Source organism: Benincasa hispida, chromosome 2 (genome assembly GCF_027475165.1).
Source record: "Benincasa hispida cultivar pf3 chromosome 2, pf3_genome.v1.1, whole genome shotgun sequence".
Taxonomy (NCBI): domain Eukaryota; kingdom Viridiplantae; phylum Streptophyta; class Magnoliopsida; order Cucurbitales; family Cucurbitaceae; genus Benincasa; species Benincasa hispida.
Window position 1 is genome coordinate 28,176,125 of NC_143479.1, and position 71,683 is coordinate 28,247,807.

The window sequence follows — 71,683 nt, forward strand, 5'->3', positions numbered from 1 at the left end:
GAAAAAATAAATCGAGCAAACTTTTGTTTCAAATAATAGCTCATTGGTCTATTAGAAATTTAGACAATCGTGTAATTTGGTCTATTTATTTAGTTTATTTGTGTAGAAAATCCTTTTTATGATAACAAATAAAAAAAAATGGTGACAATATATTTGTCTAGTATACTTATTTTCAAAATAGTAAATTGCATTTTTTATAATTATAATAATAAATGTTATTTTAATTTTAAAAATTGTCATGTTATTATCAACAAACTAATAGATCTAACTCCCCACATTCTATATCATTTCAATGCCCAAACAGTCCCTAATAGATTTTGTTAATTGAAGAGCCCATCTCCAACCTTTTTCAAATTTTAAGGGCTTTATTATTCAATTTTGAAACCTATATATAATTTGTAACAGGATAATTTACCCTTTTAGAATGATCTTAAGAAACAACTCCTAAAACAACCTATTTTAAAAATAGGTATATATACAAAATATCGTTCTTTGTGATCCGTTTGCATCAAAACTTTGTTTTATATATGAATGAACAACACTCTTTTTAAAGTATTTATTCATCAAGGTAGAGTTCTTATATTCACAAGTTCAAGATTCTGACGATATGAAGTGGACGAGAATGAAGTTTTATTCCTAGCTTACTTACGTTTATTTTGAACTTTTATTCTGTAACTTTTTTCATTTTATTTTCAGCTCAAATTTTATACAAATAGATTGTGAGGACAGATTTTATTCAATAAATTTTATTGTATACCATATTATTGTGTGTTTATCGAGATTGTATATTTTTATGTCGACAAATGATCTCTTAATTAACTAATTTTTATTGACGAACCTCTTTGATGACCCTTTTGTCGAAGAGTCTTTGTCCACGAAATTTTGAAGCTTTAAAAAGATTTTGAATTCTTGTAGTGTATTTTAAAATCCTATCAATTTTGAATACATTCATATTATGATTAATGTAATAAATAGAGTGTTTTATTAAAAAAAAAACCAATTATTCAAATGTAAATCTATATATATATATATTATTAGGGTGTTTGTTATTGTAGTATAATTGACTTATATATTACAAGCAAAACTTAAACAACATGTCCCATGTTATGTTGATTCTATTTTGAGATTAGTTTCTTGTTTGTTGATATGTGTATACTACAAGTAAAAAACACATTTCTTGACATTTGCAATTTGTAGTACTTGACGTTTTTATGAAAAAAATGTCAAGTAACATGTATTTTTAGAGAAAAATGTTAAGAAAAAATGAAAAATAGCGGAGACTTACGAATTTTTTTGGATTTTTTCACACTAGCCTAAATTTGACATTTTTAAAACGTCAAGTTTGATACATTTATACTTAGACACATTTTAAAAATCAAGTATAAAAATTATATTAAACCCTTTGTTTTTTGTTTCTTTCATCTCTCATATTTGTTTTCCTCCTTTTCTTGACTATTAAAAAGTAAGAATAAAAAAAACTCAAAACCCTAAATTCTTTGTCTTTCTCTTCCCCCTTCACCTTTTCATGGATGGCCTCCCCAGTCTTCAGCATCTTCAATACATTTCAAGTGAAAAAACCCACTTCCACGACTGTTTCCCCCTCAAAAGCCCTAAATTTCTTTGTCTCTCTTCCCCTCTCGAAACCCACCTCCAACGGCTTATTCTCTCAATCTTCGTGCTATGTTCACGATCTTGTAGATATCCACAATCTCAGCCGCTCTCGTCTGACTTCCTCACCAATATTCATAGATCCACGAAAATTTGAACGTTTCACAATCAAGTTGCAGTTTAGTGATCAGTCCCCCAAACTTCCTCCTACACCACCTGGTGTTCGTCTGGGGAAACTTTCTTCAAACAACTTAGTTGATAGTAATTCTGCTCCATTCAGATTAGAGTTTGGTAATGGTGAGTTTAGTGGGGTTGAACTGAAGAAAATTATGGCAAATGACAAACTTATCAAAATTGCTTTAACTGATCCGAAGCATGCAAAGAGGTATGCGTTAATTATGTTATTTTCTGATTTACTTAAATTACTTCGTTTATTGCTTTTTAAACTTGAGAAATAAATTTACTTCAGGATCTTGGCAAACCATCAGTCTGCTGCTCGATCAAAAGAATTAAAGACGTAGTATATATCTGAGTTCGAACACAAGGTTCAGACTCTTCAAACAGAAGCTACCACTCTGTCTACCCAACTCACATTCTTACAAGTAGAAATCTTGAGTATTGATGATTCTTTTCTATTTCATTTTCCTGTTGCTAAATTCTTGGTTTTTCCATAATTGCTCTATATTCAGAGTACCATCAATTAACATTATCAACTTCTATTCTCGCCTAAAAATGATTGAGTTATCTACTTCTATCCATTTTAGATACTGGGAGTCTTGTTAGCAATTATGAAATCAATTTTAGATACTAGTATCCTAAGGTATGTTGCCACCCACATTTTACTAAGTTTGCTTTGGCTGTTGTGGCTGACAAATAACCAATTGCTTCTCTTATACTTAATACAGGATTCGAGCAAGTTTGTTGTCAATGTGGTTGTGTCTGCTACAACAGTTATTGAGAAGAAAAAGGAAGAGTCCACTAGGAGTCTAATTATGACATATGGGTTTCAGCTTGTTTGATTAATTTGTAAGTTGGAGAGATAATAGGACCTTTTATGTTTTTCATTTTTAGATATGGGGTAGATGGATAGTTTTAATAGAAGTTTTTGAGATCTAATTTTTGAAACTGTTCATATTGGGTTCACTATTAGAGTTATGTTCCTTATATTCTTTTGGAAGGGAAAAATAAAAAGGATATTGTCCTTTTAGAAACTATTTAGAAAAATATTTTTGTTTTCAAACTATTTGTAAAAATATTGTTTTTTTTTTTTAAATAAGTCGAGGATTGAAAATTCGACCTAGATAGGTCGAATTTTGAACCCTCGGCCTTCCTTTCATTTGTACGTCAAACTTTGAACCCTTGACCTTGTCCTTTCTAACATTATTATTGAGTCTGTTTAATTATCATTCCGGAGACCTTCGATCGTATTTCTAAATTTTCATAAGATCCCCCTGGAATTCCTTCCAAAGCTTATTGAATAATTTTTACAGATTCTGTCATCTCAACAAGTCTGACTAAATAACGAGCTAATGAATCTCCTTCTTTTTGCCACTAAACTTCCCAATTAAATTCGAGAGCGAGATTTTGAGCGTGAGCGAGAGCGAGAATACCGTACAAATTTCCCTTTTTTCTTTTTTAATTATTACACATTCCACTTTCTTTCTTTTTTTAAATTTTCCATTTTATAAAAACAATTTCTAAAAATATTTTATTGTTCTATTTAAACTCTAAAAAGAATAAATTAAAAAAATAATAACTCGTAAAATATATATATATATATATATATTAAAATTGACTATAATTGAATAGTAAAGAAAAGTATGAGGGTAAAGAATAATGTAAAACATTATTGATTATAATAAAAAAAAATTGAATACACAATAGATTATTATAAAAAAAAATTGAATATACAATAAATTATAATAAAAAAATGAATATACAATAAATTATAATAAAAAAATTGAATATACACTAAAATGAATTATAATAACAAAAATATTTATTTTTCAATCCCTAACTATCTGGAGTCCGTCCAAAAATGGATTTGACCTAAAATTTCAGGGTATGTCCGACCAAAGATTTTAGTAAAGGATCGAAACGAGGAAACGTCTTATGCCACTAATAATAATGAAGGGGCTTCTTTCTGAAAATATCCTATCAATTTGGGGCTCAGGAGGAGTAGAAAGTTGCCACAACCTAGGGTGGGGTTTGCTTTCTAGTCAGCCCTTAAAGTGAGCACTGCCATCTCTTTGAATCACCCTTCTAGTTGACAACCCAGGAAGCTTGGTAGAAAGCCTTTCAATTCCATTTCTCTCCTCTTGGGAATACTTCTTTCTTAGCAATGAAGGACACTTCCTTCGATTATGTCCTAATTGGTTACAAAATTCACATCGTTGTCGAGTGGCTGGTTTTGTCAAATCCATCTCGTTGTGATAACGTGAAATTTTCGGTTTACTAGGTTTTCTCAACAACGATGGATCAGGATGTAAGATCGGCATATTAGGGGAGGAGAGTAACATTCAGCATGCATTGACAATTTGTAGTAGTCTTCAATAAAATCTTCGTAGTTCATGTTAAAATGTGAGCAAACGGCCATAAAATGTGAGCATGGAATGCCCAATGCTTGCCACTTGTTACATGAATAGTACGCTCGGACCTGTTTAGCCTCAATATTTGAACGTTTGCTCATTTGGCATTGAGACTATGACGTCCGGTATTCATATGAAACACACCTTCATACCAATCGTATGATTGTACTTCATATTTATTAGATCGTGCAGCCCATTTATTTATTTTGTCGTGTGCATACCTAAATTTTTACTCCACTTAGTATTATAAAATATGTTTGAAATAAATTATTAATAATATATATATATATATATATATATAATAATAATATTACCGGGTGTATTTATGTTGACGCTCTAATGCATCCCTTATTTCTTCTATTCTTTTCTCGAAATAGTTCACGCATTTAAAGAATGTTTTCTGAGTAAGAGCATTTATAGGCAACCTTCGAGCTCCTTTAAGGACTCCATTTATGCACTCTGATAGATTTGTCGTCATCCACCCATATCTGAATCCTCCATCATGTGCTTGAGTCCATTGCTCTAAACTAATGTTGTCAAAAAAACTCAGAACGCTCCGATTTATTCCTTTGATATCTTCAATTGCTTTGTTGAACTTTCAAATTTGAAACTGACACCCGACACGATAAACATAATTTTTCAATGAATTAAATTTATACTTTTTATTGAAGTTGCTGACGATATGTCGTAAGCAAAAACAATGGTGACATTTCGGTCCCGTCCAATCATTTGCAGGGTTGTTCACTGCTGCAATTATACCAACATGTCGATCTAAAATTAAACACACCTCTTCGTGTGTTACAATTTCTCTCAGGTGTTTCAGGAACCATCCCCATGAGTCTACGGACTCTTTATCAGCAACGGTAAATGCGAGTGGAAGTAGATGGCCATTCGAGTCAACTGATGTAGCAATCAACAGTTTTCCTTTATATTTGTCGTACAAGTGTGTACCATCTATCTGAATGATCGGCCGATATTTATTAAAAGCTTCTATACAATGACCAAATGCCCAAAATACAGAAGTTAGGATAACATGGCCTTCAGTAAGCGTTTCTTTAACTCTCCACTCTACTCATGTTCTGGGATTGGTCTGCTTAACCATATATAACCACCCAGGCAACAATTTGTAAGACTCATCCCAATCACCGAACACTTTAGCCGACGCTTTTCTTTTTCCCTCCCATACCCTATGGTAAGGAACATGATATCTAAACTTTGATTTGATGTCGAACTGCAGTTGTACCACACTAATAGATAGTTTTTCTCTTACGGCGCCACAGAACTCCAGTGCAATTATTGATGAATCCAATTGCACGTGACTTTGACTTAGTTCTGAATAAAAACATGTATGCTGCTCATCATACCTAGTGATCTCGAACAAGCCATGCGATTTTTTCTTTATTGCACGAAGTCTCCACTTGCAACCTTCCTCCCACTTTTTATACCGAATTGTCCAAATCATCGATGTAGATTCAACTACCTCATATGGTGCGTGACATTTTATTGCAAAATATTTGACCACATGTTGTAGCATTTCCTTGTCTTGACAAATCATTCCTTTATACAATTGCATATTGTCAACGTCCACAAGAGCTACAATTGGGTCATGTTCCTGAATGCTATCCAATATATTCATATCCAAATCATTGAATGTATCTGAAAGCATCTCATGTTCACGACCATCAAAATCCAACTCTTCAAATTCATCATCCGTTTCTGTTCTGAAGTCTCTATACAGGTTGTTAGCCGCCATATCTTCATTATCACATGGCAATGCAACTGACTCTGGATCAGGATCGATACATTGAGTTGGATCTTCAAACTGGTTAAATGATGTATCAGGATCCACCCCTATCATATTTACATTTACATACAAATGCACTACATTTGGCACTGGCATTGCCATTGAGAACATCAAGTTCATAGCTTGTGCATTCGAAATAGGGAATGGCATATATCTTATTGATCCTGATGGTTCTAGATTGGGATGTCTATATATTATTTCTATCTGATTTGCTCCTATATCTACACTAAGTAACATCCCAACCATTTGAATGAATTATTTAAATACAATTCCACTGTTCACATTTATGGTAAAACTCCCACTTGGTGGTTGGTCATACTCAACTCCATCAATACCATCAATCATATTACCATTTGTAAACAACAAAAATCTCAAGCAATTGCCTGGCATTTTCTAAAATTTAAAAAAAAAAAAAAAAAAGACAAACATCAATTTTTTGTATTATACTTTTTATAAGAAGTATATTAAAAAATATTAAATTTTTTAGTTTATAAACATAAACTTTTTAAGTTTGATGAATATTAACTTTTTAAGCATAACAATAAATTAAACTTTTCATAACTATTTTTAAACATAGCAATAAATTAAACTTTTTATAACTATTTTTAAAAATAACAACATATTAAACTTTTCAAATTAAAATGAGGTAAACTTTTTAAAACTATTTTTTCAAATTTAATACAAAATAAAAAATTAAATTAAATTAAACTTTTTCAAACTATTTTAAACTATATTTTCAAAGTTAATACTAGAAAATATCAACTTATCACAATAAACATAACAACAATAATTTGCATATGAATAAACTAAAATTTTCAAACTATATTAAACTTTTGGAACTATACTAAACTTGTTAACTATCACAATAATTTTGTATTAAATTATAAATATCAACTTCTTAAACATAACAATAAACTAAACATTTTAACATTATAAACATCAAAGTTAATACTAAAGAAATCAAATATCATATGAATAAACTAAAAATATCAACTTCTTAAACATAACAATAAACTAAACATTTTAACACTATAAAAATCAAAGTTAATACTAAATAAATCAAATATCATAAGAATAAACTAAACTTTTCAAATATCATAAGTTCAACTCATAGATTTGACGGTCGTTCTCTTTTTTCCTTCAAAGTGACAATGTTCACCCTTTTTTCCTATTATTTGTTATCTGACAACAATTACAAAAAAAATATAAAAAAAAACTAGAATTTATAAAAAATAATAATATAAGAACAAAAATAAAATTTATAATTATTCTTAAAAAATAAAAATTTAGTAGAGTAACGAACCAGTATAGTTGTGTGAGAATAATTTGTATTAAACAAAATACAAGAAGAGAAATGGAAATGGAAATGGGAGGAGAGGAAGATGATTTCGAAGGCTTATTTTCGAAGGCAGTGAAGGGGCAGTGAGCTATGAAGGGGCAGTGAGCAAATCAATGGGAGAGGAGTGAACAAAATCAAGGGCAGTGAGTCTTCAAAAATTATCGAGGGAGTGATTGAGGAAAAATGAAGAGGATGGTGGTTTAAAAGGATGTAGGTCAAGTGTTTAACACTCGACCCACGGGTTTAGGGTGGTTGAAAAGGCATTAAGGCTATGGCAGAGGGGCATGAATGCGTCAATGAATGCATGGAATCAGAGCAGGGGAATCAGATAACATCAATGCATGCAGGGAATCGTGCAGGGGAATCAAAGCAGGGGCAGCTTGGTGATATATATGGACTTTTCCAGACTTATAGAAAGTAAATAAAGTGAAGACGATTTCCATGTGACAGATCACATCAGCTGACTGGTTGACCGTTTAATCCATGTGGCAGACTCAATCTCACTCTCGCTCACAATCTCGCTCTCTCCTACAATCTCGCTTTCAATCTCGTTCCCTCCTAATCTCGCTTTTAATCTCGCTCTCTCCTACAATCTCGCTTTCCATCTTGCTCTCTCCTACAATCTCGCTCTCTCTTACAATCTACTTCACCCACTTATCTTCCTTGTCGAGGGTTGAAGTTTCGACTTATGTATGCCAGAACTTCAACCTTCGACAACCTAATATACAAAATTAGCGAGATTCCCTTCTAGAGCGAGATCCTCCTCACAAAATTAGCGAGATTTCCTTTTCCTTTTTTAGGGTTGAAGTTTCGACTTATGTATGTCGAAACTTCAACCCTCGACAACCCTAATTTACGTATTGTTTCCACGTTTTTCTTTGTTTGTCAAGTTCTCAACGTTCGACCTCTACATTAGTCGAATCCTCAACTCTCGACTTCTAGCCTCGAAATCCCAAAACAACAATATTTCTCTAATAAGTTTCAAAACAACAATATTTCTCTAATAAGTTTTGAAAACAACAATATTAATATTAAAGGTCCCTTTTGGAAGTGTCCATATGGGTCCATCCATATTCTTCTAGTGAACTTAGAAAATCCTTCATGGAGTTGTAAAGTTTTTTTATAATAACAATGTTGAAGAATGTTATCTTTTGTCATATTGGAGAAAATTTGAGTTCATAAGATTGAAAATGTGTTTGGTTATTTATTTGTTTTAGTGGATATTTGTCATAATATATCATAAGTGATTATTGGATTAAAATACATGAACAATTTAGAGGTAACATCCATATTAATCTTCTAAAAAAAAAAAAAGCACAAACATACTTGACATTTTATTCTTGTCAAGAACACCTATATTCTTGACATTTTTCAGTATCAAGTAAAGTATATCTTGACATTTTTCACATATCAAGTGAAAATGTTATTGACGTTTTTTATTTGTTAAGAATGTCAATATTCTTGACATTTCAAAAATGTCAGGTATCACTGTTCTTGACATTTCAAAAATATCAGGTATCACTGTTCTTGACATTTCAAAAATATCAGGTATCACTGTTCTTGACATTTTTTCCTAGTCGAGAACATCAACATTCTTGACACTGGATTCCTTGACATTTTTAAAACGTCAAGAAAAATGATACTTGACATTTAAAATACGTCAAGAAATATTGTTTTGTAGTAGTGGTAGGACATATTTGCTGGTGTGCTTGCTTATCCTCTACAACATGTCATGTTGTTAGGGCATTTTCAAGAACATCTATAATGTGAAAAGCAATTGATTTTGTCGAATATTTTTTCTCTATCTGTTAACATGATTATGCAGATTTCGTGGTCTGTTGTTTTTTTTTTTTTTTCTCCTTCAAAAGATTATTTGTTCTTTCTAAAAAGATATTCTCAAAGTTATATATATATAGTGTTTTGTTCAATTTTTAGGGTTGGTCGTTTTGAAGATTCTTTGAAGCCACTAGTCTTATGTGTTTTTTTCTCAAACCACAATTGTATGTCAATCTTACATTGGAGAAGATTGTATTGATATAGATCTTGAGACTTACACTAATCATGGTGGTTTGTTCTTCAACAACTTAAGAAGAGATTCTCAAACTTAGATGGAGCCTAACTTTATCAAGTAGAATGTCTTCATTTGAAGGTGGAAAGGTAAACATCTTGATGAGAGGGAGTCTCACATTTAGGGGAGCCTAAGTGATTATTCTCTAAATTAGACAATTTTCAAAAACATGATAAATAAACATATAAAACTAAAGCTAGAACAAACACAAAATTTGGTAATCTATTATTTGGGAACAGTGCATGTGTATAACAAGTTTTGTTGTGTGTTAAATAACCTTTATTTCAAATACAATTTTATAAATCAAAATAATAAATCATTCTTTTCTTAAAAAAAAAAAAAAGAAAAGAAAAGAAAAGAAAAAAGAAATAGAATTTTGAAATACAGTTGTGTTTTTGGAATATTGGGCCATCATGTGGAAACAAAAAAGATTAAATTTAAAATTGAAAAATAGTAAAAAGAGAGAAAAGAGAGGGAAGGAAGGAAGGAAGGGATGAATTAATGAAGTAGTTGGTGACATGGGTATTGATGATTCATCAATAATTGAGTAAGTATTTGTTTTGATATGGAAGAAGGAAAAAGAGTAGCACTGAAAAAGCCCATCATAGAGATGTGGAGTTGATCAGTTTTGGAGTAGAGAAGCAGAAATAGAATAGGCTCAATAACCCAAAAAATGCTAAACCCACCATTCTCATTTATTAACCAAAGCCCAATGCCCCATTTGCTACACCTTCTGCCATTTTCTCAGACATTCCCACACATTGCTACCACTTTTCCCCCCCCTTTCTCTATCCTCTCATTTACTCATTCTTCTACACCCAACACCCTCCTCAAATAACATCATTATTACCTAATATCCCTTTTTCATCCCTATCTTTTCTTTTAATACCGCAATCTTATCCTTCAATTTTCATTCTCTTCCGATGTTTCAGTATTTTACACTTCTACTTTTGAGATTTTACTCATAAAAAAAACTTTCGATGCTATCTACAAACGACTCCACTTATCTTTATGTAACCATTTGTTCAATAATATTTTGTCATGTGACAATTTTTCTTTAAAAATTTGCTTTTTTTTTTTACTACTTACAAAGGATGGTTGCATAGACTAGGAACACTTGACTTAAAATAATTATGATGTGATGTTTTTTCAATCAATTAATTAATAGGGATTAACACCCAAAATTGAAATTAAATATTTAGTGAAAAATCAATGTCCATAGTGTAAATATTAAAATTTAAGAGACCAAATTGAAACAAAACTCAAAAGTCAAAAAGTAAAAATGAAATATTTTGAAACTTACGACCAAATAGAATATTAAACTTAAAACATAAGGAATAATATAACATTTTAAAACTTAGGAATTAAATATAAACTAGAACCAAAACTTAAGAATCTTATATTCAATGAAGCCCTCACACCTTTTAATAATCGTTGTATATAGATTCAAAATTTTGCAATTTCTATATGTCAACATTCAACGGTGAAGAAATTTCAACCACAACAAATGGAGTTACCATATATATTTTTGAATCTACATGGAAACGTAGTAGTATGATGGAATAATATTTGGAGGAATGAAGCCAAGAAAATCCGTAACACACACTCTATGTCTATCATTCTCTTTCTTTGCACATTGTAAGTTTGTAACCCAGAATTTGTCTTTGCCCTTCTTCCTTTTTCCTTTGACATTGACCCTTCAGTTTCCATGCTAACCCTATTTCCCTCTTCAAATTCTGCTACCCTTTTGCCCCTATTATTTACCCCCAATTCTCATTACCCTTTACTTTTTAAGTAACAAACTAACCAAAATTACTGACTTGAGATCACCACCATGTGATCATCCTTCTTTCCACACCTACCTTTTATATACATTCATTTATACTAATAACCCATTTCTGACTACCCACTTTTTTAATATTCCTAAAGCTCTTTTTTTATTATTATTATTCATTTTAAAATTCTCTCTTCTCATTAACACCCTTTTCCTAGACAGGAGACATCAAATCAACTTTTTAGAATAATAATAATGTATAAATTACTTAAAACAAATCAAAAATCAATTATGCTTTGCTGCTGACATTGGCTTTTTGTTGAGAGTTCAATGTCTCTTGTGATTGTTTGTTGGGTATACAAAACCAAAAACAAACCCTTGTTTATGTTTTTTGTTTGGAAATAAAACAGCTTGTGGGTCTTGGCTGGGTATTTAGTTCAAATAAAATTATATCCAATACCAAAGACATGATTGGGTTTTGTCTTGTATTTGTATGGCAAATTACATAAAAATTTAACATTTTTAAGTGTTTGATCTTTGGATTATTCTTATCCATTAACCTCAACCATCTAATAATTCATAAATCACATCTATTTTTAAGTCAAACATATGGATATGTTATATTTATTATTATTAAATAGTTTAGGTTTGTCTTTAGCCTTGTTCTCTTTTGTGTTTTTGAAAACAAGATCCCCACGGATCTATTTTACATACCCTTTTTAAATTTATTATTTTTTTTAAAAAAAAAAAAAAAAAAAAAAAAAAAAAAAAAGTTAAAACCCTATTGAAATGAAAATTCAAATGGGTTAGCAAAGCATGCATGATACTGGCAAACACAATGAATGGTTATTGTGAAGAACAAAACAAGATTGGACACTGTTTTTCATATATATGATGGTTGTTTCTTGATTGACATTTTTCTCAAATTTGTATTCTTTTCTTGGCAGAAAAAAATTGAAGTGCAGCCCTTGCTATATCCAATAAAAAGTTAACATGGATCAACTTTTCTCAAGTAAAGAGAGTATCAAACTTAGGTGCTGCCTTATTATTACTGGTTTGTGGCAAAGGAGAGATTCAAAATATAATATCAATGTTACAACTCAGAGAAACCTGCACAGCTTTATGTCTTTTTTTTTGTTTTAGTCATTGGCTTTTCCATCTTTCAACCCTTTTTGTTTTGACAACTCTTAAAGTGTGTGTGTTTGTGAAGTTACCAATTTAAAGAAAATAATATATATATATATATATATATATATATATATATATCTGTACCAAAAGTGGCATTATTGAAAGTCTCTATCTTATTATTCTTCCCTCCAAAAACTCCATTTTTCAAAAGTTGCATCTGCAAAAATCTTCATCTCAGAACCAAAAACTCTTTTCTGTCTTTTCACTTTACCCCATTTTTTTTTTCTATTTTTCCATTCATTAGTTAATGCAAAACCCAGAAATGGAGTTTGATTATTTGGTTAATAAGCAATAAAAGTTAGGCTTAATTAATTTACTAGTCTTACAAACAAAAGAACAAAACAAGGGAATCAGATGAGAGTTTTGTTGTAGATCAAGATCCCCAATCAGAAAACAGAGCTTCCCAAATCTCAGTGAAAACCTCAAGAATCACATTATGGTGATGGTGGGAATTCAAAGAGAGAAAACATTGCAAGAGTTGCTCAAGATCCTTAGCTGAAAATATCTGTTTCTCAACAATCATCTCCAACATCGAGGTTCTAAAATCATTATATGGGTCGCTCGATTTCTTCACCACCGCAAAACTATCTTTCACTTTCCCTTTCAACGGCAAAACCCCCATTTCAGAGCTCCGGCTCCGACCTCCTCTTCTCCGACGAGACTTGTGCCGCCGGTGAGATACCGACGAATCAGAAGAACGCGATTTAGAAGAAAAAAGGGTGTCTGTTTCATCATCGTCATCCTCATCCTCGCTACTGTACCACCACGTACCGCCGAAATTCGCCGAACTCAGCGGGCAGATCGGACTTTGTTTCCTCTGTTTCCTCTGTTTCTTCTTCTTCTTCTTCTTCTTGGTCGTTGTCGTCGATTTTTCGGAAAAGGGTTTGGAGGGGGAGATCGGGGACGCCGGAGGGCAAGTCCGGCCACCGGGAATTGCAGAGGGGAAAGGGGAGAGAGGAAATCGGTGGGTGATTTTCCGTCGGGGGAGAAGGAAATCGCGAGAGGAAGAGAGGGTTTCGTCGGCGGATAGGTTCTTACGGAAACTGGCGTCGTCGGAGGAGGGAATGAAGACGGCTTTATGGAGGATATCGGAGAGATTACGGGAACGGCAAGAGGCGAAAGAGGATTGGAAGACGCGAGAGAGACGGAGCTTGAAACGGGTGTCCATTGGAGAGAGAAACAGAGGAGGAGGAGGAAGAAGAAGGAAATGGCAGAGAGTGTAAAAGAGAGTGAGAAATGCATGACAAACCAAAAGTGGGAGTGCTTATTTATTTAAAAATAAATTCCCAAGTGTGAAAAATTAAAAAGGCTTCAACAGAAAGATTGGATTTTTTATTTTATTTTCTTTATGAAACTTGCCACATACAAAAGGTCTTATGGTATTTTATCTTTTACCATTTCTTAGTTGTCATCTTCCCAAGGAAAAAAAAAAAAAAAAAAAAAAGGGAAAGAATAGTTAGCTCTTTCATGATACCAACAAAGTTCAATGATATGTAATCAAGTTTCCAATTATTATTGTTAATCACTTTTTCATTCTCACTTTACTTATCAATTATTTAACCTATGGAATAAAATACTTAGCACATTAATATTTCATGTTATAAATTCCTTTTATTTTGTTAAAATAAAAATAAGTATAATAAATCATTGGACAGTTTTCAAATATTAGAAAATGAGTCAACTTATTTTCAAATATAACAAAATGTCAGTAATAGACACTTCATTCTCTTGTACACTATTTGAAAGAATCTTCACTCATAGATAGTGACATTTTACTATATTTAAAAATATTTCTAACACTTTTATCATTTAAATAATTATATTAAATTATATGATATAGTAAAATAATAACTATACACATTTTACGACATACAATATGTCCATAAATTAATTATCAATTATAGATATTTAGCTTAATATAAAGTTTTTTTTTAGTACGACAAGTAACAATATGAGAATTTAAACATTTGACTCCAAGAGAGAGAATGCATGTCAATTACAGAGTTAAATTTAGCACCTAATATTTAGTTGGTAATTATAACTAATTTTATGGTTTATAAATATATGGTTATATTATAAGAAAAAAAGACCTCATTTGTCTATTATTTAAAAAATATTCTTATTGTTTTAAATGTTGCAATATTACCATTGACTTTTTATAAAGTTTCAAAACTACCTTTATAATTTAGCCTCTGTATATTACTACACATTTTAACCAACTTTTTTAATTGAGATCTATCTAATTTTTAAATTTACTACCAGACACATATTCAAAATCATTAAACATGAAATACGATTTATTTAACAATCAAACCCCTAAATCTACTCAAATCTACATTACGTTATCATATAGTGTTTAATTAATACATATATGTATAAAGATTAAAATAATAAAGTTAGGAACATCTATTAAGCGTGTGTGATTGAAAATTTACCAAATTCGTATTTGAAGTATAATTGAAAATTTCAAAATTTAGGGTTGTTTAGGAGCCCAACATGAGATGGTATATCTCCACATCCTATATCATTTAATGTTTGGAGACCCATTATCATTTTAATTGTTTGTGGGCCCATTTTCATAACATGTTTCGTATCTCACCGTTATTTTTCTTCCGTGTATCGTATATGTTTGAACATACTCGATCGTTCATACTCAATTAGAACTCACCATACATCAGAACTTCCCACATCCTATATCATCTCAACATCCCAAACAGCCTCTTAAGGACTCCATTGACATACTCACAAATTTGTCGATTAAAATTATTAGAAAGTTTTTAAACCACAAGAATTTAGATTCAAACTTAAAATTGGAGGGTCAAACCCTTCCTTTGACAAGACAATCCACCGTATAATTCCAAAATGCAAAGACAATCCAATGTATAATACCAAAATGCAATGTTCTTACTTCTTACTTTTTTATTCGTCCGAGGTTTGCTTGAAATTTTGTTTCAATTATTTTAACTAATGTATCAAAGTTTAAAAAATCATGTGAAATCTCCGTTGTTCATATTTATTCCATCATTAAATCTAGTTTAAATCTAAAATATGTTATCTATAACTTACATCAAATGTAATGTGAAAAGCTAATGAGAAGCATTGAAAGAGATTTAAAATTAAGTTTGAAGATGAATATAAAATTTTAAAATAATTAACCCATCAAAGAAAAGGAGGCACAGGGCTCGACTACACCATTTTCTACTAGATTGAAGATTGTTAGGTGAAAAGATGTTTAATTTATTAAAAACTTGTTGGTGCGTTAGTTATGATATTTCAAATTCAAATTTAAATTTGAATTAGTGCTAACATATACCACACTTTTGCCCTAAAATTAGTCAGATTTTTCCATTTTCACACAAACATTGACAACTAAATCAACTAAAATGCCTATGTGTTTCATAAAGTTATAAAAACTATTTCTTTAATCATCATATTATTAACCATTTTCTTAATAAAATATTAGGGGGAAAATCATTAGTGGGATTCCAAATTTTGAATACAATAAAAAAAAAATGAAAATCATCTTTTAGGTTGGGATCTTGATTTTCGGTGAATCTAGAAAAGAAGGTGATGTCGAGTACTATTAAGCTAAACCCACTTTAGCTTATAGGAAAACGTCAAATTTTAACTATCAAATCTTTATGAAAAATTTACAAAAACATTAAAAAATATATATATTTAAATTAATAATTAAACATTTTACCCATTCTAATTTAGTTTAAATTTGATATTATATTTGTTTTAGTGACATTTTGTTGCTTCTTTTTATTTTTCATCGATATTTTTACGATATAATGAAAATGTTGATTCTATCGTTATATGTCTATATCGAACACAGAAAAAAAAAAATATATAAGCAAAAACATCTAATACATTAATGGCATATTTATTTCATAGGTTAATCATGGATTTCAGACAAATATTTATATCCTTGTTTGTTTCACATAATTTTATTTTATAAAACTCTAAATATTATTATCTAGAGAATTTTAAAATCTATCTAAGATGAACTTTTTAATGTCCTGTATAATGGTGAGATTTTTATGCTTGGTAGATAAATAGTAAAGAATATAATCTAATTAAATTTTAATTAATTATTAAATATAGATATACTATTTAAAACATATACCATTAATAATTTATGTTATCTTAACTATTTAATAAAAAAGTATTCTAATTAATTTATATTAATTTAATTATTTTTAGTAATTAATTATAAATAAATTATGTTTAATAAATTATTATTTAATATAAAAGTATTCATTTATTTTTATTTCTACGGATTAAATAATTGATTATTATAAAAAAAATTAAATAAGGATAAATTTAATTTATGACTACATTTATGGTCTCCTGCATTTAATTAAGTAATTATTTAATTTTGATTTCTATATAAAGAATTGATAAATTAAACATCAGACATTAATTATCGTAATATCAATTATTCTAAACATTTAAAACACAGGCATTCAAATTCCAAATATTTAATACCTATACGCATTAAACCATATTCTGATCCAAATGTGACCTAATAGATAAACATTTTACGGACTTTAAATTAGTTAAAATTCTATTTATGTAATATTCACATTGACGACATATTGTTACTTCCTTTTTATATTTAATTGATATTTTTATGATATAATGAAAATATTGATTACACGTTAATATTATTTTATATTGATATAGTACTCATACAAATGAAAATATATATATATATATTGATAGATATACAAAATGAATCATTTAAAGGGGGAGAGAGGGAGAGAGAAAAGTGATATATTTGAGTTGATTTTGGTGAGAAACTTGTGTACTAATTTTCAGGTAGACAGAGAACTTTTAGAAGGATAAAAACAGGAGGGTTGAGACAAGTAATTCAGCCACACCAACACAACAAACATTGAAACCTGAGATATTTCAGAATGGAAGAAAGTGTTAAAAACCCCATTATTTTTCAACTTATTTTCCATAACCTAAATAAATTAATTAACCAATATTAATAATAATACTCTTTTTATTGTTTTCCATTTCAATTCTCAAACTTTCCTTTGTCCCATATCATTGTCTTTTTGTTTTGTTGAAATCAAGATCATCAAAACTTAAAAACTCTTTGCTTTTGGTTGACCCCAAAAACTAGAAATCAAAGTCCATGCATGTTTTAATTCATTTTTTTTTAAAAATAAAAAATGTTACAAAGAAAATTATATAAAAATAATTAAATAAGTAGTTTTCTTTTTGCTAGTGAACTAAGTTTATATTTTATATAAATTTAAAGATGAGAAGCTTAGTCTATGTATAATGATCATCCAAACATACACTAATTCAATTTTATGCTTTCTGACTTTAGGCTTAACAAATATTGGAAAACCATGAAAGCTTAAGACATTTATCGGAGAAGTTAAAAAAAAAAAAAAAAGCTAGAATATATACATATATAAATGAAGCTCGGAAGAGAATCTTTACGTTCCTATTTTTTTTTTAGAGTTCTTTTTTAAATTTTCTTTGTGACAATCATTTAGGTTGAAGTGATTACACAACAAAGTTTTAGTGAATTCTTTTGTGTATAAATGTAATTTAGATCATAGATATGAAATATCATGATCTAACATTGGAGATATGTTTGAATGAATAATCACATCATTATCTGCACCCATTACAACCATTCTAGTCAAATTGGTATAGTCTTTTGTATATAGGTGTGGTCTAGACAATCACCTCATTTACTCCATTACATTTATTTGGGTTGAAGTGGTGTATCTTATCGTATATAAGTGTGATCTAAACCATATATATGAATAAATATCATAATATAATAGTAGAGATATGTTTGAACAAACAACCTCATGTTATTTGTACCTTATAGCTATAAAAGCCTAAAGTAGTTACTTGATGAAGTGGTGTATATCTTTTCTCGTATGGGCGTGAGTTGTGTGATCTAGACGCATAGACATGAAAAATCACGATATAACTGTGAAAATAAGATTGAATAGGCAATCGTGACTTTTACCTTATATATGGATCAAAAGTAGTGTATCATTTCGTGCATGAATGTGGTCTACGATCTAGCAATAGAGATATGTTTGAATACACGATTTGGATCAAACTATGTAAAAGGTTATTATATTAATTATAATTTTAGTAAAAAGTGTGATGAGGTAATTAATGAAATTCTCAAGGTCCAATGCACATTGAGAATGGTAGAGGAAAGGGTTGGGAGAAGAGCATCTAAGATTGAAAGAAGGTTCCAAGCAGAGAAAAACACATGAACGAGTGCATATTTAACCCTTTTTTTGCTTCTCATTTTTTTATAATACCAAATTCAAAACCAATAGCTAACAGACAGTTAATACAGTACTTTGATTCTACTTTTCTACTTGAATTTTGCTTCATGACAACAACAAAATATACGCAAACTATGGACTTCCTGACCCACTTTTTCTCTTTTTTTCTTTCCCCATATTCTTAGGCTTTTCTTTTTCTAGTTTATAATAATTACTACCATTGACTTTGACCAACATTGTTCCAAACTATTTCAAAAATCTAGTTTAGATTTTGGATTTGGATTTGAATGGTTGAGTGGTGGGATTGGGAATACCTCAAATAGGTGTTAAATCACCCATTAATTAATAATTAATTCAAAAATTTAAGACGATATTACTGTTCTAAGAAAGTCGCAACAACATGTTGAAAAGATTCAAGAAAGTGATGAACTTCAAATATTACAGAAAGAAACTCATGGCTTTAAATTCAAATCATCTAAAAATGAGGAAAAGAGTGTGAGTAATACAAAATGTTTTTTTTTTCCTTTCGTATCCACTAGTTTAAAAATGGGGGAAAGAGAGTGAGTGTGATACAAGATGTTTGAGAGAGTGTTCTTGAAGAGAATTATGTGTGATTGTAATAATTTCATGTGGTGGATTTCTTTTCTTGGGTTTTGAAGCTTTTCACATAAATTCTTGTGTAACTCATTTTTATTGTTTTTTTTTTTAATTTTCAATTATTTTTGTTTATTCTAATGATGGAAGTAAGAGGTTCTTACCTACACTCTCATATTTAGTCATCAACCAATCCAAAAGTTTAAGCTGACGTTTCATAAATAAATTTAATACTCCAATAGAAATTATATTGATATAAAAATTAGAACATGAAGAAAGATGTTAAATTATCAATCGATTTAAAAGCTTAAGTTTATGGGTGAAAATAAATTTAGTATCATATTAACACTCTAACACTCTCCTCACTAGTGGATTTGAAATATGTAGAAAAATCCAACAAGTAGAAATCAATATTAATCGAAAAGAAAATAGCATTACAAAAATTTGAACAAAAGACCTTTTACTCCAATATCATGTTAAATGGGGATACGTGATTGCGTGTGGGACTGGTGAATGCAAAGTGGCCTGAATGGAAAGAAGAAAGAGAGAGAGTAATGAATATGAAGAATAAGTAATTGTCAAAAAGCTAAATGTGATCTCTTTGTTTTTGTTTATTTTAAGACTGCCACCCGTGAGTATCATCTACATACCCACCTTCTTCTAAACCCTTTCCTTTTCTTAACAGATGTTTTTTTTAAAAGGCAAAATTGGACTAACCTATATGGTGGGTTTCAATTTTCCTTTTAAATATTTTAATATTTTCACACTAACTTCTCTTCTCATTACCATTCATTTATTCCACACAAAATAATTCCAAGTAAAGATTGAAACTTTTTACATGCTAACTAATTACTTTGTGGAGGATCAACACAAAATACTATCATGTTATAAGTTTGAAAGTCTTTAATTTTTTGGACACTAGGCATGTTGTATTTCAAAATTAAGTACTATATATATATATATATATATAACACGTAAAAAATATATATATGAAATTTAATAATGTATTTTAAAATATATGTATTTCAAAATATATTTGTGGAGGATCAGCTTCCATTTGAGGTTCTTTCTCGTTTGGTTGCTAAGATGTGAGGTTGTGTGGAAGTGTCATTGGTTACTGTTTTGAAGGATGATTTTGTTATTTTTTAGTTTAAGAATAGGTAACTAGGAATTGGATGTTTTCCAATGGTCTTTGATATATTAGAGGTAACCCTATTCTGCTGAGGAAGTGAGTGTTCCATGTACTATTTTTTAGACCTTCGTGTTTGATCAAGTGTCGATTTGGGTGAAGCTACTTCAAGTTCTTTTGGAATTATAAACACCCCAGGGGGTTGAGTATCATGGCAAATGTTGTTGGTCATTCAATTTATGTGGATAAGGCTACTAAGGAGCATCGAAGTTGTCTATTGCCTGACTTTGTGCTAATTAAGTAAGAGAGGAGGATGATTTTTCCTGTTGTGTGACCATTCAGTTACAAGGAAAGGGTAGGGTTTTGAGATCTCGATTAAGTATGCTTGAAGGTAATGCAAGTGTGCCAATATAGTGGTCTTTGTCATTTTCTCGATAGTTGTAGGGTTGGGGGGATATAAAGGGCCCTTCTTTTCTATAGCTATGCTCCCTCTAGGGTTGGTTTGGTCATTGCCCCTACTGAGGGGCCAAGTTGCAAGTTGGTTGCTCCTCTCTTTAAGGGGGTGATTGTTAAGGCTGATGAGGGTACTTCAATGGTGGGGAAGCTTGAAAAGCAAAGTGCTTTCTTTGGCTTAGATTTTTGTTGGCTTTTTTTAACATTAAATGTGTTCTTTAATGCAATTATTTATATTGATTTGTAAAAACCGAGCATTTATGCAAAATATGTAGAGATTTGAAGAAATATTGAAGAAAAAAGCCTTAGCAATGACAAAATAGTCTTAAAACATGAAAATAGGCTAAAACGAGCGAGAAAAGAAGTGCACAAGCATCTCAAGGCTAGAAGGTCTAGAATAAAAGAAAAAAAAGTTGTGACGTTACAGGTTTTCTAGTGCGTAGGGAGTTTTGAGCACAAAATAGAGAGTCTTTAGAGTGGGAGATCATCATTGGAGAGCATTAGAGAGGGTCGATTCCTTCGCAGAGATGGGATCAGATCATCTGATATCACCTTTCTTTTTCTTTTGTTTCTTCAATTCTTATTTTTGTTTACTAATGTTGGTTCTATCTATGGAGGCCATGTTAGGTTGATCTTTCATTGTTCTAGGAATTAGATTAATTCTTTAAATTATTTCTAGACACTTTTGTGATTGTGAATTGAATTAGCATCAATACTTTTTGGCATGTTTGTACCTAATGTTTTTGAATTTCTTACACTATTTTAATAATTCCATGGTCTATTATCTTGATGTAAAAAGAGGATTTTAGATAAAATCGTGCACGTAAAACTATCATTTGAATATACTAGCGTAATTGAAAAACGATGGAGATTTTTAATGAAAGGGTTTTAAGGCTTTGCCTAATTGACTAGTTCCGAAAGATTAGGAATTAGTAATTACTTGAAAGAAAATATGGATCTCGAAATGGGCAATCCGAAAAAAAGAATTCTAGTGTGACGTCCCAAAATGTTAAGGTAAATTCATATTCGTTTTATCTTGGGTTAATTCATTTTCGATTTTTCTAAAAGGTGTAGAAGATTGGAATTGGAGTTTGGGTTTGTTGGTAGAGAGGTTTGAGGTGGGGGGTGGAGGGAAGGGGATTTCTTTTTGGATTTGGAAAAGAAGAATAAATATATATTATATATATTATATATTTTTTATGAGGGAGTTGAGGTTAAAGTAAATAATATAGATATAAATGTGAAACCTTGAATTTCACTTAAGTGAATGAAGTTAAAACTTGGTTAATAAGGAAGCTTGTAGAGGAATAAAAGAAGAGGAAAATGTCTTAAGTATTGAAAATTGGACCTTAAAGACTAAAACATAAGTTGTAGCTAAGTGAGGTTTTAAAGGACAAATTTGGCTAAGTGAAGGAAGCAAGCGTTGGTTCCATGCATTGGGATGAGGTTCGGAAAGCAATGGCTTTGCCATTGCAAGGTTAGGCGATGACATTGTCACTGGAGATGTTTAGTTGTTAGTTAAGGGTGGAAGAAGGATATTGAGGTTAGAGGATGCTTGAGGTATGCAACCATCAAGGACCTTTTGAGGTTAAATGTGAAGTAGATGGGGTCGAGTCTTGCCATGCGTTGAGACCATGCATTGATGTAGGCATTGAAGGGTTAAGGGCTTGCGGCAAAGCTTGTCAATACCAAGGTAGTTGAGGTTAAGTTGATCGCATGAATGGCTGAGGAAGAGGGAGCCTATGCATTGAAGCCATGCGATGGCTAAGTCATTGTGAGGTTAGGGAATGCCCATGTGATGGCTAAGTCATTCGAGGTTAGAAAATGCCTCATGGATGTATGTGGCAAGATTGGCTTAGGTGAGGAGTCTTGGTGTTGTTTGTGATGGCATACGATGAAGAAACCATATGACGGCCTAAGTATGAATGTTGAGTTCATGAAGGTATGTGTTGGCCGATGAGGGCATGCGCCAAGGGAGAGTCGTGCATAGGGAAGAAGTGTGTGGCCAAGGAAGGACATGCGATGGACTTAAGGTTAGTGAGGGCCAAGAAAGAGTCAAATGTTGGACAAGACCAAGTGATCAAGAGAGCATGCAGTCATTTGGTTGAGTGATGCATTGACAAGTTGTGACTTGGAGAACAAGGCTAAGTTAACAACTCATCTGGACAAGTAGCTAACCAAAGGTGATTTGGGTTTCGACCAAAGTGAGGTGGCCACATGAGAGGACATGCAAAATTGGGGCTTTTCGTTGGCTAAGGGAGATGAAGCCACTTCAAGGTAAAGGTGGCAAGGGGGAGTCGTTGGCACCACAAGAGGAAGCCATCTGGACATGCAAGGAATGAGGAGGTGTTGAGCATTGGGCAATTCTGGACGCCTATAAATAGGGCAGCTTGAGGAGTTTAGTTCTCACAATTCACTCGTGCCTTTTGGGTAATTTTAGTGTAATTCTAGTGAGAGACCTTGGGTTGCCATTTGAGTTGGAGTTGTGAAGGAAGAGGAATTGGCGTTGGAAGACAGGAGGTCTAGCTGATCACATAGGTCAAGCGTGCCCAACAGCCCCATCGCCCAGCCCTGTCCGTGCGTCATCACCAGCGCGTAGACATTCCACGCCAAGTGCACGTGGGCGCCTAACGCAAGAGGCGCGAACACCCAACGCACGCTCGACCGCGTGACTAACGCCCCAGCGCACGCTTGTGCGCGTCCCACTGCCAGCCTTGCATGCGCAATCACCCAGGCGCATGTACAGCCTAGTTCGATGCCCAGCATTGCGTTCCTACCCACCCTGTGCGATGCCTGACACCCAACAGCGCCCAGTTGCGCCTGTCAACACCCACTGGCAACCCCAGTGGCCATCAGCCCACCTAATAACCTCCAAAGTCTGTTTTGTTGGAAAGTTAGGCCTATTTTGGTATTTCTAAAGGGGGTAAGCTGGTTATTTTATCTTTAAGTTATTTTTGGATTAAAATAGAATTATTGGAGGAATTTTTGGACTAATTTGGGATTTCTTGAAAAGAAGAGAAATTAAAGGAAACCCGGACTAAGAGTTGTGTTAGGAAAATTCTTGAAGGATAAACAGAAGGACAGTGAGTGGTTTTTATTATTTTGTTATGTTGAATTCTATATATATGTGTTATTACAAATATGTATAAAGTTTGGAAATTGGCATGATCTGGAAGTTTGTTTTCTGAATTTTATTGGTTGATTTAATTCATGATATTTTGCTTGTTGTAACTTGCATTGTAAACTAGGATTGTACCTTGGGGAATTGTTAGCGTGCCTACAGCACGTCTAGCGAGGTAATGCCGACATGTGCACACTCAGTGAGCTACAAGAGTACTGGAATTGTTTCCACATCATTCATATCGGGAATTCAAGAAATACCTGGGAAAATACATGATCATGTCAAGGTTATCCAGTTACCAGGCTGGAAGGGTTGCATTGTTGTGATGGTTATCTTTGTGTGAAAATTGTTTCCCTACAAATTTGTTCCTTAAATCAAACTTGTTTTTATTTTTGAAAGGTACCAGTCACTGGGCTTTCTAGCTCACATTTTCCAATGTTTTACTTCCCCCCCAGGTAGTGGAAAGCGGAACGGTTTAGGAAAAGCCATCCAAGGTCTAGAACTGCTACTCTCTCACAGTGCGGGACTCGGATTGGGGTTATCTTTGAAAGCCATTAGGATTGTTAAAGCTAATATTGTATAATAGTATGCACCTTCGTAACTGTTCATAAAAATTAATTAAGTTCTCATTTATTAACTATTTGTGGAATGGTATGAAGTTGGGCAATTGGTATTATAAGGGTAGTATCAACTGTCTTCACGTCTTCTTCCAAGTCTAGAAGACAAGGCTCAGGAGGGGATGTGACAATAAATATGTTTATTTTAAGGTCTAAATATATTTATATATATATTTAGAGTTGCCTTGGGAAACATGGCAGAGAATTTTCTTTCTTCTCCATCTCTTCTAGCCCACGCTGTTGGAGCCCTCTCTCATCTCTTCTGTTTCATCTGCACTGCTGAGAGGGCAGTGTCGTTTGTTGTGGTCGTCGTCCAAGCCGTCTCCAGTCGCATCGATCGTCACCTCCCACATTCGGTCCGAGTCGCGGAAGATTTGCTCCAACCGCGACGCTTCATGTCTGTCTGATGCCGAGTTCCAAGTCGCGGCCATCTGCTACAGCTGCTGAAGCCTAGCCGCATGGACCTCTATAGCTTGTCATCGCTCGTCCATGGGTGTCGTCCGACGAGCCAAGTTCGTCGCCACTAGACGACTGCCATTGGTTTCACCTCGTGTCGTCCCTTAGCTTGTCGTTTGGGGGTAAGTTCTTAGCATTTAGTTAATTTTTGGGTTTGGTTCTTGATTACCCAACAAGTTTTTTGGCCTAAAAATCTTTGTTCTTGGTGTTTAAGGGTTAGATTGGGGTCTTGAAAGGTATTGGGGTGTTGTCCAATGAATACGAGACTGTTTTCAGCAAGTTTATGGTAAGGATTTGAGGTTTTTTTGGTCGGTTGGAGTGTAAAGTATGCCGTTGTTGGGGTGATACCCTAAACTCTCATTGGGTCCTGTAGTTTGTAAATACAGTTTTGAACAAACGCTTGTGATATAATAATATATGATATTTTCTTCACTTTTGTCTATGAACATTGAATGTTTTATTTGCTTTACCACAAACCAATAAACTAAGATCCTTGGTTGTCGTTTGTAATTTAAGCATGTATGTGGAGACATACAGGTAGATCATGCCTTAAATGATAACCAAAATGGTCTGTAGTATATGGATATAAGAGGGAAACCTTATCCTGGTAATGCTACTGGACACGGCCCGCTTCGTAGAATAGTTACAAGTGTTGTGACTTACTACAAATGGTCTGATCCTGATCATTCATGTGGAGACATGCGAGCGGGGGCATCCTATGCAAAGAAGTTTGTATAAGACCAGACCACGAAGTGTTATAGTATCGTTATATAACATCGTTCATGACAGAGACTTCACTTCACTAGGATGACCATAAATAACATGACCTCAATCCTGATTGAATTAGGAACTCCAGCCTTTGAGGGCAGTCCTTTGATTTGCATGGGTGCGAATGGCCAGATCGCCGACTTAAACCTACCACTTTGGGGATTCGTCTGATTTAGGAGCTGGGAACTCAGCTACACAAGATGAAATTCAATCCTTCCTCGAAACAGGGGTAAGTATATAGATTGCTCCCTTAAAGGATAATTCTAGGGCTTGAACGATGTGGAACCACACACCTTTTCATGGCCCGAGAGATGTTCACACATAGTAGAACTATGTTGTATTGTTCATTAGAGGGATCAGTGGTACTTAAGAAGTTAGATGTAACTACATGGGCAAAACGGTAAATTGGCCCATCTATACTTACAAGCCTCTATGAAGTGTTATCGTACTGTTGATTGATTATATCCAATAGGCACATAAATATATTTGTGGTGAAAAGTGTGCAGCTATTGGTCTTTAGTGGAATGTTTGGCAGTTAACGAATGGTGGATCTCGTGGCTAAAGAGTTTAGTCAGCTATTCATGTACTGTTGAAGCTTCGAGCCATAGGTCCATAATGTCCCCTTGGTAGCTCAATAGATTCAAGTTGAGAAACAATTTTTGGGTCAATTTGAAGTGTTCAAATTAACAAGAAGGAGTTCAATTATATATGATATAGTTGACATGATGTATAAGACACATTAATTGAAGGAAAATGATATAAATATGATTTATATCTAGTGGAGGAGAAAAGACTATAGTTCATATGTTGCATTTGATGTGATATTAAACCATAGATTAATGAATATAATATGATTATATTTATTATTTAATTTTGACAATTATAGGATAATTATGCTGGTTTTTTCTCCGTAACCGAATGATAGTGGGAAGTTGCATTCATTTTTCGTAATTGAAGGATAAAATGAAAATTATTTTTATTTTGCAAAGAGATCAGTCATTCGCTCACGAGTGGTGTATACTGCCTATCACATAGCAAACCAAGAGCCTACACAATAGCTCAAAGTTTCTAAACGATCGTACACACACGCGTGGTTTACTAAACGATAACATAGGTTTTACTAAACGATCGTCTATCTTTTTCCTAAAAGATATCGCATCGAGCGTTAGTAAACGATCGTCTATACGATCGCGGCCCTTTTACTAAACGATCGTATACTTCTACCTAAATGATCAAGTATCTTCTATACGATAGACACCCGACTTCTCCCACTTGCTTGGTCGTGGTATACGATTGTGCTTTCCTCCTTCCCTTTACCAAATCCAACAGAGCCCACACCTCTTGGATTCTCACACCAAGAATACCGAGGGTTCCAAGTGGTGGTGTCTTGCTTGCTGCCGAGTTCGTGTGGAGTCCGTTCATGGGTAAACGATCGTGATTTGGGGGACGATTTCTTGGACGTTCTCAGCGAGAGCGAGAGGAGCAGTCCGTTGACAAGAGCGAGATTTCGGTGAAGAAGGGTTCTTCAACTGGTATGTATTTCGTTCTCTTGTTGTTTAAAGTTTCAAAGCATGTCTGTAATTAATTGTTAATGCATATCTAGCCTGTTAGATTGTGAATACAGTAATTTTGTCACAATGAGTTTGAAACGATCTTGCTTCCACTCAGAGATACTCTTTAATAAGAGTTCCTTCAGCTGTAACTTTAGTTTATAATTATTAGTTGTGGCCTACTTTCAGGTTGGGTTGCTCAATTGAAGTTTTTGGAGTGGTTTTGGAATAAACTGCATGTGGGGTAAGGGGTTTGAATTTTGTGGTTTAAGGTTGGGATGTAGAAATTGAAGCTAAATGTTAAAAATTAATTTATGGTTCATGCTTTAGGGATGATTCAAAGTGTGTGGTAACTGGAAGGGTTGGCTTGCTTGAATAACAAAGTTTAGGCCTAAATTTAGGTAAGTGATTTACTACCGGTTCGCCCTCGAACCCTAAGTTGATGTTAAGATTATGAATACACTGAAAGCATGTTTCTATTGTAATGGAATGTTCTCCCACAATTGATTGATAGATGACCGTTGAGACTATACTAGAAACTCATGAGTTATGCTACTACGTTTATTATAATATGTTATGGTTTGTTATGAACTCGGACGATGTATGTTGCATGTAGATGAATGGTGGTTGTTAGCACCCCCATTGGACTGTGTGCATCCCCTGAGTATGTTTTGGCATCCTTATGGGATCGCCACCCACGACTACGATATAGTGGCTCTTCGGAGTTACTTTCTATGAAAGTGTGCCCTTAGGTTCGCCCCTTATGCCTATGTTTATGTTTATGTCGAGATGCTCATTTTAGTCGTGATAGGGGTACCAACCCGCTCACCTAGTGGGCCCAGTAGGGGGTCACTTACGGGGTATTTTTATACTTACTCTTTTCCCACATTTTTCTTCTTTAGGCAAAGGAAAGGAAAAAATGGCGAATGATGAGAAGAATCCGTAACCGGGCCTGGGGACTTATCGCTTCCGCATATGTTTTTTTTTTTTTTTTTTAATGTTATCAAGTTTTAGTTTAGAAGCTAGGCAATTAAATCATTTGTTCACCTGACTTGGTTATTTATTTAAACCATCATGATTAATATTATTAATTCTCCCTTTTAAATTATAGCTAGGGTACCCCGAACAAAGATGGTATGTTTTCCTTCTCTAGATTTTATAATAAAATTTTATTTCATTATTTTGAATTTGGTCGTACTTTTGGTGAAAACATCATTTGAGATTTATACGTGCATTTAATATTAATTTGATTCGCACCCAAGAAAGTCAGGTCGTTACATCTAGATCTAGATCTTGTACGATAAATTGGCTTAAGAGTTAAAAAGGAATTAAGTTGAGTAGATGTATGGATGAAATCTATACCTAAGACATCTCCTTGTTAAAAATCCCCATATTTAATCACTTTAATTAATTTAATTTTGTATATAGATACTATAAAAAGTTCTTAATTTTGCCAAAGTTAAAAAATCTAAGTCTTGTTTAATTGAATTTGGATCCTCTCGTTGTACTCGTTAAAAGAAAATATTCAAAAATCATAAATCAGAAGCATTTAGTGTGATGTACAAAAGGCTCATTCAATGATCCCAAAACCACAAAACAAAATCTAAACATAACAATATGAAGAAGAAACAAACTGAACACTGGGGGAAAGGAGATTACAATGTGTATTCAATCTGGCAAAGACTTATTATCATTATCATTACTCTGTTTACTATTCTTATCCTGAAATAGAATTTCCATCTCCTCCAAGCTTTTTCCTTTAGTCTCTGGCAAAAAGAAGTAAAAGAAAACTGTAGCCACTGCCATTATTCCTGATAACACTAAAAACATCCCTCCAAATGTTATCTCCTTTGAAATACTCAAAAACGTCATCGATACAACTCCACTCACCAATCTATTCACTGATACCGCCAAGCTCGAACCTTGCGCTCTCATTCTATTAGGAAATATCTCTGATGAATATACCCACGTTATGGGCCCAAGCCCAATTGAAAACAACGCCACGTCACCACATAATGCTATTATACTCAATACCACGGCCCATGTCGGCCTGCCTTTTCCCCTTTCCATTACTTTCGAGCCCAGGCCCAATAACGCTAGCGCTACCGCCATCCCGGTGGAACCCACTAGTAACAGCCGCCGTCTTCCGAATCTGTCTAAATAGAGGGCCGAGAATAGAACGAAGCTGATCTTTGTAACACCCATTACTACGTTCACGCCGAAGAGATGCCGTTTCTCGCGGATTCCGGCTGCTCGGAATACTTCCGGTGAGTAGTACATTACGGCGTCGTTTCCTGATGCTTGCATGAAGAAGTTTATCCCGACGGCGGCTATTAGCATTCGCCGGATTGGCTTTGTGGGGTTTATCAGTAGTTCCTTCCAAACCCCTTGTCCGTGCCAGCCTGCGGCGGCGGCGGCGGCGGCGTCGGTTATTGCCCTCAGTCTCTCCTCTGCTTCGATTTCGTTTGTTGAGATTTTGAGTAAGACCTTTCTGGCTTCTTCTGATTTGCCTTTCATGACGAGCCAACGAGGGGATTCGGGCATTGATAGAACGCCTAATCCGACGCCGAGCGCTGGTATTCCGGCGAGTCCGAGCATGATTCTCCAGTTGATGTGTGGCGGCAGGTCGGATAAGGCGTAGTTGATGATGTAGCCGAGTAAAATACCGAATGTAATGAAGATTTCCGGGAGGGAACTGAGGAGGCCGCGGGATGTGGCTGGAGAGAGCTCGGCTGTGTAAACAGGGGCGATCATTAGAGCGTAACCGACGCCGATGCCGGCGATCATTCGGCCGGCGAGGAGGAGAGGGTAAGATGGGGCGAGACCCATTAATAAGGCGCCGATTAGAAATGTTGTAGATGCGAGGAATGTTGTGTATCGGCGGCCGATTGAATCGGAGGTTCGGCCGGAAGCGAGAGAGCCGATTAGAGAGAGAACGTTTAAGGATCCCACAAGGATTTCGACTTGGGTTGATGAGATATTGAGATTCTCTTCGATGTAAAGCACAGCCCCACTCATTACTCCGATATCTTCACGAATTGACTCAAAATTCAGAAACCCAAAACGCGGAAAAGCAAAAGAGATTAATCAGATTAAAGAGAAAAGGAAGAGAAGTTACCGTAGCCCAACAAAATGGAGTTTGTGGAAGCCAAAATTGAGCAAATGAAAGTGTACTTGTTGATCCCAAATCCCATGGATGCCACTTTAGAGCTTCCTTCTTCCTCTTCAATGGCTTCAACTGCAGTTGCTGCAGTGGCAGCCTCCCAGTCCGAGGGTTTGTTGCTGTTCTTCGGCGGCATTTTGTTGAGAATATCAGTGGGCAGTTATTTCAATGGGCAAAAAGAAAGCAGATAAGAGGCTTTAATTGTGGTGAGTTTGTTAGGTGTGTAGGGATTTAGTTCTTGTGGGTTTTAGAGATGGCCAATTCTTCCATGAATGCCATCATTTTAGGAATGAATTACACGTCAGCTCCTAGTTTCATATGACGTGGCACTTGAAAGATTCCTTTATTTTTAGGCCTTTCTTGATTTTTTTCTCTTTTTTTGGAAGTTAGTATACAAATTAAGTATCAATTGTTATGGCCAATTGGCTGGCAGAGTCATGGCTTCTTAATTGTCTTTAATTAACCAATGTACAAATCCTAAAGATTCCTACTCATTGCAGTAATTTTGTGAAGTTAAAAGATTCCTTAATTTTCATTTTTCAAATCTGTAAATCCACTAACCAATATCATTATCGTTACCCTATTCAATATCATTATCGTTACCCTATTGTTAGAAATATAAATCTATAACAATAAATATGACAAATTCATAAATTTTAGTAAATGTGATCAAAAATCCAATTACGTTTGTGATTGTGACTCGTCACGAATCAATAAAATCTTATTATAATTATACCAATTTTCATTACAAATTAATAAACGTGGCATAAATATAAAATAATTTCAACATTTTTCACTGTACTACTTTCTGAGTGACCCATGAAACAACAGCCGACAGTTGAATTATTTACAACGGCAAGGAGACAACTTACAATTGGCTGAAATGCATTAATGTTTTTTCACATCAGCTGTACATTATCAATATACCGATAGACTTCTAAAGCGAATTCAGAGATCCAATTTGCTGCGGTGCCGAAAAAGAGTTCCCAAAACCAGAGATCCACGGCTAGGACTGAGGAGAATATTAGCAGTGCCAAGGTTTGATAACGGTTCAATGGCCAACCTGAGACATCAGCCAGAGCCTTGAGAAATGGGAGAGAACTGCTGGCTAGTTTTCGTTTTGTAATTGACCATGCTGTTATCCACTTTACACGACATGGGATGAGATCGAACTCCTCTCGCAACCGCCTCCCCAAGTCGGGCATGTGACCACCGCCGTATAGTATCGCGATTCTGTTGTGTCCCTTGTCAAGGGCATCTCTAAGCGCTTCTGTAGCAGCTTTATTTCTCTCGCCGATTATAACAGAACTCTCCTCCACCTCAGCAGTTACTTGAGTAAACCTTCACCCACAATGAATTACATCAGATTCATTCAAGCATTTACTATTCAATTCAAAAATACCCTCCAGACTTGGCTTTCAAATAGAAATAAAGTTGTGTTGGAATGAATTAATAGTCCAAACTCCAAAGTTCCAAACCAATAAGGGAATTAACGTCCTAAAGAATTTAACTTGTACATACTCAGATGTTAGACGCTTCGCCAGAAAAACTTTCATTGCGGCACCTAAATCAAGCCTTGACAATGCTTCAAATTCTGGGAATTCTGATGCTTGACTTCCCCCATCTGCACAAACACTTCCTATGATAAGAAGACCAACAAGTGGCATAGGAAGCACACGAGACGCCCAGAGGAGCTTCGACTTCCAAGGTTCAAGATCTTCTGGTACTGCAGTTGGCTGAACCATAGCTTTGGTGGATCGTATAGTCATATCTCTTGCAAATGTAAAGAAGTTTTCACCTTTTTCAGTCTGTAACATGATAACATCAGATCCAGTGTTAAAATATCATTATATAACACCAATCTTCAGGTGTCAAAAACAACTGAGACCATGTGAAATTGTAAAATTGAGGAAGCAAGGCCACCTTGGAGTTGATAAAGAAATATGCTCTTAACTTTAAATGGCCCTATACCCACTCTAAAAGGCACATATTGAAAGAAACTATTTCAACAGAAAAATTGTTGAAATATCAAATGGGGATGTTACTTTTGTTGTAATTGATCATAAAAGATTCTCATCGGATGCTACGATTCGACTATTCGGAGTATATTCTGTCAATTAGACAATTTCCACTACATAATTTAGCATACATTGCGTAGTTAAGTGAAAAAACCAACCAGAGAATGGAAATGGGCATTTCCAATCGCATGCACCTTGTCATCCTTAAAAAATATATTTCTTGCTCAATCTATTGTGTTAGAAGGTAGACAGGGAATAACCTGAAGTATTCTGAAGGTTTCATAGTCTAGATCGGCATGGTACCAATTTGAAGCCTGGTAATCAAGACAATCTAATTGGAAGTCAAGCGTAAGAACACGAGCCATCTGCCGTTGAATGCAACCCAGAATATTAAGTCCTCGTGATCGTGAACTTTTTAGTTTTTTTGTGGCAACTGGATTTCTTCTGTTTTCTAAGCTCTCCCTACTAGCGACCATCTCATAAAGTATACAATCATAGGACTCGAGTTCTTTCTGAAGGGCCTCAAAATAGCTATGCAAAATGGATGGCAGCATTTTTAGTCAATCAAAAAGCCATGTAGTAAGTCCACTAATAAGCAAAATCAAAGTTAGCAATCACTATGAAAGGACAGTTTCTATTCTTGAAACCTTTATCATAGTAACACCCAATTGAAGCACTGCATCAGTTAATTTAAAACGGAAACTACCCACATAGCAAGGAAAATAGTATGAAAAGAGAGTTCATACCGTCACTGGAACACAAAAAGAAGACAAACGGGACAAAATGACAGTTACAATGCTAGAAAAATCTGCTCAATTGATTCGATAGAGGAAAGTGTCTGCTATCTTCCAATGCTAATTTTATCTTATCCCTTCGATTTTCATTGCAGATATAGAACAGTTTCTACAAAATGTAACTCTTTTCTTTTTCTCAGCCGCATGTTTAGGGGTGATTTTAGAATAATTAAAATCACTTGTAAACTCAATCTAAAATACACATTTAATCACTTGACAATTCAATGTTTGATTTTTTATACTTTTATTCGCATTTTTATACTATTAAAATTAATTTTGAATTATTAAAAGTAATTTTTTTTTATAATTTTGAAATTTAAAAAATAATTTTAACCAATAACTCCAAACATGCTATTAAATTGTTGCCAATCCCTAGTTGCGACATAAACATATATTTGGTCCCATTTCCCTCTCGGTATCAAATTAACTTGCGCTCATGACAGCAAATAATGACTAACGAGTAAGGCACTACCTTTCAAAGTAAAATCAAATTGCATGATTATATCTCCTAACCACAAGGTAACAGCCAACAATAAACAAGCAGACAAATAGGAAACTACAGAAGATGATACGAAATTGATAAAATAAAAGAGAATCCAATGAGTAGGCATACTCTTTGTCTGCAATATGAATTGTTGATACCAAATCAACCTGAAAAAGAGCAGAATCCACAAATAAAAGAAACCCCATGTAAGAAATAGCAATACCCATTTGAAGCAATTCGAATTCGAGACGAAACCTGAACAAATGGCTGCAGAATAGACCATGGAAACTTCTTTTTGTAACTAACGATAGCAGTCTGAAGCTCCGCACTGGTTCCATCCCGTTTGAACCTCATGAAATCCGCAATTGAATTATTCTGGAAAAACAGGTCGGGCGAGGCATCTTCGCGTAATTGATTGGAAGCAGAAGAAGAAGAAGAAGAAGAACCAGGAACTTGGCACCGGAATAACCTAAAACGCTTTGGGAATCTAAACCTTGGGTTGGAAGAATCTGAGAAGGGCCCAAATTTGGTGGGGATTGAAGAAGAAGATGATGAATCAGTTTTGGAAATGGAACGAATTGAAGTGGGCAAGAGAATTGATAGTGAGTTAGCGACCATATCCTCTCTGCTCTGAGAGCAACTGAGCAAGCAAGGCGCACGAGAGAGAGAGTGGCAATGCACAGCCCAAAATCTGATAATGTTAACAATTAATAATATACTCTCCTTTTTACCACCATATTATCTTTTCACTACGACTATCTCTAAGATTATAATTATCCACTCTAGTGGGAATCTAATAGTAATTTAGTCAACGTCTTTAAAAGATAAATAGTAATTCAGTCAACGAAAAATAATAATAAATTATAATTTTTATATAAAAAAAATCATCTTGCGGACATATATTTCATAAATGTTCTTAAATTTAATTCTTTCATTCAAAGCTTTTTGAATAATTTTGGACAAGTTTATCCTTCTTTCCATTTTATTAATATATCCATTTTTTTTTCTTGTAATTGATGAGCGGCTTTTTCCTTTGGTCATTAATTATTTTTTTTTTTTTTTTTTTTTTTTTTTTTTTACTTTTTGTAGTTTTATGTAAATATTGATTTTCATTTTAATGCATTTATTATGTTAATGTTCTTTTCCTTAATTATAGAGGTATTGTTTCATCTAGCAGATGTGTTGACTTGTCTTCTTCATCTAATCGCAGAATTACGATTTCAAATATCATTTTTTCACTTTTTATGTATATATAAGAAATTTGTTTCAAATATATACAATGTATATGAAATTATTTCAAGAGTCTTTTTAAATATAAAAAAATATTTAAAAATATTTACACTTTATAGTAAAAAATTTTAAAAATACTTAAGCACTTTTGAAACTTTGTTATAAAGTGTAAATATTTTTTGATTTATAAGAATTTCTCTTATTTTCAAATGTATTTAGAAGAAATACATAATTAAGGTTGTTATACAACATATACTTCATATTTTAATTTTAGTCTCGTTTCAGTTGAATTATATATTCCACATACTTTGTTATATATACATATGTATATTTAATTATTTTGCAAATATATCTCATATTATATGCTATAAATTAGATCATAAACTAAGATAGATATCATTATCAAATTATTTTAAAAAAACAAACCAAATTTATAGAGTTCAAATTCTTAACCTAATGCTCTGAAATGTGTTGGTGATTTTTTTCCCATACAATATTAATATTTGTATATATATTGTATGAGGGAAACCATTTGAATATACAAAATACAATCGAATATCATAGACTAACTAGTATATATTTAAATAACAGTGGTAGACAGTACTACGACGGCAACCATGGTAGTTTTTGTTGCTCTTTCCGTGACAGTTTCGATTGAAGAAATAGACTGAGGTTGAGAAATATTTTCTGAGATTTTTGAAAGAGAAACAATTGAAGAATCAAATTTGAGATTGGAAGGGTAAGAAGAAGAATTTGAAGAAGTTACTATGAAGGTTCAAGAGATGAGTTTCCACTTTTGGCCTCACACGTAGAACTCGTTCTTACCGCAATTGATGTCAGCGACCAAATATTTTGTAACGAAGTCTTCGGTGGTGGCAACATAGCAACGACAACCATCATTGCCAGTCGGAAGTTGAAGAATATTTATGAAGAAAAATTAGGATGCATAGATTGAAGAAGAAGGGAGAATTTTTGGGAGAATTTATGGATTAAGAATATGGAATTTGAAGAAGATTACCTAGAGACAATTTTGGGGGATAAGAGAAATATGGGGGATTCAAATGGTTTTTCTTGTTGTAATTTTTTTTTTTTTTTAAAAAACATTAATGGGTGCATCTATATGTAGAGATGTCCACAGGACGTGGCCGGGGATGCCATACCCCATCCCGTCCCCGCTCCTCATTTCATTTCCCATCCCAGTGAAATTCTCCAGGATCGAGGCGGAGATTCCCTATGGGGAATTCACGGGGATCGGGTTCCCCACGGAGAATTTTTTCCCGTTATTTTTTTGTTTCTTTTTTTTTGTAAAAAGTCAATTAATTTAAATCACTAATGTGAGCACATTTTAATTAAATAATTAACTTTATCACTAAATTGTTTATTATGATTAGTTTTATATGACAATTTGAATTTAAAGATAAATTACTCAAATTTTGGCTTAAAAAGGCTAATTAATTTTTTTAGTAGAAAGAAATAAATATAAATCAAATTATATATAATCTAAATTTAAACATATTCATTATCTTTCACAATAAATAATGAAATTTAAAATTTAAATGTAATATATATATAATAATAATAATAACGACTTAATATTAAATAACTATACTAAATAAATATGTAAAAGTTAATTGGGGCGGGGTCAGGACGGGGAATGCATTTCCCGTCCCGTCTCCGTATAGTTCACGGGGAGTCTTTTTCCTCCATTCCTCACCTAATCGGGGAATCCCCGTCCCGTTCGGAGCGGGGCCCGTGGAAAAACTAGACATCTCTATATATACGCGAAACCTTAGACTGCATGGATGAGGGAGATACACAAAACTTGCTATGTCATCCACATCAATACTAAATAGTCTAATCAATATTTTTTGAATTTAAAGTTAAGTTAGAGGTCATTTAGAATCATTTGCAAACTTTGGGATTAAATTGTATCTATTTGAAACCCCGTAGACCAAATTGGCATTGAGTTCAAACTCGTGTCAAAAATGCATTTTGCCCATAAAATATTTTAGAATTTTTAATAAAACTCCATACTTGGAACGTTATGTCAATGATCTAGAACGATGTGGTGATCCAAATTTTCTGTCTAGGTCACTATCGTATCATTTAGATCATAATTTTAGTTTGTAATAATTCTGACCCTCCATTTGAATTCAAGAAAGTTTAAGAAATGATTTGAAATCTGAGAAATTATTTTGAATTTTTTTACTTCGTTTGGAACGAAATTTTTTTGAAATGAATATATTTAAAACGTTTTGGATAGATGATAATCGAAGAAGAAAGTTAAAAAAATTATTATACGTTTAATTATAATTTGTTAATAGAAAATTAGAATATACCAAAGTTATATAAAAAATTTATCTCGAAATCCTATGAAATCAGGGAAATCCAACCATTTTAATTTTTTAAACATAAAAGTGACATTTGAAATCACTACAACTTCAAGTCAATTCCCTTTCTTGTTGTAACGGACAACGAACTCATTTAAAAGCCTTATGATTTGCAATTTGAAATTTTCAAAATCATGAAGTTTCAAACAGAGGATTTTTATCACACTTTTGAAATTACAAAGATCAAAATTAATATTGCAATATAAAAGAATATTAGATAGTTTTTTAAACAAGAGCAAAGTTTGCAGTGTTTTTTAGGTAACGACTCACAGAGACAAAAACAAAACAACCGCTCCCGATAAGAAGGAAAAAGAAGGAAAAAAGTGTGTTCGAAATTTGTTTTTAGTATTTGAACCAAAAAAAAAAAAAAAAAGAAAAGAAAAAAGAAGAAAGCAAACACGTTTCTTTTCTGCAATAATTCATGTCTGAATTTTTCTTTGAGACAAAAGAAATCAATATATGAGTTCGTTGAGCTTAGGGGACTGACAATCTAACGTCAAACTTTCTAGCTTGCACGCAACAGTACACAATATTTCAAAGATTGATCATTTGATTAATGTAATGTAACGAGATTATAATCCATATTTCATTAGTGAATTTCTAAATAATCATAGAGAACTGGTCAAAAATAGGAAAAAACTAATACTAACTATTTACATATTATGGAAAAAAATCATATCAACCAATATTTTTTAAAGAATTCCAAGACTACCATCGATTTCCTATGGTGATTTCCAATCTTCTTCTTCTTCTTCGCTTCATTTTCATTCAATTCCAAAACAATTTCGTTCAATTCCGATCATTCGGCGATTTCAATTCATTTTCTTCTTCTTCATTGATGTTCTTCACCACACAGCTCAAAGGTTTTCATTTTTCTTAGTCGATTCCATCAATCACACAAGTACAATTCTTCTTCTCCTTCTTTCGTTGACTTGTAATGTCGCACATTTCGTTGCCGAGTGAAGAACAATCTTTCTTCTTCGAATTTCACAGTATCCATCTACTACAGACCATTTAGGTTATCATTTAAACATAATTCACCTGTATGTCTCTACATACAAGTTTAAATTACATAAAAATAACCTAGAATCTTTGTTTATTGGATTGAGTTTATGTTCATAAAATAACAATTATTTTCATAATAACAATTTGTTTATATAGAGTTTACAAACTACGAGAATACAAGAGAGATTCAGGACACCAATCCCACCAGTTGCTACAGCATCAGCTACCTCTCGTGAACTCTTGTTCAACCCATCATAGAATATTTCCATTTGCACACTATCTGGAAGACCGTTATGCGAACAATTTCTTGCCAGTTTCTTAAATCGTGCCCATGCGTCACAGAGTGTTTCCCTCTCCTTTTGTTCAAAATTTGTAATGTCATGCCTTTGCTTGGCATTCTCAATAGGAAAGAAGTACTTCTTCATGAATTTTCAACCATTTGATCCTATATGGTTATCTCTTTCTGTTCCAAGGAATAAGCCCATTGCCGAGCTTCTTCCTTTAGAGAAAAAGGGAAGAGTGTTAACCTAATTTTCTATGCGGTGATATTTGATATAATGAACGTGTTGCTTGTTTCGAGGAAACTTTTCAAATGCCCATGAAGATCTTCTCTAGGAAACCTTCAAATTGACCAGCAGTTTGCAGCATCTGAAGTATCACAAGCTTCATTTAGAATTTGGTTTCTGCGTTGGCAGGTCACATAATACCTAATGAAAAATCATAAAAGTTAGATGATACATACTTGTTGATAGGTCTGTTATAATCATGAGCAAGAAGTATTAGATGAGTTGGCGCCAACACATTGTATGCATTGTTGGTCGCATTCTGTACATGCATTCTGTACGTTCCGATTTTTGTCAGCAATGGGTACATTAAGGTTATTTTCATTTTGTTGGTCTACTATTCTTCTTTTCCACTGTCTTCTTTTCTTATTGGCTTTGTTTCTTTTTTGAAAGGTTCTCTTAATATTTTAGTGAAATACAAAGGTAGGCAAATTGTTGTCGCTCATGTATTGTTTGCGACACTCTTCTGGCTTGAGTGCACAATGCACCTTTGATTAAGATTTTGCAAAAATCAAACACATTCCAAACACTAATTAGTTTAAAGTCCCAAGCAATGATGCAAGAACTTGTTCACTTAATTTTCTATTGCATGCGTCAACACAATAATGCAATGGCTCAATATTAAGCCATGCCTAACTTGATGTATGAAAATGATTGAGTACAAGTTTTCCTTATCTAAACCCAAGTATAAGTGTAAATAATGTTTCCTGGTGAGTCCAGAGTCGATCAAAGGGACTTATACTGATTCTGTGTTCGGACGAGAGTGATCAATGCAATGGTTGTTTGCTCAATGCGTAAATATGATGGTTGTGAATGGTAATAACTACTTTTATGTGTGATAAATAAATGAAAGTGAATCTAGGTGGAAAATGACAAGGAGTGGAGATATGAGGCGATGAGAGTGTATAAATATGGACGAAGTAATGGATGATGTTCAGTGCGATATGGAAATAGGATGTAATCACACAAAAAACAATTTATGATGAAGTGAAGGATAAAGCAATGCGATAAAATAGGGCTAAGGAGGTTCACTAGCATTCTCTTGAATAATACATAAATGCGCGTTCATGTTCTCAACTTCTTAAGGTGAAAAGCCAACCTCTCTGTTTCTAAGTCACATTTATCTTATCTCTAAGACGCATGCTCAAGTTGTTCTTAAACAAAAAATCTAACTTTATTTCTCAAGCTATTTCTTTCTTCATTTAATGATGTATACAATTTTCTTCTTTCTCAATCAGGTGATTACTACTACTTAAACCAATCTCTCAACAGATTCAAGCAATAGATTAAGTTTGCATTAAACGAAATGAACGCCTACTCATGCATATTTTCAACAATGCTAGATCATTCCCCTTAACCCATTAGAAATTTAGCTACTCATGATGGAGGAATAAGAATGCATGGATAGAGAAGAATGATTGGAAATCATAATTGAATTAAATAATAACAAGTTCTCAAACATAATGACTTTATATAGAATGAAATGAAAAGAAAAAAGATAAAATGTAAAGATAAAGAGTGTCAAGTCGTCAGTTGCAATGTCTTGCTCCCGTTGGCTCTAATATGGTTGTTCTCCGTGTGATGGCTACAGTGACGATGGAGTTATTTTCAGAGAAGAACTCTAAGCTCTCACTTAAACATCTTCAGAAAAAAGCTTGAAGAAGTGATGGTAATGGTTAATTTGAGGTGGAGTTTGAGCAGAGCTTTAGTCAATCTCTTGGAGAGAAGTCTGATACTTTGTTGATTCTTTAAAGGGCTATTATAGGCATCAAGAGGAAGGATATTTGCTTCTTTCTAATGATTATGCTGACACCTTACACTATATTCCATACCCTGTCGCGCCACCTGCTTCGCATTAGAGATTCATTGGCTCTGCCATGAATTTTTCATATCAGCTATCAACTTGCTCTTTTGATTTGATTTCCACCATCCACGCGTCTGGCATATTTCTAATCAAGTCTCGGCTTATTGTGTAGGATTATGCGATGCAAAGATAGGCGTCATATGTAATTTGTGCGATCACGATTGCGACTTGCTTCTCTTTATCGGTTTTCAACGTAATCCTATGTCAAAAAGAGAAAAATCTTATATTTTCAAGGATTACTAATTTCGTAGGTAGCGATCGCAAGATATGATTAATTGCATGTTTTTCTTATCAAGCAAACACATTTTCTTATGAATTTTCCTAATTGTTCTAAATAAAAAGATAAAATAACTTGTATTTCTACACGTTATTAGTAGCCTTGTCTTCCCATCTACGTTAGTACTTAAAGATCTAGTCAACATTTTATTAATTTAAAATTAAGTCAGGGACCATTTAGAATCATTTTGCAAACTTGGGGGACTAAAGTGTATGTTTTGAAACCCTGGAGACCAAATAGACATAACTTCAAACATGTAGACCAAAAGTGGATTTTACCCTAAATTTTAAGTTTAAAATCTTTTTTATATTCTTCATTCTTTAAGGTTAAATCTCTCTACCTCCCTCCTTCAAAACATAGGGACCAAAAGTGGATTTTACCTTAAATGTTTTTTTAAAATCTTTATTATAATTTTGACCTTGTACTTTAAATTTTATCACATTTCAATATTTATTCTTTTAAATATTCAATTTTAATCCTTATATTTGTAACAAATTTTAAAATTAGTCCATGATGTTAGTTTATTATTGATTTTTTTAAGGTTGTTCTCTATTTGCATTCTCTTTTTAAATTTTGGAAATATAATCACATGTGTCTTGTCTTGCAAGAAGATTAATATTATTCAACCAATTTTGATACAATTTAATATTGAAAGACTAAATGTAAGATTTATTAAAAGTGGATAACGCTCAATTTGAACAATTGTAAGTACAAAGACTAAAATGGGAATCACCCAAAATAAGATCCATAAATTTTATAAATATCATATACATCAAACACCTATTAGTCAAAACGAGACATGAAATTAGTAATTTCGCCTCGTAAAGTAAACATAGCTTAATTGGTTAACATCTTTCCTCCACTCTAATGTTTCAAATCTCTACCTCTACATTATCGAATGAAGAAAGAATATCCAAGCTCAACATATGATTCAAATTATGACATCACTACCGGTATACCTTTTATTTTTTTTTAAGAACAATATATCCCAAATACAGAAAGTAAAAGATTAAAATGTAACACCTTCTAAAAGGAAAGAGAGATCTTAATTAATTGAACATTCAGCTCATGTTAGCTACGTCTCTTGATTTTGCAATGGGATATTAGAATAAGAAAAAAATAACAGGGCCACTACTTAGAGACAAGATTCATAAGCATGATACGTATAAGGCTCCATCACCGTCCCTTTAGGACTAATCTCTATCCAGCTGGACGTTCCCAACATTGAGAAACGATGCTGACATCGACCCACAACGCCACGTGTCATGTTTGTCGTACAAGGATTGGGTTGCTTATCGTGTGGTCATCACAGTCCTTTCTTCTCGAATTTACCCACAAACCCCACCGCCCATTTGATATTTGATTGCCTCTCTTATATAAGTTTTCCGAAAATATCGCAGATTTGAACAGTACCCATTTCCCAGAAACAAAATTCTTTGGATGCATTCTTCTCTTACATGAATTCCCACTTTTTCTGCAACTCTATCTTCCACCAATGACTACACTTACGAAGCTTCACGTGTACCCACAAAGTTTTGAGGGTCCAACTCCAAGTACGAGAGATGGGCATCTGATCGGAGCTCTTGGACGGGGAATTCATCGGTTCGGTGTTGGAGTATCGACGAGCCGGAGTGGGTTGTGCTTGAGAAAGTGTAGATCCTTCAGAGGAGGGGATGGTGGGGATTTTGAGAAGGAGGATAGTAAAGGGAGGAATCGGAGAAATTCGAGGTTAAAAGAGGTGAAAATGAAGAAGGAAAGTCAGTTTTGGAAATTTTTGAGGTCTGGTGTTTTGGGTAAGTTTAATTTGCTTTTGGGATCGGATGTTGATCAGGGGAAACTTATGGCTAATATGGAGGGTTTGCTTTCTTCGGTGAGTATTGCTATTGCTGTGTGTTGGTCTTATCTTCTTCTTATACCTTGTTTAAACTACATGTATTCTCTATTCATGAGTAATATTGAGTTGTTTAGAACGAATTTGTGTTTTTTTTAAAACTTGTCCCCCGATGCTTGGTTCATTATCATCAGTTGGCTTGTTGAGCAAATGTGCCTGCAGTTTTAGCTTAAACGATTGTAAATTGATGTTTCATTTTGGTTTATATAAGAAACCAATCTTTCACTGAGAAAAATGAAAGAATATAAAAGGACATTAAAAAATGGTCTACAACTACCTACAAGAATGGCTCCAATCCAATACTAAGCTGATAATTACAAAAAGTTTGACAAACGGATGCCAATAAGGAGGCATTCAATCTCACCCCTCCTTATTTGTTGTAAGAAGTTTGAATTGGAAGTTTTTGCTTTGTTGAGATATGTTGTTAGGAATTCGGATTTGAATTTAGGATAATTGGATAAAGATATTAATAAACAGGCTACTGTGGCATAAAATTGAAGCAAAGTCAACTTAAGCTGTAAATACATAGATCAATTATGTTCTATGTGGTAGTTTTGATGTATACTCATGGAGCAAGGGCACGTGCTTTAATCTTCATTGGAAACTGTAGTAGCATCACTAACTGTAGCTCCTTTATTATCTATAATAAATAGGCTGCAGTCCAAATTGGTAGATATATCGTTACAATGATGAGCACTGGCGTCGTACTTGCTGTCGGATTTCAGTTATCAGGTATACTACATTTTAAAGGTCCAGAAAAAAAAACAAGTGTGATTGTCGATGTTAATATGAATTCTGTTTCTTGAAAATTTTGAAGGTGGAGACAATCAAATGAACGCACTGATTTGGTATAGTTGGCTCGGAGGGGTTATTATTGGAACTATGATTGGTGCGAACATGGTATTAGAGGAGCACTGCAGAGCTGGTCCGCGCAATGTTGTTATAACTGGAAGGTAACTAATCACTCCTCAGGAGAATGTAGATCATTGGCACATTGTTTCAATGCATTACGTGGTGATAAGATTGATTAATTTATCTAATGTTCATTGTTGGCTTGTACTGTCTTCCTTTCTTATATCATGTGATTTAAACTGCCTGTTATGTTCGTAATATGAAGATCTATATATGACTCTGTTGTTACATGGATGGTTGACTATGCAGCACAAGAGGATTGGGGAAAGCACTAGCCAGAGAGTTTCTTCTTTCAGGAGACCGTGTGGTTGTGGCTTCTCGCAGGTGGTCTTCAGAATTAAAATAAAACTACTGATACTTAATATCTCTACGTTTTACATCTTGCTCACATCACATTTCCTTGCCCAATCATTTTGTGAAGACAGCCCTGAGTCCGTTCAAGAAACTCTAAGAGAGCTCGAGGAAAACTTAAAAGGTCTAATGGTCAGAAGTGGTTCTTCCAATAAAAGCCTGGCATGTGCTAAAGTTGTTGGCACAACGTGCAATGTTTGTGACCCTGAAGATGTTCATAATTTAGCCAATTTTGCTATAAATGAACTCGGTTCTATTGACATTTGGGTGAGTCATGAACTTACATTTCGGATGCACAAGCTGGTTCTTATATGCTGACTTTCTCGAAGTTTTTCGTAATTATATTTAGATTTTAGATCTACTGATACATTCTTAAAATAGCTGTTTCCATGCATCATTGCCTTTCAGGGATAAAATTGATCCGACTGTCAGAAAATAAGCTATGCTTATTTAAAAACATTAAAATTTTATATCATCAAGGATAAAGAATCATGTCTATTTTCAATCTTTAGGGGGAAAAAAATCTTGAATTTGTTTAATGTAACAAATTGTGGACAGATAAACAATGCGGGCACAAATAAAGGCTTTAGACCATTACTGCAGTTTACGGATGAAGATATTACTCAGGTAAGCTAAAGTTATTAATTCTGGATTTTTTTTCCCAAAACTTCTCTTCTCTTCTCTTGATAAATTTGAACATAATTTTCTCCAATAGATATGAGCTCTTAGAATATGTTTAGCACTTGGCAGTTTATTGCATGTTTGAAACTATGATATTACTTATAACTTGGTTTAATTTCATACACTGGTTATTTGATAGATTCTTTCAACAAACCTCGTTGGTTCCCTTCTTTGTACTCGAGAAGCCATGCGTGTAATGAGAAATCAGGCTAAAGGAGGGCATATATTTAACATGGACGGTGCCGGTTCTGGAGGTTCAAGTACTCCTTTAACGGCTGTGTAAGTTCATTGGCTCATTGCATACAGTGAAATGTAAATGTAATTTTGTATGGATCGGAGGGTTTCATTCAAATTCTGGCAAATTCTGGATTGTATTTTCGTGTCTATGAAATCAACAGTTGGTTTTGGTGTTTATGCCATTTAGTTTACTGAACTTTTAGGTATGGATCGACGAAATGTGGTCTTAGGCAGCTTCAATCATCTCTTTTAAAAGAGTGCCGGCGGTCCAATGTAGGCGTACACACTGCATCTCCTGGCATGGTTTTGACAGATCTCCTTCTTAGGTGAATCAAGTTTCTTCTTAATATCCTCATGTTTCCATATGCAGCAGATAAATTGCTAGAAATGCACAAATTTTCTTATCAATGTTTTTGGTCTTGCACTCTCCCAAGAAATATCTCAGCTTGTGTTATACTTGGTTGATATACATTTTTCTGTGGATAAGCATTATCCATTGGAACAATTCTTACTAAATTTGTAATACTTGTGGCTTGCATACAGTGGTTCAACTGTGAGGAACAAACAGATGTTCAATATCATTTGTGAGCTTCCTGAAACAGTTGCTAGAACATTAGTTCCTCGGATGCGAGTCGTGAAAGGAACAGGAAAAGCCATCAACTACTTAACTCCTCCAAGAATCTTATTAGCTCTTGTCACTGCCTGGCTGCGACGAGGTCGGTGGTTTGACGAACAGGTAAGTTCATTCCATCATGGGAAGTAGTAAACCCAAAACGCCTCATAAGTTCAATGATTAATAGAATTAAAAAATTCATCAAGAACCCAGATGTGCAATTATGGAGAGTTGTTATTCATCATACTATTGCAGGGGAGGGCTCTGTATGCAGCTGAGGCAGACAGAATCCGAAACTGGGCCGAAAATCGCACGCGTTTCTCCTTCACCGATGCAATGGAGATGTACACAGAGAACACCTGGGTGTCTGTCTTCTCCCTTTCGGTCGTATGCGCCTTCATAATTCTCTCTACCACGAACAACACTTTCCCCGGAACTTGATTCCTTTCAACTACGGCAAAGACCGACAGCATTCGAAATTCATCGGCAAAGCATCGTTACCGAAGAAGAAGCAGCATTGTTAGGTACTGATGGGGGAGAAAAGAAAGGAGAAGGTGACATTGTTAGTTCACCTGGCATCCTTAAACACAAAGAAAAACCAACCCCCACTACCACTAGCTAATGTATTGACTGCCTAACCGCAAAGCAAAGCCCTGAAGGGTGGCTATTTATTTATTTAGTTCAATGGATGGACTAATCTGTATTGAAAATGTAGTATGTAAAAAATCTACAATAATTTAGGTAAAGTTTGTGTCTTTTTTTATCTTTTTTAACAGCCATCAGCTTTCATTTTTCACTGTGTGTGCCAGCAAGACTTTGTCAAGTCAAATGCTTTGTTGGTCCACAAATGACAAATGGCCTCTCTTCTGTTTTGTTCAGCCTTCCCCATTTGAATAAGCAACCACCGTCTTTATCTCCATCCCAACCTTGGCTGGCAGCCGGTGGGATATTATATTTATATTGTAAACATAACAAACGTATAATTTAAGACTAAGAAATTAGTAGAAGTTTGTCTTAATCATAGAATCTTATTGCTAATATTTAAGTTTAATAAGCATTGACATTTTGATACCAAACAAATATCCACCCGTTTTTCTTTTTTGGTTTACAACTATGTCATTAACCTAATTATAATAGGGAACACTTTTAAAACTAGTAATTAATAAAGTAACATATTTAAAGAATTGTTAAGAATGGTAAATATAACCAAATCTATCTATTATATATTCTATGGTCGATAGATTCTTGCTAAAATCTTTTTCATTGTGTTATATTTATAGTAGATCCGATTGTTATATTTACCATTGTCCTTTTAAAAAAAAAAAAGAAAAAAGAAAAAAAGAAAAAAAATCATTTTCATTTCTAACTTCCAATGTTCCTCACTTCTGCATGTTGAAATTAATCTTTTAGGAAGATATATGGAAAAATTCGTCAATTTTAATTTTGTAACTTCTATTTAAAAAAAAAAAAAAAATTAAAATTGTTTTCAAATATGGGAAAATGAACCAGAATATTTACTAATATAGTAAAATTTTAGTGCTTATTTGCGATAGACTGCTATAAACTGTGTCTATTTGTGTCGTGATAGACACATATAGTAGTTTATCGCGATTTATCATGGTTTATCACATATAGATTGTGATATTTTACTATTATTTGTAAATGTTTTCAATCATTTAAAATAATTTTTCAAAAATTAGTCACAATATGTGGTCAAATCATAAGAATATTTATGTCGGTATTAGTTTTTATAATCCTACAATTTTTGCCTTAGTTTGATGGTTTTTATATACTCAAATTTGTATTTAGGTTCGGATATTTTGGTAAGAGGGTATTGATAATTTTGGGCTCGTTTGATAATGTTTTTGTTTCTTGTTTTTTATTTTCTAAAAACTAAAAACATGAATATGTTTGATAACTTTTTTGCTTTTTGTTTCTTAGGGGAAGAAATAGAAACAGAATATTGTTTGATAACTATTTTTGTTTCTTGTTCTTTGTATTTTTTTTCTTTACTTTTCTCATTATTATATAGTTTAGAAATAATTTAATGATGTAAAATATAAAAAATATAAAAACTTTACATTATCAAATATAAATAAGTCTCGATGAAAAATTAACAACAATAATAAAATTATTGTTTTTATTTTTCAAACGTTGCTCAAATTTGATATCATTTTTCATTCAGGTCATTCGTCTTAAATGATGTCAACTTAAATCCAACTCAATTATATTATTATGTAAATGTCATAGTTATAAAATATTAAAGTGAAACTAAATGAATGCTTTAGTCAACAAAATTTATATATTATAAAATTTTAGTAAGTTTCAATGTACTAAAAATAAAATTTAGAATTTAGTATAATATATAAACATGCATATTGAAAAATTCAAAATTCAAAAAAAATATTTCATATACATATTGAAAACTTTAAAACTAAAAATTAAAGTAATATAAATCTAAATATTGAAAAATTTAAAATTCAAAATTAAACTAACATATTAATATAGAAAATAAATAAATATAAAAGAAATAAAGCAAAATTAATATAGAAAAGAACTGAAAATAAGGGGAACGGAAACAATGTAATTTAACTTACTAGGGATTCGAACTCACAACCACGAAGGGTTGGATTTTAATTCATTTATGAAACCGCGTTACATGTAGTTGTTTTTCAAATTTGGTCCTACTTTTAGATACATTTCTTAAAATCTAGAAATAAAAAACAAAAATATTATCAAACAAGTCATTTCTTTAAAAATAAAAAACATTAAATATGAAATAGGCAAACAAGTTCTTTGTGACTTGATTTGAATATACTTTATTCAAATTTATATGATGTACAGAGTGGTTTATAAGTAATTTTTAATTTCGACTTAAGAATATAATTTTTAACATGAACAAAATTTAATGGGTGAGACAATGAAATCTATATGTATTCACAAATGTATTACTGCCCCAAAGAAAGAGTTAGTGGTATAATCTTAAAGTTAATTTGGTTGACGAAAGACTTAAATAAAAACAAACAAATAGCTTAGGTTTGTAGTAGATGATAATTGACGAATATGAATTGAAATAGTAAGGAATAAGGATGAAAAATTTAGACCACAACAAAATGGTACATGACGGACCTTCTACCTTATCTATGTATTGGATAATTATCCATATTCTTAATCTTTAACTCCTATTTTACTTCCATCAAACCTAACCTCACTTCACTTCAAGGGAATGTGACATTTTCATTTGTGGGATCCATCATCAATTTAGGAATCTCATTCCCTTTTCTCATTTATTCTTATTCCTAATTCCGTGATTATATTATTAGTCTTTCCCTCTCATCTACAAATGATATCTATAATCTCTTTAATAGAAAATTTATTTCTTAACTAGTTAGGTAAGGATTCATCTTTATTAATACTTTTGTAATTTTCTTTCTCCCTTATTTCCATTAGTTATTATTATCTTTTCAACAAAAAAAAAAAAAAAAGTCATTAATTTTTTCATTTATTACAAGTAACTTTTTATCTATAGAATTGAAACTTTCTATTTAAGTTTACTTAGTAAATAGTTATTATTTTAAAATTTTTTTAAAAAAACATTTTTATTAAATATCATATACATATAAAATTTATTTGTTTTTTTTTTCTAATACAAATCTATTTTACTATTTTTTTTAGTCGATGTAGTTTTATTTTGATAAATAATTATTTGTTGAAATCTATTAATGCTAAAATTCACAGATAAAATACACATGACCTCTATGTGACATTAGCAGTGAATTTGTTTGTAGAGAAGAAGAAGAATATGATCGACAAAAATGCTAGAATTTATTTTACTCTTCACTCCTTTTTTTAGTCGATATAGTTTTATTTTAATAAATAATTCTTTCTTGAAATCTATTAATGCTAAAATTCAGATGGAGAAAATACACCCGATCTCCACGTAACACTAGCAGTGAATTTGTTTCAAGAGAAAAGGAATGTGGCCTGCAAAAGAGAAAACATGCACATCAATTTGGTGCTTGTCACATATGCTCTAATGCTTAATTGAGTGAAAGAATGTGGAATTTAGAGATCGAGTTTGAGTGTTAAGATTCTAGCTACATCATGTGAAGCTTTAATTATGTATTTACAGAGGAGGTTGACCCTAAGTCTTCTCCTATTCCTTTTCAGAATCCAATAATCTGATAACCTATTTTGATCTTATATGGGATTTCTGGGCTTGAGGGAGTGTCTATGCGAATGGGCTCCTCAGCCTTGGAGGCCGAGTTCGAGACCAATGAAAGGTTGACTCGAGCCTAATGGGTAAAGTAGGAAACTCAGCCTCGACCTTCGAGGGCAAGACCAATAGAAATTTGGATCCAAAGGTCCATTCCCCTTTTTTTGGCCCGTCATGATCTTGTCTTGGTCTTGATTTGTTTCTTTTTTCCTTATTGATTAGGTTTATCCTTTTGGTCTAAAATCACCCATAACAAAATCAAATAAATTATTCGAATAAAGTTTATTACAATTAAATATCAAAATATTTATATGTTTTAGTTAATTTAATTTAATCTAATTTTAGTTAGTATTATTTGTTCCTCTTACAAAATATCACTATAAAAAGAGATCGTATTAGTTAGTAATGCATTTGGTTATTATTTTGTTAGTTAAAAATTTTATATGCATATTAGTTAGTAATGCATTTTAATGATGGAAATAAATTTAAAATATGAAAGAAGTTCCTATAATACATTAGTTTCAGCAAAATAAATAAATAAAAGTTCATAATATTCTTAATAGTTCAGAAAAAAAAAAACTTTTTATTTCCATCATCAATTTAATATATTTGATGCCTTTTAACTTAATAGAACATCTTTTTTAAGTACGAAAACTAAATTCACATCAACTTAACCTAAAATTATATTCTTTTTAAGTTTAGTTATAAATTTGGTTCTCATAAATTGAAAAAAAATTAAAATTTAGTCCCCGTGATTTTTAAAGTTAGAACATAATTCTTATGATTTCATAAAACTTTATAAATAGTTCCTATGATTTGATAAAATTATCATACATAGTTCTTATCGTAGAGAATATTTTTTAGGGTTTTATCAAACTATATAGACTAATTTTTAATTATAAACCATAGTAATTGAATTCTAACTTTCTTCGAATCGTAGAGACTAAACTTACCCTTTAACCTTCTTTTTGTAATAGAATTGACATTTGAGATTCAAAAATAGGAAAACTCATCTAGAATGAAAGATATTTTTAGATTCTTTTAGTAAACTTTTTTTTTTTAGTTTGTGGGGGGAGTTTTTAAATTTATTTTTCTTTTTCTTCTTAAGTTTGTTATTTTATTTATATGCATTTGGTTTTCATGTTTCAAATCATTTTTTTGTTTTAGTTTATTTATTTTATTAATCTTTGAAATACTTTATGGATCTTAAGTTAAAATCTTACTTTACTTATTGGATTGTTTAAGTTATGATATTGTTGTTATGTTGTCAAATTTTTACGATTTTTTAGAACTATTCATTTGTAAATTATTTTTATTGAATTATAAAATTCTCGATATAGGAAATTTCTCAAATAATATAGGGTAGTTTAGTAATCTTGACATCCATTCAATTATCAAAATGAGTGGAATTAACCCTATAAACAATTTATTTTAACTTTCAACCTCCTACATGAGCTTAGCATTGAAAAGAAAAATATTTCCACTTTAGGCACATGCATGTTTAATTTAGAGATAATTATATTACATCATCCTTAGATCTCCTTTCCAACTTTAATTAGAATGCGATATGCATGAGACAAAATAATAATAAAGAAGTACGTGAATGTGGTGTGTCTCTTTATTTTGTTTTTTCTTTTTAAATCACACTAAATCAAATTAATTTATTGTTGCTGTCACGGGAAGATCATGTACATTTTTTCTTTCTGATATTTGACATCAGCATCATTGATAAATCAATTATATTTCTAATCTAAAGTATATTATTAATATATATATATATATAACTAAAATATGAGTTCTTATACTTGTGCCATTTTTACAAAAGATTATTTCATGGGACAAATCTACTTTATCTCCTATATTATCCCATAAAATCCTTTTTATCATTTTTTTGCTTGTTTATTCAAATGCTAAGATTCAAAGATGAAAAATGGTTGAAGATGGAAAAAGTTAGATACCCTTATTTCAAAAAGAAAAAGGGGCCAAAGTAAAGCATGTACTATACCTTTTTTTATAGATTGCATTTGTTGTATTAAAAATATTATATATATCATAGTAAACTATGGCTCAAATAATATAGGGTACCTCAATGAATGTATGAGACAAAATAATTATAAAATAAATAAATAAATAAATAAAAGGGTTTTTTTTTTTTTTTTAATGTATATAAAACATATTGTGAATGTGGTGTGCCTCTTTGGGTTTGTTTGTTTGTTTGTTCCCAAATGGAGGTTTTGTGGGGCAACCAACACTATACCTTTTCTATGAATGCCAATGCATTGTGATAACCCAATATTGAATCCTTCCCCTCCCACTATTTCTCAACATCATCCTCAAATTTAATATTCCATTTTCCCTTCATCTTTAATACTATTATTTCTTTATCATTATTTGTCTATTTTAGAATTTTTAGAGATAATTTATTTCAATGTTTTCATTGCAATAATTGACTGCCTTATTCAAAAAGTCTACTATGGATAGCTGGAGAGAGAACCCAACTTCCACCATTATTTCATTTTTCGAAAACAATCATCAACTAACTCTATTTCTTTCCTAACCATTTTATTTTTTATTTTTAAGTTTTGAAATTTAAGTCTATTTCTTTCAATCTCTTACAATAATTTGCATCTTTCTTTAAGTATAAATGTTGATTTTTTAACTAAATTCCAAAAACATTAAAAACTAGCTTTTAATTTTTAAATTTTGGCTTTGTTTTTTTAAACCATTGACAAAAAGAAAATAACAAAGGAAGAAATTTGAAAGTGAAAGTAGTGTCCATAGACTTAATTTAAAAATAAAATAAAATAAAATAAAAGACCAAATGGTTAACAAACAAAGCTTAAATCTTTATTTTTTGTTTGGTCCATAAACTTTAAGAAGCATCGAAGAAATCCAACTTAAAAATGTTTGATAAATCTATGAACTTTTAAAACATCTAAAATAGATCTATATACTTTCAATTTTGTGTTTAATAGGTAATTTGTACACTAAAAGATTTTAAAATTTATCAATTAATATAGAATCGAAGTTTGTGTCTAATGAGACAACTTTCAATTTTGTGTAGTAAGTTTGTGAATTTTAAAAATATTGAGATAATTCAAGATTTGTCTACAAAATTAGAAATTTAAAAATTTATTTCACATAAAATTAGGAATAAAAAAGTTAATGACCTATTGGAAACTTTTCTTTTATACAGTTTTTAGAAATATTCACACAAAATTAAATAAATTTTTAATAACATATGAGTTGGAAGAATTCAACCTCTAATCTCGAAAACTATAATAGAATATTATTTATTATTATTTTGTCAATTGAAGCTACACTCATTTTCACATACAAACATATACAAGCTTATAGATTCAAAGAATAAATTTATAATTTAATTGAAAAAAAAAAAAAAAAAACAATTTGATTATTACTAATTTATCCTCACTTTTCTTTATTTTATATATACGAGAGAGGGTTTAGGATATTATTATATTTAAAGAAATCTTCAATTATGGGGACCGATTAAGCATATATACTCCAAATTAAAAATGTATATATATAAATTATAATTGATATTCTGATTTCTGTCCTAAATAAAAAAAGGAAAAATCTGTAATTTAATTTGACATCCCACTTTCAGTTCCGTTGGAAAATAAATAAATAAATAATCCAATGCGAAAGGAAAGGAGAATTAAACGGAGAAACTGGCGGGCCGTGTGGGTCCCATTTATTTATATTATATTATTATTATTATTTTTCTTTTTTCTTTTTTTTTTTTCGTGTTGGAGTCGACAGCTCACACAGTGCAAATTATGTGCAATACAAATTATACATTGTCTATTGCTAATTTGTTTGGTACTGTATCCCAAAAGGAAATTTCTTCTTCTTCTTTCTTCCTCCTAATTCCGCCATTACTAACCTCTTCAATTTCCAGTTTCAAAGCAGGGATTTTTTTTTAATTCTTTCTTTATTTAAGCGAAACCCATTTCGTGCTTTTTGATTTCTGACTCTGTACACTGATTTTTTTTGGGGGAGAATGTCGTCTCCGGCTCCGACCTCGCCGCCGGCGACTAATACGACTTCACCCCCACCTCCAACCACCGGCGCACCTCCCCCGGCACCTCCGTCTCTCTCACCGCCGCCTCCCGACGCTGCCTCTCAGCCTCCACCTGCTTCATCTCCGCCGCCTACCACCACTCCTTCGCCGCCGCCTCCGGACACTTCCGCTCCATCGCCGCCTACTTCTTCTCCTTCACCGCCGACCACGCCTTCGAGCTCTTCGCCGCCGCCGCCGTCTACCAACTCGACTGCTCCCCCGCAGCTGCCAAGTCCGACGCCGCCGTCGGGTTCTGGTACACCAGCGAGTCCTGGAGGAAATCTGTCTCCGCCGTCTCCCCCATCGTCATCGGGAGCTTCGGCTGGACTTGTGGCTGGAGTTGCCATTGCTGGAGTGGTGGTGGTGGTTGTGGCGTTGATTGTTATGTTTTTGTGTTTAAGAAAGAAGAGAAGACGCGACGAGGAGGCTTACTACCGGCCGCCGCCACCCCCGGCGTTTAAAGGTGAGAACGGTCAAATATTCCAGATATCTCAACTAAACTCTAAATGAATTATGGAATTTGAAATTAATTTTTATGAACAATTGAATGTCAGATGGCCCATATGGTCCACAACAGCACCACTGGCAATCACATCAGCCGCCACCGGCAGATCATGTCGTGGGGGCAGTGCCGAAGCCATCTCCTCCGCCATCATCACGGCCACCGTTGTCACCTCCGATTATAAACAGCAGCGGAGGCTCTGGATCTAATTATTCAGGGTCTGAAAATTCGCTTGCTCCTGCTCCATCTTCTATTCCCTTGGGCTTCTCACAAAGCAGCTTCACTTATGAAGAGTTAGCAATGGCGACAGATGGGTTTTCAGAAGCCAATCTCCTTGGACAAGGTGGGTTTGGTTATGTTCATAAAGGAGTACTTCCAAATGGGAAGGAAGTTGCAGTGAAGCAACTTAAAGCTGGAAGTGGACAGGGTGAGCGTGAATTTCAAGCAGAAGTGGAAATAATCAGCCGAGTTCATCATAGACATCTTGTTTCCTTAGTTGGATATTGCATTACTGGCTCCAAAAGGTTGCTGGTTTATGAATTTGTTCCTAACAACACATTGGAGTTTCACTTGCATGGTACGTTATGATTCAATGGAATCTACCCTGTTGCTATATGGGTTGATCTGAGGTGTTTATTGATGGGAGATTTGAGGATCTTAACTTATAGGTAACTGTCATTTTGCAGGGAAAGGACGACCCACCATGGACTGGCCAACGAGACTGAAAATTGCTCTGGGATCTGCCAAGGGATTGGCCTACCTTCATGAGGACTGTAAGTATATTGTGTTTGTGATTAGATGTGTTCTGGGTTTGTACAATTCACGTATTGAAGAGTCTTGTGATGTAATGTGCAGGTAATCCTAAGATCATTCATCGTGATATTAAAGCAGCAAATATTCTTTTGGATCTCAAATTCGAAGCAAAGGTAAAAATGGGAGCTTTCTGAATTCTTGAATTTGAATCTATGAAGTTAACTCTGTTCAAGTAGAAGAGTAAATGAGATTTCTTCTCTTCTATTCCCTTTAAGCAAATGGGTTTGTTGCTGATATGTTGAATTTGATATCTTTTTCCAGGTTGCAGATTTTGGGCTTGCCAAATTGTCTTCTGATGTTAATACTCATGTTTCAACCCGAGTCATGGGAACTTTCGGGTATGCGCTTTTGAACCACATTCAAATTCATGTCATCAATCTGAGGGATGATTTCGTGATAATTTCATGTTTCTGAATTCTTGAATTTGCTTACTCCATTCAGATACCTTGCTCCTGAATATGCTTCAAGCGGGAAACTCACTGAGAAATCAGATGTCTTCTCCTTTGGAGTGATGCTTTTGGAGATGATTACTGGACGCAGACCTGTAGATACAACTCAATCATTCATGGATGATGGATTGCTCGATTGGGTAAGCCCATCAGCCATTAGCCATTTATGTTCAAATAAAACATCTCTGCAAACCTTTCTCAGACATCTAAAATCTAAATCAACCCATCTTGTCAATTTCAGGCAAGGCCATTACTATTACGGGCCACCGAAGATGGGGTGTATGATGGTCTAGTAGATCCAAAGCTGAGAGATAACTATGACCACAACGAGATGGCTCGCATGGTTGCTTGTGCAGCCGCCTGTGTGCGCCATTCGGCAAGACGCCGACCACGGATGAGTCAGGTGGTTCATGCTCTTGAAGGTGAAGCCTCACTTTCTGATCTTAACGAAGGGATTCGACCTGGACATAGTACTGTCTACAGTTCGTATGGAAGCTCTGACTATGACACAGCTCAGTACAATGAGGACCTGAAAAAGTTCAGGAAGATGGCATTGGCGAGCCAGGAGTACGGCAGTGAGTACAGCGAGCCGACGAGTGAGTATGGTTTGTATCCATCTGGGTCGAGTGGTGATGGCCAAACAACCAGGGAAATGGAGATGAGAACGACGAGGAAAGAAAGCGGAGGTTTTAGTGGAAGCTCATGAGGAGGAAGCAAAAAAGCATTCATTCTGTAATGTGTACAATCTACAACACCTTTCTTTCTTTCCTTTGGGTTAGTTTTTGGATTATAGGAATTCTTTCAAATGTAAGTTGACTTTGTAAAACGGAAGAGCATTAAAAATTAAATATTGGATTAGATTTTGTCTACACAAAACAAAACAAGTTATAATAAGATGGATTTCGATTCTTTTATTTGTTCTCTGCTGAATTCTGGATTTGTGTATTGTTTTCTTTCTACTTCTAAGTTGCACTTCTTCAAATCTTCAACTGACTCTTTGTTTCTTTCTCTACTTGTTGATAACAAATATCCTAAGAATTATTCACAGGTTCATTTAAGAGTTCTTTTACTCAAAAGTACTTTGGTGATGAGCTGTTTACACTTTTTATCTAAGTCTACAAATGACAGCTTGCCAGTCCTTCAGTACGTTATGGTATGTCATCGTTGATCAACGGATACTACAAAAATTCAGTAACTCAAGTTAACGGATGGATTATAATGTTAGTTTATCATCAAATATGTACGATGACCGTTAGGTATGATGTTGGTAAACAAAGTTTATACCTGTGTCATCATATATCTACGATGACAGTTAGTCATAATGTCATTTAGTAACCAATACTGTATACCTAATGGATGATGATTGTACACTAACATCGTTATTCAATATGTTTCGTTTAGATGATGTCTAATTGTCTAATTTGCATAATAACAATTCAAATCTTACATAAATTCATTTTTTGCAATAATAATTTTCAACCTTGGCTTCAATTAATTTCATATATTCAACACAAATGTTCCACAAAACATTTATCATTTCATGACATAATCATTCACTTTATTTCTATGGATCAATTCACACTTGAGTTTAATACAATGCTACAAAATATGTTTTAGATTTAGCAAAGCTACAAAAAAAATAGCCTAACAACCAATAAAGTGCACAATATGTTTCAAACCTAGATAAAATACCTAAAGATCTACCAAAATTTAAAAAAACTATAAAATGCTTAAATGCTATCAAAATTAAAAGTCCTAAATTTATAATTCTTTTCATAGTTGGCAGTGTTGTCACTGGACCCAACTAAGGAAGAAATGAGAATGTCATACTTCAAACCCTTCTTACATAGCTAACAAAGTGTAACCATATATTGAACAACGAATGAGCTAACAAAATGGAGAGCGGTTCTTTGTAAGCTCATCATGAAACGAGCAACAACGGGCTATAATGGCAAAAGAAACAAGATTATTTGAATGAGAAATTTGAAGGTATTATTAACGTAATTAGTTAAAAACTTAGCTTGGTTTTTTAAAACAATTTCAACATGTAAACATAAATTCTCAAGCCATGATAAGGGCATTAATATTTCAAATCAATCTTCTATAACTCAATACTATAATTTAATAACAAATGCTCCAACTAAAAACACCATAATTCATGTTTTGGTTTAGGAAAAAATACATTTTTTGTCCCTTATTTTTTTAAAATAAATATGTTTGGTCCTTAAAGTTTCAAATTTATCATTTTAGTCCATGAGCTTCAAAAAAATGTTTAAAAAGTCCCTCAACTTATAAATCAGTTAAAATCAAATATAAAATTGAGTAGATATTAATAGACGATGTTGGAAGATGAGTTTGGAAAAAATATGTATAATTTTTAATATTTGTCACCCGCGTCTTCTTTCCCTCCTCTTTACTCCCTCTCTATCCTCTTGTCAGTTGTTTCTCTCTCATTCCATCCATCCCTCTTCTCTTATCTGATGACTCCATCTCCCTCCAACCTGTAATTGCATGAAAACTAATCCCAATTTCAACATTCTCTTTCCCTTCATTCTCTCTTCAAACTGTGTCCTCCCCTTTATTCTCTATTTCATCCAATCTGATGTTAAACAAATTAAAATATTGCTGGGATGTTTTGGGAATTGAACAAGTGGCTGGGATGCGAGAATGAAGCTGGAAGATGGATCAGACATTTTAGCAAATGAGTAATAGGGAAAGAGAGAGAGCATTGTAGCAGAGGAAGTAGAAGAGCACGTAATCAGGTATTAAGAAAGGGAACTTAATGGCCCACCATGCCGGCACTTGGGAGATTTGGTGGCCGGAGGGTTGATCGAAACTTGACATTTCCCAGCATAAATAGAGAAAGAAGAAAGAAAATTAAAGAGTGAGATGGAGTCATCAGAGAAGAGGAGAGATGGATAGGATAAGAGGGAACCAGAGATGAAAGAGTAAAGTCGAGATAAAGAAGTCCTTATTTCCAATTGTTTTAAATAACAAAATTGCTGAAAATAATTTCAAATATAACAAAATTTCCTATCACTATTAATGACAGATACTTACGATCTATCACTGACAGATAGTGACATTTTGCTACATTTATATATAAATTACTCATTTTTCTATATTTAAAAACAGCCCTATCACCCAAAGTAGAAAAATCCAAGTAATCATCTAATTTCTATTTTTTTCCCCGAAATTTCATAGGCTTACTGAGTTGAATCCTTGCATTTAAGCCCTAAACGAGAAAGAGAGAGTAATTGCTTCTCCAAATTGGTCTGTGCCGGGTAAGAAGAGAGGAATTTCGCCCTAATTTCAACTCTCCATATCACATCTATTACTACGGGTGGTACGGTACTACACAACATTTACGCGTCTAATTTTACATCAAAAATTCCTTCATGGAAGTATATTATACCTCGGAAACTACAACATCAAAATTTTTCCTTAACTATATATTGGAAAAACGTGCAGATCCAGATCCTCTTCGTCGCCGTCGTCGCTTCTGTCTAATCCGCCAAAAACTCAAAAGGAGCAAAAGCCCTAAAAGAGCAGAAACCCAATCAGGTATACAATTCGTAAAAGGAAACCAAATTCAGGAGCAATGAGGAATATATCCTGACCTGTTAATGCAACTACAGCAGGAACAAGCCATTGATTAGGAACAATCAAAGGCATGTCAGGCTGCAAGGAAGAACAATTCAGAATCATATTGATGAAATAATATCGTAACTTAAGCCTTGAATCATCAAGAAAGTTGACCTCACCTCATCTCGATAGAACAAGCTTAAGTATCGGTTTCCATATGTATCTCTTCGGTCTTTTAACGTCAACTTTGGAGGTCCCATCGAAGAACTTTCTAGAGTAGAATTCAAGCCTCTTCCCAAGTCGATTACAGGGAATCCAGGCAGCCTTCGATTTCTTCCCCTGACCTGTATACTGTATCCCTTGGTCCCCCACACTTCAAACCTAGAATCACTCCTGCATAACAATTCCTTCCCGGCAACAGCAGAATATAAAGAGAAATTTACATCACTTCTTCGAGATGGTAGTTTGTTGTCTTCCAGATACAAAGGTGAATCTCGTTTGGAAAACTTGGTGAATAGTACAGGATCTCTAATGTTTCCACTGGTAAAATCTAATATTTTTCTCAACAGCCAATAGCAATTTGTAACCATATGGCTGCTATCCAGACAATTTGAATCTCCATAAACTGCTACACGGCCTTCTATTGCCTCTAATAGGCCAAGAATCGGAAAATCTGCCTGCATTTGTCGATGAACAGTTAGGTTAAAGGTATTACAAAGATCAGAGTAATTTCATGGAAGGATGAATGCAAGACCTCTTTCTGAAAGACTCCTAATGTCAAGAAGAATACAGAACAGACCTATAATTCAAGCATTTAAATACATTCTTTCTGACAGTTTCAAAATATTTAAATATTAAAATGTTCTTAACACGTCTTTAGTGGTGTCATGCTCCTTTCACTGGAATCAAGAAACTAACTTCTCGAGCATCAAATAGATATGCTTCTGCTACAACTTACTAATTCCCCCTAGTGCATGATTGTACTCTTTTAAGTATCTTATTCAACTAAAATACAGAGTTGTCCATAATTACTTGTACTTCCAAGATAGGAAACTGGACAATTCAAATTTGCAACGACTTTTGGTCACCACAAAAATTATTTTAAGAGGGAATTTCATAGAGAAGCTTGCAACAGTTACCTTACTCATGCTAGATGTTAGTATGCTCTGAGCCGCCCCACTCTCTGAGCTATCAACGAAAGGGAAACTATGCACATAACCACCTTGTGGAAACCTCACGATATCTGTTCCTGATGCAAACCGACTCTGTTCACCATCAATAGAAAAGTCACCGTTCAAAATCTTATCCCCGAAAGCAATACCAAATGGGGCTAAAAGATCATTGAGTGCAGGAATATTTGCACCTCCAGTAACTGGTGTCCACCAGCTTCTTGTGTTATCATCAAAAAACCTCATCTTTACCATTGTTTCTACATTATACCATTCAGAAAACACAGCCAATCCCAATCCAGTAATCATAACATCGTCCCTCAACTTTTCAATTTCCTCTTTGAAGTACTCATCTTCAAGATCCACTAGTAGAAGTGTCCCATATTGGCGAGCATCAAAGCATGTAAGAGGAGAACCAAGCGTTTCAACATAGTACCCAGCATCACTCAACATGTTAAACATGATATGAAAATTTGTATGCAGGTGGTCTCCATGCCAGTCCAGAATGTCATTGCGTACATCCAAGGAATCTCTAGGAATATAACCAGGAGGATATTTGATATTATGAAATTGATCCCATAAAATTCGTTTTGATCTTGGAGGTGTAGGAACTACTTTTAACTTCAGCTGTAGCACACAAGTACTAATCCGACGGTTCTTCTCTCCTCTAGATGGAGGACTATATACTGTTAGAGTCACATTGCCCTCAATTTCTCCAGAAAACTGTGCACCTTCTTCCTTAATTTGCATATGAAGTGCAATGTAACCAGTCCAAGGCCAAATGACCTTAGAATAAGTGAAGTGAATACTTAAGAGATTTCCTTCTTCATCCAAAGGATGCCAAGTTGGTTGACCTTCAACATATCCAATTACACCCATCCCATTCAAAATGGTAGCATTGAAAATAATAGGCATTGCGCCTGCATAAAGAGGTTGGCGACAAAAGGGCCACGTATAAGGGCAATCTGTATAGTCAAGAACATCGGGGAAGATACTTGCCCGGGGTTGGTAGCTCTTAAGTATTTCATACGATTCTAACCTGGGAATATTCAGAGAAGTAAGAAAACACTCTAGAAGCAGAACACAAAAAGAAGAACAACAATGAGAGTTTAAACCTACAGATCAACTCTGCCAGCACCTTGCTCGTACATATTAGGACCAGCAAGCTTTGCAGCTCCCTCAACAAGTGCTTGTTTCATGCTAGCTGGATTTAAAATAACCTTCCGCTGGCTTTCAGGGATGACACTAACAAGTAGACATACCACACCAGCAACCACAGGACTCGCCACACTAGTGCCCGATAAACTTTTGCACCCAGTACTAATTTTGGATCCCATAATTTCCCGACCATATGCAACAACATCTGGCTTCACACGACCATAACTGTACAAAATGACATGTTTGAGAGTGCCGATATGAATGGACAAAAAGAGGCAAAAAAGAGAAGAAAAGAAAGAAAATGTATAGTAGTATAATGTGAAAAATTTTTTGCTCAATAATTGAGGGTGTGGAAAATCAAACCATGACCTTTGTGACGGTAATTGGAGCCTTATTCATTGAGCTTTGCTCAAATTGGCTAGTAGAAGGTGAAAATGAACCCATTTATAAATACATTGTGGGTTTAAGTTTGAATTTCGATGCATCCAATACATCTGCTTCATCATAGGCCAAATTCCAATCAAAGAAAGGAAATAAATCATTTGCCCAATATTACCATGGAAGCAATAGCTAAAATATTTTGGAACTGCTCAAGATATCATAAGGAGATAGGAGAAAAATATTGAAGGAACTTTAAGAGTCTAAGCAAAGTGTAATTCTAATTTACCCATGAGGCATCTCCCAAGTAGTCATGCCACGTGAGGAAAACGAAGCAATATGATCATTGTAGTCAATACCACCAACACCAATGACGTCACTCTGATCTGCAGGATTGTTTAAAGTCCCATAAAGTGGTCCATCATTTCCAATTGCAGAAACCATGATGATATTATTTGCTGTTATTTCCCAAATCTGGCAGACAAATAAAAGTTTAATATATATTGATGATGTCATAATTACACTCATTAGTTTGTGGCCACACACATGATTATGTTAAGTCTAATGGATAGAAAATTCAATGAATTGGAAATAATTTTCTGAGGCATGGATCGATAGACCTCTCGCATTATTAATATGTTAAAACCATAAACCCGAAAGTTTAAACTACAAGATACAATAATATAAAAAACCAAAAACTCAACAAGCTAATAAATTTTCGAAAGAAACTTTATCAAGTAAGAGATTCCTTCACATGAGAGAGTCTTCAACTGCATATTCGCCAATGATCATGTTATGTATAATTTTAATAAAACTCCAGATTATACAGGTCATTCAATAGTGGTGAATATATAAGTTAAAATTACAAGTTTAGTCCCTAAATTTTTAACTTTCAAAACTGTCTAAATAGGTCTCCAAACTTTTAAATTTAAGTCTAATAGGTCCCTAACAAATACGAAATTTTTAGAAATTAATCGATCAATTAGATATAAATTTGAATTTTATGTCTAATAAAACTCTAAACTTTCAATTTTATGTCTAATCTGTGAACTTTATAAGATTCAAAAGTTTATGGACTAAATTTTATATTTTAACCTAATATATATCATGAAGAAAGAATAGCAGTATCCCAACAATGACACACATTTCATTAATCAAAAGCTCTTTGTAATAGCAATGCTGGGAAACTCTAACCTGAAAAGAAGGTAAATAATTTAATCTAATGGCCAACTCACGTGTAGGAAATATTTGTTTGAACAGACATATTCAACAATTAATTAACCTCAAACCAAATAAAATTAAGCCGTATTCTTTTCAAGTTCAGAACTTATTTTTCCAGACCACCAAATTGCAATCAGGCGATCAAAGAAAACTTACCTTCTCCACAAATGGAAGATCCAAATAATCTGGTCCACCAATGCTTAAATTTAATACATCCATATTGGTAGCAATTGCATAGTTGAATGCATCAAGGAACCATGAAGTGTATGACACCTGCAATAGGCTGAATACATACTTTTCATAATCCTTCTTTTAGATGAAAAAGAAACAAAAAACTTCCATAATCCTTCCACTGTGTTTGAAGATAAACCAAGGGAAATTGACATAGAGCACATTTTTGCAGTCAAAAGCTGTAATAAACATGTTACTGTTGAGAAATGATCACTGTGCATTACCTGTGCATCTGTAAACACACGAAAAGCATATATCTCCGTATCTGGAGCAAACCCTAGACATTCTTCATCTCCACCTGCGATGACACCAGCAACAAATGTCCCATGTCCAAGATTATCATTTAAAGTATCTTCATTGGTCCAATTTGTTCGCTCCTGGAAAATATTCGAAATTCAAAATCTATCAGGTGAAATGAATCTTGATGGATGGAATTTTTCCTTCGATCTAATAATTAAACAAAACGCATGTGGAATGGGAACAGATTCGATAATTTTATTACCTTGATATTCCTAAAATGTGGGTGATTAGAACGAATACCAGTATCGAATATAGCCATCTTGACTTTAGAACCGGTATACCCTTTTGCCCAAAGAGAGTCTGCTCCAAATAGTGAGGTAACTTGGGATCTCTGAAATCAAGGACTGTTTCTCAGTGAAAGTTAACTAGAACCAAAATTAGAACAGGAAATGATGGGGAGACATCTAGTCATATTTCATTTGGTTTTTCCATATTGAATATGAAGTGTATTAAGTGAGATATGCATTACAGTAGTTATGATTGAAATTTGGCTTATAAAAATGAAAATTCTACTTTTGAGTTACATTTAAAAAGTACAATACATATATCTGTTCACTGAACTAGAGCTCTTCCTACAATAAATTCAATCAGTCTGGTATCCAAATTCATTCTATGAAACACATGAAGCGCCCACTGCATCGTCCTTTTCCTCATAGTTGATGGCCCAAAACCGAATAGATAAACAGAATAAATAAATCAGCCACTGAAAGAAAATTACCTCCATCGACAGATGCCGTCCCCATCCATTAGAGGCATTGCTAATAGCCGTATAACGTTCCCCACCTCCTTCTTTAAACGACATGGAGGTGAAAATCTTCCCCGGACGCTTCTTCCCGTCGACAAAAGCCCCAACTCTACCCCCATCCTCCATAAGCAAACCCCTGACGTGAGTTGCATCTACATTCACATCCTTGACAAACTCCAGTTCCTCAATCTCCTTAATCAGCTCCCCTCTCACCGAGTCCTCAATTGACACCAAGCCGAAATCTGTTGGATACTTGGACGCAGGGTTCCGCCTCTCGATCCATTCCCAGCCGCCCGATCTAATACGAGATTCCAGATAGAACCGATGCTCTTTCGCCTCCCTGTATTGAAGGAAGCGAACAATGTAGCTCTTCCGCAAGACGTTCCCGTCAGTGAGGTTCTTGGACGGAGATGGATCGACGGGTGAGTAGTTTCGAGTTAGGGTTTGGAATACGGTGTGATCGGAAGAAGGTTTAAATTGGAAAAGAGAGATGGAGATAAAGATTGGGACAAAGATGACGATGAAGGAGATAGAGGAAGAAGCGATCATGACTGCGATAACAAGAAATAATTGGAATTCATTGATTTGGCGGTAAATGATGGATGAATTGAGTATGAAGAAGACGAGGGAAATTGCCGGTGTGAACTTTCTCAGGACTTTCCCCGTCCAGAGCCTTCTCTGCGATTGAACTTGCTTCTTCAGTCTTCTTTTGTTTCCGGTATTTATAGACCCGCCCCGTTTATTGAAAAATAAGTCCAATATAATCGGTGATGAAATCAATAACCCCATGCACTGAGTTTATCATTATATATTTTTTTAAGCTTAAAATACAATTTGTCTTTGAAATTTGCTCAAAACTAAAATTCAACCATTTGTTTCTCAAAAATAAAAATAAAAAAATTGGACCAATTGAAAACTTAGCAAGTAAAATGAGACGAATTCATATAAGACTAAAATGATATTTAAACTAAGAAATTAAATACTAGAATAACATGTATTTGATCGTCATAGAATGTGCTTCTAATCAAAGAGTTAGATTTAGAGATTTGACATGCTATATTTTAAAAAAAAAACTCAAATTTTATTTTAATCCTTGAACTTTGAAACTTTTTCTATTTTTGTCCCCAAACTTTAAAAAACCCTTCATTTTAGTCTCTAAACTTTTAGAAAATGTTTATTTTAGTCTCTACTATTAAAATTATGTTAATTATTCAATAGACATTTTAGGGAGTTTGTACTTTGGGATGACAATAACCAACGCACCAAAATACAGAATGATCAAAATTTTGAACTAAAAATGTCTTTTAAATTCTCTTAGTTTTAGTGTAGCTAACTTATTTTAGCCTAGTCATCCAAAAATACAAATCACCTCATCATTTTGTTAAAGAATTAACAAAATCTTAATAATGAAGGGACCAAAATAAATAATTTTTAAAAGTTTGGGACTAAAATAGATAATTTTAAAAATTTAAGGATCAAAATAAAACAATATGCAAAGTTCAGAAACTAAAACATATATTTTTTATAGTTTGGGGACCAAATAAAATTAAAAAAATATATATGAAATTGCTATTCAAATTTATGCACCTAGTTTTAGTTTGAATGCAATCTATATATTCATAAATGGAATGATCTTTATTATCGGTATTAAAAATTCATTGGTATATTAGATACATTTTATAGATGCTTGTACAACATAAAAAAAAATGTCATATATATATGTATTTTTTGAAATAACACATCCATTAAAAATGTCTGAAAGAGAAGAGAAGAGAAGAGAAGAGAAAGAATCATGGTGTTTTATAACCAGATTAAACATTCAAATGGAAAAATCTCATAAACAGACATTACCTAGCTGAGCTCTCTTAGCAATACAATCAGAAAAAACATTACACTCCCTCTATACAAAAAAATGAAGGACCTAATTGTATTAGCTCACATTTTTTAGGTTAAACTATGTAAAATACCCCTAAAGTTTGTGGTAGATTTTGAAAGGTTTGATTTTTATTTTATAGAAGTTACTTTTTTTTTTTTCCTTTTAACTTTTGAAATTTAAAATATTCTTAAAGAGTTTAAATAATATAAAATTAATTTAAAATATGTAAAATACCCCTCAAACTTTGTGGTAAAGTTTGAAATGTTTTTAATAATACATTTCGTGATTGTTCCACGACATTTTCTCATAAATTAATTTGTATTATGAGCTTTATAATTGTATTGGTTTCAGTATAGTGAGGATAGTACAATCTCTAATATTTATCCTTGGATTATTTCTCTCTTAAAATAAACTTTGTTGTGAGAGTTTTGCACATTGTTCTCAACGTTGACTTGACTTAAGAGCTGAGGAGTTTGTTCTCAAATGTGAATTTATCTCAAGAATTTTGGATCTTGTTTCTCGAATTTGAGTTTGTCTCGAGAGTTTTGCAGCTTGTTCTCAATGTTTGTTTTGTCTTAAGTGTTTTGCAGCTTGTTCTCAAAACTAAAGTTCTTAGATTTGGATGTCGTGTCTTTGAAGTTCTTTTGGTTTCAAATGTTTGGGAGTGTTATGCTTTCTGAATAGAATTTCTTCTAGAATCTTTGATTTCTCTTTGGAAAATCTTTATAGTTTCTAACTTCAAGAGCTTCATAGAGTACATAGCTTTGATCTTCAAATCTTTAAAACTTTAAGAGTTGTATTTTTCATGGTTCGATCTCGAAGTCTTCGGAACTTTGCTAATCAGTTCTTTAATATCTCCTCAAAATGAAGTATAAGCCTTCCTATTTATAGAATTTAGCTTACACTTGATCAATGAGATCTATATTCGCTTACTATCTCTAGCAGTTGAGTATGTCTACTTAAATCAATATCTCAATTGAATTCAAGCAATGTAACATGCATACATTAAACAATATAAACTTTGGCTTATGCAAGACTTAGAGAAATTTCAGTTTATTATCATCAACCCATGAAAAATTTAGTTGCTCATGATCAAAGATAGAGAAGACGTGAATGGATGAAATGTGAAGGGCATCATATTTATATTAAGAATATGAGTTTTTCAAACTCAACTCAATTACTTAATATAAACGTAGATGTAAAGAAAAAATATGATAAAGAACAGAGAACGAAAGTGCTAAGCCACTACATGTAACCTCTTGCTTCTTTTGGCTTGTATGGTGGCTACTTCACAGTGGTTGCAATGGAGGCTGATGGTGCTCTCTCTTTTCAGAAAAGAAAACTGAAGTGTCACTCAAAATACTTTAAGGATAAGCTCGAGAGGTTGAAGACAATGGTGGAAATGTAGAGGTTTTTGGGCAGAGTTCTTACTAATTTCTTCAAAGAAAGTCTCACTCTTAACTTCAATTTCAATAGGCTATTTATAGGCGTTAAGAGGGAAGCTTCTTTGCCTCTTTCTAATGATGCACTGACACCTTTGCATTTAATTTCATGTACTGTTGCACCGATTACTCACTTCACAGATTCATTGGTTCTGCCACGAATGTCTTAAATCAGCTACCAACTTGTGCCTTGATTTATCTTCACTGTCCACACATTTTGTTGTTTTCTTTCATGTTATTGAAACCCTAAATTCTTTATTTTTGACCTTGCATGCTTTATATCTAAAATCAATGAAATTAGACTGCTTACGATCCAAATTGCTACCACGTGTTAATTGTGAACATCTAAAATTAGTATCAGAGCATGAATTAAGTACTCAATTTACGTTAATTTTAGCTTTGTGGGTGTTTTTCATGAGATGAATATTGTGGCTATTGGAATGTATATAGTCGAGTTTTGGCATGTAGATTTACCTTCAATTTTGTTACAATTGTTGTAATTGGATCCTTGTTTATGGGCCTTAATGTGTGAAGAAGGGTCTGTAAATTTGCTAGAGTCATTAGAGTTGAAATTAGGTTGTAATTGGAGAAAATTTGAGCATTGCACAGTAGAAAAATGAAGCTGGAACCTGCTACTGTTAAACGGTGTTGCGATGCTTCTTTAACAGTATCGTAGCGCTGTTCATCATTTTTAACATAATAATGGGAGCATTGCGGCATTGTTCTTCGTCCAACCCAGAAATATGCGCACACGAGGATTCAGTCCGACTAAACTGGTTCAGCTATTTTCGATCTGGTTCAGCGGTTTCAAGCCCTGGCGGTCTGCTTACCCTATTGTAGCCTTGGAGGTCTGGTTCAAGCTGGTTCTAAGGGTTCGAAAGCAATTAGGAGCAGTTTGTGAATTATTATTGTAATAATTTAGGTGTTTGCTTGATTAGGATGCCAAAACTGGTCCATTTCAGTGTGTGTTTAATTAATTATGCATTGTGAATGTATGTATTAATTAATTTGATCTTGTATGTGCATAAAGTATGATATGTAAATTTAAAATCTCACCATAGGAAAACATGTTACATGCATTGAAAGTATGTTATAATTGTTATAATGTATAGTATGCATGTGTAGGGTTTCATGAGATTTAATATGAGTTGTTATATTAGATTATGAATGTATGATGTATGTTATGGAGAATGTCTAAGTTATAAGTGTGATAAAATGAATTAGACATTTAAAATCTATAACAAAGATAAATGCATGCTCACCTAGGGTTGACAAATAACAACTTGTTTTTAATAGTTAAAATAGGTCGTTATCTTGTAAAACTTTGGTTACAAACTTACACGACAAGATCCTATCTAAGGCTAGAGGTACTTAAGTTGACAGTTTACGAAACACCTTTTACCTAGGGATCGAGCCAGTTCTTGTGTAAACCTCGAACCCTATTTTCCCTACTTAAGTAAGTTAATTAACACGTTAATCAAGATTAAGAACAAGTTATTATGCTTGTAGGGAAAAGCTTAAATATTAAACAAGGTGACTCTCGGGTAGCAAGACAATTGAGGTTTTTGTAGGGAAAATTTTGCTAAGTGTTGGCCGCATGAGGTGCCTTGCATTAAGCAAGGGCATGTGTTGGTAAAAGCCCATGAGAGGTTAGATGGGCAAGGATGCATGCGCGAAAGCATGAAGGCCTTAAGCATCGGGGGCTACGCATATGCATTGTTGAGCGTAGGTGCATGATGCGCCAAATAAACCGCTTCCAAGTTGAGTTTATGCGAGGAAGGGTGTGCGTGCGTTGGCTTGATGCACGACATAGGCAGGTGAGTCTATATGATGGCAATGGCACTTAGGCTATATGATGGCAATGGCTAGGGAACTATGCGATGAATTTTGAGCCATTCATTGGTGAGTTATGTATTGTTCAAGTAAAGGCCACGACAAAGGAGAGCAGGCATTGGCACTAGACCAAGCGTTGGGCTAGATGCGTTGAGGCCATGCATGAGCCAAGGGTTATGCGCTGATTGTGCCAAGCAAAGATGAAGCCATGCGTTGATCAAATGGTGATTAGCAACTTAATCACCTATTATAGTGGGCTAGTTGTCAGAATTAAGGGAATTAATCCCACTTAATGGATGATTTGGCAACCTAAGAAAGTTTGAAGACATGCATAGCAAGTATAAAAGGGGAGCTTTAATTCAAAAGCTCAGTTTAAGCTCTTTACTCATGATAATGAGGTAATTTCAGATTCATTCGAAAGCTTGATGTGTGTAGTTTAAGCTCAAGGGCTGTTAAAAGGAAACTCTAAGGAATTAAGGTTGAAATCTAAAGAAGATTGCAAGAAGGTCAAGTTATCAGATGCATTTGGGCTAGTGATGAAGATTTAAAGTTTTCAGATAAACCACAAGGAATTAGGGCCTAAAAAATTTTAAGGTAAGCATGTTAAGATGTTTCTAAACAAGTTTGTAAAAGGAAATTTTCTAAGATAAAGTCTAGAAAATAAGTTAATTGAGCTCAAAATGAAAACTGGGTTATAGTTGAACAAGTAGGCAGCTGCAATCTTTGAGCAAACAGACTGCTCAAACCAGGTAGGTTGCAAGCGCACACGAGGGGCTGGTTGGGTGCAAGGCATGCACTGAAGCTGTGCGCGAGGGAATGCGTTATGTTGAATGAGCACTATGCAGGTGTGGTTAAAGCTGTGAGCGCAAGGGTTGTTGAGCGCAGGTAGACACACGAAATGTTGGGCGCAATGGGTGTTGGTCGTACATTGGCGCGTTGGAAAAACGTATAGGACAGGCAATGGGTGCATGGATTGCGATGTTGGTCGCATGACTAAGGCTTGACTACTCAAGATTTTTCTAAGTTTTGGACGCATAAGTGGTATGCGTTGAAAAGGAAAGAGATGTTTTTAGTTGAATGTTAAGATAGTTTAGATGAGTTAATCTCACAAGGAAGCCATAAGTATTGGCTAAACATGTTTTTTTTTATTTCCACAGGGTTAATGCCAATAGGAAAGGCTTATCAACCCTAGGAGGAATGTCCAAAGGCTGTAAGTGACAAAGTTGATGTTTTTCAAATTTTTAGTAACACATGCTTAAGAAATGTTTAGACTTATGCTTGTCTATATGAATGATTAAAATGTTTCCCAAGCAAACTATGTTTCATAAAAGCCATTAATGCATGCTAGGTTTTAAAGAAGTTTATAAGCATGACATAAGTATTTCATTACTTATTAGTTCAAAGAGCATGCGTTAGAAGTGATGCTTATTAGCAAATATGATAAAGCATATGATTTGTGATGTTATGCATTCAAAGTATGATTTACTTTAAGTATGAGTTTTATGATGAATGTTAGAACCCGATAGTGAAGGACAATGAGAGGGCATTTGGGCAGTAGTACTTAAGGTATGACGGTACTTAGTGATAACCACATGCATGTAGGTAGATTCGACATTGGTTGTATTGAGAGCACTCCACACCAACTAAGGTTTAATGTTGAGGGATTGAGCAAAATGGTTCTCTCTCAACTCAAAGATTATGTAAAGCAACAATTTAAGCTATCTTATGATGAAAGTTTTAAGTATGAGTTTGCTTGGCAGTTTTCAGTTTTAAAGCATGTTGTTTATGATTTATTAGTCATTCACTTGGCTAGTAGCTCACTCATTTAAATGTTTTTCTTCTCCCAGGTAGTGGTCATTTCCCTAGAGGA

General features: G+C 33.5%; 6 protein-coding genes, 1 non-coding gene and 1 pseudogene across 8 annotated transcripts; 4 read left to right on the plus strand and 4 right to left on the minus strand.

Moving 5' to 3' along the window:
- The first annotated feature begins 1,430 nt into the window (after nt 1–1,430).
- LOC120071867 (uncharacterized) lies at nt 1,431–2,848 on the plus strand (annotated as a pseudogene). The gene is made up of 4 exons (XR_016527887.1): nt 1,431–1,993; nt 2,078–2,210; nt 2,373–2,428; nt 2,514–2,848. The product of XR_016527887.1 is annotated as an uncharacterized LOC120071867 (transcript).
- A 9,797-nt stretch (nt 2,849–12,645) lies between these two features.
- LOC120071622 (transcription repressor OFP8-like) lies at nt 12,646–13,668 on the minus strand. The gene has a single exon (XM_039023980.2). It carries the CDS (start codon nt 13,535–13,537, stop codon nt 12,743–12,745), a length of 795 nt encoding a protein of 264 aa, XP_038879908.1. The 5' UTR covers nt 13,538–13,668; the 3' UTR covers nt 12,646–12,742.
- A 15,225-nt stretch (nt 13,669–28,893) lies between these two features.
- On the minus strand, nt 28,894–30,944 carry LOC120070774 (putative polyol transporter 6). Its single transcript, XM_039022658.2, has 2 exons — nt 30,457–30,944; nt 28,894–30,367 (listed from the first exon to the last, which is right to left on the minus strand). Exons 1-2 carry the CDS (start codon nt 30,635–30,637, stop codon nt 29,007–29,009), a joined length of 1,542 nt encoding a protein of 513 aa, XP_038878586.1. The 5' UTR covers nt 30,638–30,944; the 3' UTR covers nt 28,894–29,006.
- Nucleotides 30,945–31,187: 243 nt separating this feature from the next.
- LOC120071619 (thermosome subunit gamma) lies at nt 31,188–34,555 on the minus strand. Its single transcript, XM_039023976.2, has 5 exons — nt 34,053–34,555; nt 33,927–33,964; nt 32,780–33,050; nt 32,023–32,309; nt 31,188–31,842 (listed from the first exon to the last, which is right to left on the minus strand). The coding sequence occupies exons 1-5, from the start codon at nt 34,413–34,415 to the stop codon at nt 31,401–31,403; spliced, it is 1,401 nt and encodes a 466-aa protein (XP_038879904.1). The 5' UTR covers nt 34,416–34,555; the 3' UTR covers nt 31,188–31,400.
- A 4,152-nt stretch (nt 34,556–38,707) lies between these two features.
- LOC120072368 (small nucleolar RNA R71) lies at nt 38,708–38,814 on the plus strand. Its single transcript, XR_005480432.1, has one exon. It is a non-coding gene; the product is annotated as a small nucleolar RNA R71 (small nucleolar RNA).
- A 3,617-nt stretch (nt 38,815–42,431) lies between these two features.
- On the plus strand, nt 42,432–46,557 carry NYC1 (NAD(P)-binding Rossmann-fold superfamily protein). The gene is made up of 10 exons (XM_039024168.2): nt 42,432–42,996; nt 43,671–43,749; nt 43,835–43,970; nt 44,179–44,253; nt 44,355–44,547; nt 44,839–44,907; nt 45,101–45,240; nt 45,402–45,524; nt 45,742–45,934; nt 46,067–46,557. Exons 1-10 carry the CDS (start codon nt 42,622–42,624, stop codon nt 46,250–46,252), a joined length of 1,569 nt encoding a protein of 522 aa, XP_038880096.1. The 5' UTR covers nt 42,432–42,621; the 3' UTR covers nt 46,253–46,557.
- A 7,218-nt stretch (nt 46,558–53,775) lies between these two features.
- Nucleotides 53,776–56,789, plus strand: LOC150037784 (proline-rich receptor-like protein kinase PERK15). The gene is made up of 7 exons (XM_090311283.1): nt 53,776–54,574; nt 54,666–55,190; nt 55,300–55,386; nt 55,469–55,539; nt 55,688–55,764; nt 55,868–56,015; nt 56,117–56,789. Exons 1-7 carry the CDS (start codon nt 54,052–54,054, stop codon nt 56,579–56,581), a joined length of 1,896 nt encoding a protein of 631 aa, XP_090167409.1. The 5' UTR covers nt 53,776–54,051; the 3' UTR covers nt 56,582–56,789.
- A 2,385-nt stretch (nt 56,790–59,174) lies between these two features.
- On the minus strand, nt 59,175–65,358 carry LOC120071246 (subtilisin-like protease SBT6.1). Its single transcript, XM_039023405.2, has 10 exons — nt 64,636–65,358; nt 64,120–64,248; nt 63,842–63,994; nt 63,543–63,659; nt 62,455–62,639; nt 61,749–62,012; nt 60,600–61,668; nt 59,640–60,137; nt 59,496–59,556; nt 59,175–59,415 (listed from the first exon to the last, which is right to left on the minus strand). The coding sequence occupies exons 1-10, from the start codon at nt 65,209–65,211 to the stop codon at nt 59,324–59,326; spliced, it is 3,144 nt and encodes a 1,047-aa protein (XP_038879333.1). The 5' UTR covers nt 65,212–65,358; the 3' UTR covers nt 59,175–59,323.
- Between the last annotated feature and the right edge of the window lie 6,325 nt (nt 65,359–71,683).

Bases quoted from the DNA above. Each gene is read 5' to 3' on its own strand.
- LOC150037784 (XM_090311283.1), top strand. From the start codon at position 54,052: ATGTCGTCTCCGGCTCCGACCTCGCCGCCGGCGACTAATACGACTTCA. The intron at 54,575-54,665 runs GTGAGAACGGTC...ATTGAATGTCAG, and splicing joins GCCACCCCCGGCGTTTAAAG to ATGGCCCATATGGTCCACAA. The intron at 56,016-56,116 runs GTAAGCCCATCA...TGTCAATTTCAG, and splicing joins ATGATGGATTGCTCGATTGG to GCAAGGCCATTACTATTACG.
- LOC120071622 (XM_039023980.2), bottom strand. From the start codon at position 13,537: ATGGACACCCGTTTCAAGCTCCGTCTCTCTCGCGTCTTCCAATCCTCT.
- LOC120071246 (XM_039023405.2), bottom strand. From the start codon at position 65,211: ATGATCGCTTCTTCCTCTATCTCCTTCATCGTCATCTTTGTCCCAATC. The intron at 64,249-64,635 runs GTAATTTTCTTT...CCTTGATTTCAG, and splicing joins GACGGCATCTGTCGATGGAG to AGATCCCAAGTTACCTCACT. The intron at 59,416-59,495 runs GTCAGGATATAT...CTGCTCTTTTAG, and splicing joins TGCTGTAGTTGCATTAACAG to GGCTTTTGCTCCTTTTGAGT.
- LOC120071619 (XM_039023976.2), bottom strand. From the start codon at position 34,415: ATGGTCGCTAACTCACTATCAATTCTCTTGCCCACTTCAATTCGTTCC. The intron at 32,310-32,779 runs GTTATTCCCTGT...ATCATGTTACAG, and splicing joins AAACCTTCAGAATACTTCAG to ACTGAAAAAGGTGAAAACTT. The intron at 31,843-32,022 runs GTATGTACAAGT...TTGTGGGTGAAG, and splicing joins GCGAAGCGTCTAACATCTGA to GTTTACTCAAGTAACTGCTG.
- NYC1 (XM_039024168.2), top strand. From the start codon at position 42,622: ATGACTACACTTACGAAGCTTCACGTGTACCCACAAAGTTTTGAGGGT. The intron at 44,254-44,354 runs GTGGTCTTCAGA...TTGTGAAGACAG, and splicing joins GTGGTTGTGGCTTCTCGCAG to CCCTGAGTCCGTTCAAGAAA. The intron at 44,908-45,100 runs GTAAGCTAAAGT...GTTATTTGATAG, and splicing joins CGGATGAAGATATTACTCAG to ATTCTTTCAACAAACCTCGT.
- LOC120070774 (XM_039022658.2), bottom strand. From the start codon at position 30,637: ATGCCGCCGAAGAACAGCAACAAACCCTCGGACTGGGAGGCTGCCACT. The intron at 30,368-30,456 runs GTAACTTCTCTT...CAATTCGTGAAG, and splicing joins CTCCATTTTGTTGGGCTACG to ATATCGGAGTAATGAGTGGG.